The sequence below is a fragment of the Megascapheus bottae genome, chromosome 2 (assembly GCF_031878675.1).
Source record: "Megascapheus bottae isolate mThoBot1 chromosome 2, mThoBot2.hap1, whole genome shotgun sequence".
Lineage (NCBI taxonomy): Eukaryota > Metazoa > Chordata > Mammalia > Rodentia > Geomyidae > Megascapheus > Megascapheus bottae.
In genome coordinates this window covers 1,811,876-1,865,548 of record NC_143510.1, presented here as the reverse complement: position 1 = coordinate 1,865,548, position 53,673 = coordinate 1,811,876, and the positions used below count along the sequence as shown (strand labels likewise).

Below are 53,673 nucleotides of genomic sequence, written 5' to 3'. Positions count from 1 at the left end.
GAATACGGTGACATTGAAAAGTCAGATTAAGTGGGGGTGCTGGTAGCTCAAATCTGTCGTCCTAGCTACACAGGAGGCTGAGATTTGAGAATTAAGGTTCAAAGTCAGTCCAGGCAAGAAAGTCCATGAGACTCTTACCTCCAATGAACCATCAGAAAACCAGAAGTGGTACTATGGCTCAAGTCATATAGCACTAGCCTTGAGCTGAAGAGCTCAAGGACAGTGCCTAGGCCCAGAGTTCAAGCCCCATGGCCAACAAAAAAAGGAAGAGGAAGAAGGGGAGCAGAAGGGGGATGAGGGGGAGTGGGAGAAGAAGAATCAAGAAAAGTCAGATTAAGAAAAGTTATTTAGAGTTGGGTTCCAGTTGCTTACACCTATAATCCTAGCTACCCAAGAGGTTTAGATCTGAGAATGGAGGTTCAAATCCAGCCATGAAGCAGCAAAAAGTTGCAAGAGGAGATGTGGTCAAGTGGTAGAAAACACTCACCCTTCACCCTTACATAGAAAAGCCAAATGAGAGGCAGAGCTCCTGAGTTCAAGTCCCGGTACCAGCACACTAAAACTTGTTTGTTTTTTTGGTGTTTTGTTTGGTTAAATCCAGTCCTGAGTCTTGAACTATAGGCCTGGACACTGTCCCTGAACTCTTCAGCTCAGGGCTAGGGCTTTACCACTTTGAACCACAGCACCACTTCCATTTTCTGGTGGTTCACTGGAGATAAGAGTCTCAGGGATGGGGCTGGGAGTTTTGCCTAGTGGTTAAAGTGCTTGCCTAGCATGCACAAAGACCCGGGTTCGATTCCTTGGTACCACATACATAGAAAAAAGTCAGAAGTGGTGCTGTGGCTCAAGTGGTAGAGCTCTAGCCTTGAGAAAGTCCAAGGACAGCGCTCAGGCCCTGAGCTCAAGCCCAGGACTGGCAAAAAAAAAAAAAGAGTCTCAGGGACTTTTGTGTCCTGGCTGGCTTTAAACCATGATCCTCATATCTCAGCCTCCTGAGCACCTAAGAATATAAGTTTTGTTTTTATTCTATTCTTTTTTTCTTTTCATATATTTTTTATTGTAATTAATAGAAGGGTTACATCATATTCACCAGATAGAAGGTGCATTACTTCACAAACATTGATACCCTTTCTCATGTCATGGTAGATTACGTTTTTAACCATTTCTTTTCTTTTAAATTTTATTGTGAGGATAATATGTAGAAGGGTTACAGTTACATTCACAAGGTAGTGAGTATATTACTTCTCGAACATTACCCCTTCCCATGTTTTTCTCCCACTTTCCTTCCCCCCATCTAAAAATCATTTCTAATGTATGAAATAGAATCTGTCCTAGTTGCTTTAACGTTTTGATTTACCTTGAGAAGCAAAGCCCACTTCGTATGGAGCTTCACTGCTGGGTCTCTAGTCTCTTTCATTTTTCAGAACCAGTTTATCAAGACCAAAGACCGTTGGCAAGCCTGCTGAAAACAAAGCCATTAATGATAGTTAACGTATTAATTGCAGAAAGTACTTCTTTAAGTTTCTGTTGGCAACAAGTTACTATCTAACAGAGGCAGTGAAGTACATCCAAACTCAATTTACAGCCTGGCTGGGTGGGGGTTTTCATCTTCATGCTTCAAGTTTTCCTTATTATGAGTGCCAAAACACAAAGCTTATAATTTACAAGTCATACCCACATGTCACTTAAAATGCAAACCTAAAACTAGAAATGAAACCTTAAGAAAACACCAACCCAGATAAATAAATCATATGACAAAATGGAGAAAGCTTGGGAGCTGGTACTCAAGGTTACATTGTGTACATTTCAATTAACAGCCAGGCAGGACTTCACCATAGCGAACTTTCAGAGCAAGCTTCTGGTCCCTTCTGCATCAGAAAACATTTTTTTTTTTTTTTGCCAGTGCTGGGGCTTGAACTCAAGGCCTGGGCACTATCCTTGGGCTTTCCCAAGGTTAGAGCTCTATCACTTGAGCCACAGCACCACTTTCGGCTTTTTCTGTATATGTGGTACTGAGGAATTGAACCCAGGGCTTCATGCATTCTAAGCAAGCACTCTACCACTAGGCCATGCTCCCAGCCCCCCCCCCCCAAAAAAAATCCTCTTGTTCTCCCACTCTTTTTCTTTCTGTCTATGAATGTTTACCCTATAAAAGTCAGTGTGATACTTTCACTGAAATTAGTTTTTGTGTGTGTCTAGATAACTGGGACTTGAATCTTTTTATTTTATTCAAGGCTGGCACTTCCAGCCATAGCTTCACTTCTGGCTTTTTTGCTGGTAAATTGGAGATAAGGGTCTCACAGACTTTCCTGCCCAGGCTGTCTTCAAACCAGAATACTCAGATCTCAGCCTCCTGAGTAGTTGGGGTTGAAGGCATAACTGACTTGGCTCACAGACCTTTGAGAAATATATACCTATGAAAGCTTGGTGACCAAGCTTATCAGCCCAGACTAATTAGAAGCACCCTAAGTTTGAGGCCAGCTTGGACCACATAGTGAGACCCTAGCTCAAATGAAAACTTCAAAAAGTAAGCCAGGAGCAGGTAACTCATACCTGTAATCTTGGCTATACAGGAGGCTGAGATCTGAGGATTGCAGTTCAAAGTCACCCTGAGCAGATAAGTGCAAGAGAGTCTTTATTGCCAATAAACTACAAAAAAAAAAAAATCCAGGAGAAATGGAGCTGTGGATTAACTGGTAAAAAGACTCTGTGTCGGTGTGTGTGTGTAGCTTCTTGGTAGAACACTTGCCTACCATTAGAAAGGCCATGGGTTTGAACCCCAGTATTGAAAAGGAAGAGCAAAAGAAAAGGATGGGGAATAAAGTGCTGAGCACAGGTGGCTCACGTCTGTATTCCTAGCAATCCAGGGGGCTGAGATCTGAGGATCACAGTTCAAAGTCCAGGCAGGAAAGTTCCTGGGAGTCATTTCCAATTAACCACTCAAAAACTTTAAGTTCCACTGTGGCTCAATCGGTAGAGCACTTGAGCATAAAGAGGTTCAGGGACAGTGCTCAGGCCCTTAGTTCAAGCCCTACAACCAAAAAAAGGAAGGAAGGAAGGAAGGAAGGAAGGAAGGAAGGAAGGAAGGAAGGAAGGAAGGAAGGAAAGAAGGAAGGAAGGAAACAAGCAAGCACAACTGACAAAAAAAAAAAGAAAGAAAGAAAGAGAAAAGGAAAGGAAAAAGAAAGAAAAAGAATATCAGAACTGGGTCCTAGCTACTTAGGAGGCTGAAGTCTAAGGATCATAGTTCAAAGCCAGTCCAGGCAGAAAAGTTCACATGACTCACTGCCAACTAGCAAAAGAAACAAACAAGCAAAAACAGCCAGAGTGGAGCTGTGACTCAAGTGGTAAGAGTGCCAGCCTTGAGCAGAAAAGCCAAGCAAGCATGAAGCCCTCAGTTCAAGCCCCAGTACCAGCACCACCACACACAGAGAATAATAATAATTCCTTTAAAGAGCAGATGAGTGCTTAGGTGAATCAGGGGTCTTGTTGTTTCTACTTCTAATACAAATGTGCCAGGCTTAACATCTTTCCCTTAGAAAAGCCAGAGAGTTAGTGGGGGGTAGAAATGGGGATATGGTCTCTTGGTCAAGGATCTATTGCATTGATATTTATTTTGCCAGCCCTGGGGCTTAAACACAAGGCCTGGGTACTGTCCCTGAGTTGTTTTTTTTTTTTTTTTTTTTTTTTTTTTCTCAAGGCTGGTACTCTACCACTTGAGCCACAGAGCCATTTCGGCTTTTTCCAGTTTATGTGGTACTGAGCCCAGAGCTTCATGAATGCTAGGCAAACACTCTACCACTAAGCCACATTCCCAGCCTCACAATGATATTAAATATAAAAGGTTGATTGAAGAAACGAAGCACTGATGGCTCCAGCCTGTAATCATAGCTATTCAGGAGGCTGAGATCTGAGGACTGAGGTTCAAAAACCAACACAGGCAGAAAAGTCTGTGACACTCTTGTCTCCAATTAATCACTAGAAAGGCCAGAAGTGGAGCAGGGGTTCAAGTAGTAGAATGCTAGCCTTGAGCACGAAAGCTCAGGGACAGTGCCCAAGCCCTGAGTTCAAGGCCCAGGACCAGCACAGATACACACACAGATATACATATACACACACACACACACACACACACACACACACACACACACAGTGATTCACCTTACACACACATCATCTTACACCCACACACAAATACATACACATACTCAGCATCAAATTATTTGGCTAAGAAGCGGAGATCTCACCAAATCCTCAGGTAAGAAACATACTTTAGGTGGTGGTGTGGTCAATCTTGTTCAACCACATTCCTGTCATCAGCTCTTTACTTCACAGTCTCCATCCCAGATCAATTTATTCTTTTCCTTTGGAAGCATAAACAGCCTAATCTAGCACTCTGGTTTTGTCGGAGGAATTCCAGAAAGTCAAAGCAATTTCTGTATCCTGTCATGTATCTGAAGGATTTGCAAGTAGGTACAACACGGACAAAAATGAGTGTGATCTTCAAAGGAAAAAGAGAGAAGGGGCACCCTTGTAGGGTAGCTCGTAGGCAAACAATAATCTGAATAGCTTGTTTTCATTCATTGGAGCTGTTTCTGTGTTAACATTTCAGGTGCACATGTTACCATGTCTGTGTCACCTTTTGCTGTATAGTTCACTCCATCTACCTAAAGCTTAAACTACATGTCAGGCTGCATCAGCCAGACTCTTGGATTTGAATTCTACAAAAGATAACTCTTATGCCAGGTGTTGATGGCATCATACTTGTAATCTTAACTACTCAAGAGGCTGAGATCTGAGGATTGTGGCTCAAAGCCAGACTGGGCAAGAAAGTCCCTGAGATTCTTTTAATGTATTTATTTATTTTGGGTGGGTCTTGGGGGTTGAACTCTAGGCTGGGGCACTATCCCTGAGTTCTTCAGTTCAAGGTTAGCACTTCTATCACTTTGAGCCATAGTGCCACTTCCAGATTTCTGGTGGCTAATTGGATACAATGCTCATGAACTTTGGTGCCCAAGCTGGCTTTGAACGGCAATCGTCAGATCTCAGCCTCTTGAGTAGCTAGGATTATAAGTATGAGCCACTGGTGAGTATCTTCTCTGAATTTTTTTTTTTTTTTGCCAGTCCTGGAACTGGAACTAAGGGCCTCACCACTGTTCCTGTGCTACTTTTTGCTCAAGGCTAGTGCTCTACCACTTGAACCACCGTGCCACTTCTAGCCTTTTCTGTGTATGTGGTACTGAAGAATCAAACTCAGGGCTTCATGCAGGCTAGGCAAGCACTCTACCTCTAAACCACATTCCCAGTCATTCCTGAGATTCTTATCTCCAATGCACTACCAGAAAACAGGAAATGGAGCTGTGTCTCAAAGTGGTAGACTTAGAGCCTTGAGCAAAAAGTTCAAGCCTCACAAGCAACAACAACAAAAAAGCAATTCTGATGCCAGGTGCTGGTAGCTCATGCTTGTAATCCTAACTACTCAGGAGGCTGAGATTTGATGACTGGGGTTCAAAGCCAGCTCAGGCCGGAAAGTTTATGAGACTCTTATAACCAATTAATTACTCAGAAAAAAAAATCCAAAACTGGTGCTGAACACAAGCAGTCTACCCGAGGGCTTGCCCTAGGATTGGCAATAAAAGAAAGAAAGAAAGAGGGAGAGAAAAAAACAATTCTGATTATATATGTGAACTTTCCAATACGGTGAATAGTTGTGAATCATTTAACACATATTTATCAGGCATCTGCATCTGAACGTTGGAATTCAGAGATTAGATAGGTCCTGGTACGGAGCTAGAACCCACTGCCTGTATATTGTCCTTTATATTTTTTTACTCAAGGCTGGTGTTCTACCAATTGAGCCAAAGCTTCACTTTCAGCTTTTGGCTAATTAATTGGAGATAAGTGTTTCACAGCCTTTCTTGTTTGGGCTGGCTTTGAACTGTGGCCTTCATTTTCTTTTTTTTCCTGTTGTGGAGCTTGAACTCAGGACCTGGGCTGTACCCCTGAGTCTCTCTGTGCTCAAGGCTAGCTCTCTATGTGGTCTTCATTTCTTAGCCTCCTGAGTAGTTAGAATTCCAGGTGTGAGCCAGCAATGTATTTAAGGTAACTCATAAAGGAGCTACTAACCCAAGCATGGTTTTCAAGCAAGAACATTAACAAAAGAACCTTTTGAATGCATCTCGTTGTTCAAAAATAGCAGGTGGGAGCTGGGAATGTGGCTTAGTGGTAGAGTTCTTGCCTAGCATGCATGAAGCCCTGGGTTCCATTCCTCAATACCACATAAACAAAAAAAGCCAGAAGTGGCAATGTGGCTCAAGTGGTAGAGTGCTAGCCTTGAGCAAAAGAAGCTCAGGGATGGTGCCCAGGCCCTGAGTTCAAGACCCAGGACTGGCTATGAATGACTGAATGAATAAATAAATAAAAAATGACCTAAGTAAACAAATAAAATTACCCAATTTTATTTATTTCTGAACTGTAGTTTGAGATCAGAGGAAATCTTGTTATATAGTTTGATCTCATGTGCACTTGCTTGCATTCAGGGTCTGTTGCTCTTGGTTAGTATTTTCCACTTCACCTCAAGTGCTCTACCACTGGAGCCACACCTCCATGACCAGCTTTTTGGTGGTTATCGGAGATGAGTCCCAGGCTAACTTCAAACTGTAGTCCTCAAATTAGTTTCTTTGTTGATACTAGGGATGGAACACAGGACATTGCACTTGCTAGACAAGCGCTTTGCCATTGAGCTATATCCCTATTTTCTATTTAAATCCCTTTTGTTTGTTGACCTGGATTTGAAGCAGCCATACTTGTCAGCAGATGATCTAATGTTATGGTTGATTTTCACACTTTGGTAGCTTGGGATCAATATTCAATTTCTGGGAAAAAAACATTCTTCTCTTTGGGTCCCTCTTCATCCCCAATTTTTGTCTTCTGGAGTTAAATAAATGTGCAATGTTTAATAGTTATTTGTATTTTTCATTTGCGACCTTCCACTTGAGTTTTGCTTTCTCCCCCCTGGGTCTAGACTTGCTTCTATTCTCCGAGGGAAAGTGTGCACTCCACTAACTCCCGAGTTCACCAGCGAGTGGAATGGTCTGTGGGGGAGTAGAGGAGCCCTTTACGGGTACCTGGAGGAGGTGTGCGGGGGGGGGGGGTCCGGCTTACTGGTTATGCAGTGGTTACTCTTTCAAGAAAGCCTTTGGGGGCGGGGGGAAGGCAGGGTGGAGAAAAACACGGGCACTGGAACCGGTGCAGCCCCCGTCCCAGGCCCAGGGCCACAAAGGCCGCTTCCAGAAGGACCTGTCCCGTGAGCGCGCGCCCTAAGCACCTGGAGGGGTGGGGGAGCGCCCCCCTCCCCCGGCTGACCTTTCCGCCGTCGCCGCCGCGCCACACCCCCGCCGCGGCGGCCCGCGGCCGCGAGGCGTTTGTTTGTGGGACGTCCGCCGTAGTAAGCAGTCCCCGCCCCGCGTCTCCCCCTCGCCGCCTCGTTTCCCGCGCCCAGGCGCGGCTCCCCTTAAAAGGACAATGGAGGGCTCGGGAGCGCGCACGCCCGCTGGCCCGCCGGGCGTTCTCCCCTCCCCGCCCCGGACGCGCGCGCGCCCGTATGCAAATGAGCTCGATTCAAGAGAATTTGGTCCCGGCGGCGGCGCAGGCGCACTGGGAAAGCGGAATCTACACCTTCCCGGCCAGCGGTAGCAACTGCAGAACTGCAGGAGACAATCTTTCTAGACAAGGCGGTTGGCGGCGGGGGAGCGGGCGCTTGCGGGAGGTCGGCAGGGCGGTGCGGGGGCCACCTCGGGGACGTCACTGCGCGTGGGTCGGCCGCTGGGGAAAGGTGAGTGACTCGGAACGTTACTTTAGCGGTGCCAACTTGTCCGCGTGAAGGGTTGATCTCGGAGCGATCTGGTTCTTCCTCCCCCTCCCCCATCCGTCCACACGCACACCCACAGGAAGTTTTGTCGTGGAGGTGGCATCGCGGCGCGCGTTGGGTGCGTGACCCCGGAGCCCGGGTCTTTTGTGCACGCGTTTGAATGTGTTCGGTACCGGGGCGGGTTCGTGAGGTAAACCGAAAGTCTGGGGCCGCGGCGGGCGGCCACGCCGAAGGTGACAATGACTCCCGGCCGCAGGGTCCGGTCGGGAGGCGCGGGCGGCCGCGGGGCGGGGTGTCCGGGCGGGGAGGCCGCGTGCCTGGCTCCCCGCGTGGCGGACTTCTCCCTGCAGCGGTGCCGGGGAGCTGACGCGGGGGGGACGGACAATGAACGCCGCCTTGCAGGAAACTTGCAAAGTTGCGGGCCTCGGGAAGTAGGGGCCGGCGCGTGTCGGGGTGCGGGGCCCGGGTGCGGGGTCGGGCCGCCCGCCGCGCACGCTGCCGCGGCGCTGGCCCGGCTCGGGGGCGATGCGGATGCGACAATGCGGCCGGCACGCGGTGGCCCTCCGCGGCCACGCGCGCGGGGCCGGGCCGCCCGGGGCGGGGGGCTCCGGGCGCGGCACCCCCTCCCCAAGTTTGGCCGGCGGCCCAGGGCTCACCTGTAGCCTCGGCGCGGCGCCCTGGCGATGGCGCCGGCGGAGCGGAGCTCCCGACCGAGGCCGGAGCGAGCGAACTCCAGAGGAAGGGCACGACTGGGGCTCGCCCGCCGCGCGTTGGCGGGCGTGTGCGGGCGTGCGGCGGGTGTCGGTGCCCGCCGGCCGCCGCGGAGCACGTGCTCCCGGGGCCCCGGCCCGCGGCGGGGCGGGCGCGGGGCTCGGCCCGCAGGACAATGTGATTTGCAGATGATGGCGTCTCGCCAGTTTAAAAGCCCGAGTGGAGAAGTCGCCGGCCCCGCCCGTCCCCCCCTCGCCCCGCCCGCCCGGACGCGGACAACTTCGGTGAACGCGCCGGGGAGCGGGGTCGGCCGCCCGGGACGCCGGGACCCCTGCGGGGTGTCGACCGGTGCCCCCGCCCCGCTCCCCCACCGTCCCCGGGGCCGCACGTACGCAGCGCCCGGGCGGGTGGAAAACAAAGAGCGGCGAGCGCCCGAGCCGGCCGGGGGGGCGGCCGCGGACCCCGAAGTTCGGGCGACTTCGGGGAGGGGCTTTTGTCCCCCGAGCCCTGGTGGAGGAAACTTCGGCGCGGGCGTGGGGTGAGGCGGCTGCAAAGGCGAGCGCCCCCCGCACTGCCGTCTCGGCCGCACCGGGCGGAAAGGGGGGGACCGGGACCAGGGGGCCGGCGACCGCGGCCCCGGCCGCCCGCGGCCCCGGGTGGGTGTCTGGGAGGTCCGTGGATTCGTCTTTGAAGTCGAACTGTTGCCATGTTTGAATTACGTCAGGGCAAAGCCATGAGGAGGAACAAGCCCCGGCCGGCCGCGCGGCGTGTGGGGGGCGCGGCCTGCGGGCGGCGCCGCGGGGGGCGGGGCGGGGCTCGGGGGGGCGGCGGCGGGGACCCCCGGCGCCCCGGGCCCGCGGCCCGCCGCGCAGCCTCACTGCGCCCCCCCGTTCCCGAAGTTTCTTAAGTTGCTATTGTGGAGATGCGCGGGGGCTTCCGGGTGCGTGAGCCAGGTGAGGTCGCGTTTCTCTCCGGACGCGGCGGCCCGCGCCCCCCCCGTGTCCCCCCGTGTCCCCCCCGTCCCCTCCCACACGTCGTGTGGTCGTTCTCAGCGCGACGCCTCGCTCGCCAGCCGTCCCCCAGCTCTCCGGCGGCCCGCGGGGGTCGCCGCGGGGCTTTCTGGCGGGAGGGCGATCCGAGTGTTTGGATCTTCCCGGGGAAACCAGCCGGGGTGGCGCTGGCGGCCGCTTCTCTCCCCGAAAAGCCCCGCGGGGAAGTTTGGGGCTCCCGCCCGTCCTGAGGAAGTGAGAGCCGGGGGCGCCGCGCCCGGGAAAGGCAGGCGGTGTGGATTCGGGAGGTGGCGGCGGGGCCGCTCGTCCTGTAACGAGGACCCCAGTGGACTTGTGCTGGCGGCTCGGCTTTCCGCTGCTTGCAGGCACTGGAGAATCCAGGAGGTGCCGTCCTGCCAACCGCTTTGCCGCAGCGATCCTTCGGCAGCCCCCCATCCTCCTTTTTCACCTAGTCCGAAGCATGAAGACAACCCTTTGCTTAGCCTGATTCTTTGAATAATTCAGATGAATGTGACCTTGTCACCAACAGGCTTGCTGAAATCGCCTGCTTTTTTTAAACCGAAGTTTGCTAGACTTGAAAAGTCTTTTTAAATAATTGATTGCTGCAAAACCCAACACGGTTTTTTAAGTTGCCTCATCTATGGAAGGGCTGGAGGCAAAGGCTGCTGGTATTTAAACGAGTTATATGATAATTTGGAAAGGGGATTTTTATTCTTTTGCTTAAGGTTATGCCAGACTCGGTGTTTGATCACTTTTCTCTGCTTTTTATCTTACGATTAGCTCGAGGAAGCATAAATTTAGGGGTTGAGAGGAAGTTGCTTCGGGTTATGGCTACCCAAGAAGGCTAGCTTCGCCCCGTTCCTTTGAGCTAGTTGACCTTCTGGTTACCCCTCCTAGGTTTTCTTTTCAAGCTTTTCGTTTTGTTTTATATGTGGCCCCAGGCTCAGCTCAAAAATTATGCTGGTTTGACACATGGATGCTTCTTTGGTATTTGGGGTTTGCCTACGGTCTAGACATCTGATAAGCAGCACTCATCTGTTGATACTCTCCCCTCGTTCTGTGTTTAAATCAACTTAAGATGTTTTGCCACTCCAAGAAAACAGAATTCATACAAGTTGTTGAAATCTATTTTTTCCCATTTTTATTAAGTAAACACATTCCTTTCAAGTTTCGTTGACCAAATCAGAGAAATGCAACTAGAATTAGTACATTTCTGAAGTGAATTGAAAGAACCTGTCAAGAAAAACTTAAGAACCTTGATTTTTTTTTTTTTCCCTTTGGGTAATTCTGGGTCCTGTATTTAAAAGGTACCTTGCAAGTATACAGATTCTTCATTTTCCTTCCCTATCCTGTTATTGCAAGAATTTCAGGATCCTGGAAAATTTCAGACACAACATGTAGAGTGAAATGTTTTTGTTTTTAGATGATGTTAGAATGGTTTATCAAAATGAATGATTTGGAAAGACACAAAGACAGGAACTTAATCCACTGGCTTCTTTTCTGTTGCATTTGTAGGAGGTTGGGCTTAGAAAGTTCTAGAAGAAATGTATAATGCCATCCATGTGTTTGGAACCTGTATGGTTAGCAATAAGGCCGTGAGAAACATTGATGGAACTTAAACTGTGGTCTTGTATTCATGTCAGCAAAGTGATTATGAATGACTTCACAAGTAAAATTAAGTAACTACACATGTAAAAGTTTTTCAGCGGGGAAAGTTTTAGCTGACTTGAAACCTAAACCAGTGTTATAAATGGCTGTTAAGATGACACATGAGGGGCCGGGAGTTTGGCCTAGTGGTTAAAGTGCTTGCCTAGCATGCATGAAGACCCGGGTTCGACTCCTCGGTACCACATACATAGAAAAAAGCCAGAAGTGGTGCTGAGGCTCAAGTGGTAGAGCTCTAGCCTTGAGAAAGTCCAAGGACAGTGTTCAGGCCCTGAGCTCAAGCCCAGGACTGGCAAAAAAAAAAAAAAAAAAAAGATGACACATTAATGCATTTATTTACCAGGCACATAGTATGTTGCTTTAGAAGTAATCTCATTTTCTCTTCCCCCAAAATGATAGGGAAGCTTTGCACTGGTGGCTCTCACCTGTAATCCCGAGATCTGAGAGTCCTGGTTTGAAGCCAGCCAGGCAAGAAAGCCTGTGAGACTTATATCCAACAAACTACTCAGAAAAAAAAGTGGAACTGTGGCTTAAGTTGTAGAGCACTAACTAGACTTGAGTCAAAGAAAAGTCTCGGGCCCTAAGTGCAAACTCCATTTTAGGAGGGCAGTTTGAAACCAGATGGCAGACAAATCCAGGAGATTCTTTCTTTCCAGTTAACAAGAAAAAAGCTGGACATGGGGGTGTGGCTCAAATGGTAACATGCCACTAACCAATTCTGTTTCAACCATTTTTACATTGTTTTAAAAAGTTCCTGATTTACCCTCTGAAGTTTTCTGGAGGATTTAAGTTGAAATTTTGAAAATACTTTGGTCTCACTAGTTTCTCATTGTATCTGCAAGTAAAGTTTGTAGCATTAGGAAAATAATCTGGAAATTGAGTTCAGAAGAAAGGTAGGGTTGTTTTTTTTGGGGGGGGGTGGTAGTAAGTCTTGGGACTTGAGCTCTGGGCCTGGGCACTGTCCTTGAGATTTTCAGCTCAAGGGTAGGGCTCTAATCTCAAGGACTTTCTTGCCTGGGCAGGCTTTGAACTGTGATCTAGAGATCTCAGTCTTCTGAATAATTTAGGATTACAGGGGTGAGCCACCAGCACCTGTTGGAGATTTTCTTTTTCTACCAGGAATATGAAGGATACAGGTACATTAGGAATTACTGGTTCAAATGTAATGGATAAAATAGTTATTTCCACTTACTGTAAGCTTCTTCACTTACTGTAATAGTCATCTGATTTGATGTTATTTTAACTTGGTTAATGTTAGTACATACTGAATTGGAGAGACTTCCCCTGACCCATCCCAAATCTGACATTGTACCACGTGAGCCACAGTTCCACCTCTCGCTCTTGGCTTGTTAATTGTAGATAAGAGCCTCAATGAGTTTTGTCCCTGGTCTGGCATTAGATCTCGGCCTCTGAGTAGCCTCTGACTATAGAGTATAAGCTACCAGCGCCCGTTTTGAAGTAACTCATTTTGAGACTAATTTCTCCCTTTATTTGAAACTAAATCTCCTCTCCCCACTCCTTCAAATAACACAAACTATTTTCTACCAGTTATGAAACTAGAGTACCATTCATTCATTTGCTTCTTCTGTAGTAATTCATTTGCTATGAATTTCCAGGAAATCTATACATCTTTATATCAGTTGTATACATGTGAGATATAGGTGTGTGTGTGTATATATATATATGCATATACATATATATATATATATATATATATACTCAACTTGTACTATCCCTTGAGCTTTTTTTTTTTTTTTTTTTTGCCAGTCCTGGGCCTTGAACTCAGGGCCTGAGCACTGTCCTTGGGCTTTCTCAAGGTTAGAGCTGTACTACTTGAGCCACAGCACCACTTTTTTCTATGTATATGATACTGAGGAATCGAACCTGGGTCTTCGTTGCATGCTAGGCAAGCACTCTACCAGTAGGCCAAAGTCGTGGCCCTCCTCGAGGTTTTTTTGTTCAGGACTAGCATTCTACCTCTGGAACCACAGCTCCCCTTCTAGCTTTTTGGTGGTTGAGTGGAGATAAGAATCCCATGAACTTTCCTGACTGGGCTGGCTTCAAGCTGTGATCCTGCAATCTCACCCTCCTAATAGCTAGACTTACAGGTATGAGTCATTGGTGCCGTCTACATCTCTCACTTGTTTTTCTACAGAAGCCCAGAGACAAAATGTTCAAAAAAATAACTCCTTTAAAACATCCCATGCTTTTCTTCCCTCTTGATCGTGGGTACTGGTTCCCATTCCTGCCTTTTAGATTCATCTCGGCTATCCCAATTCTTTTTCCGTGGTTAGCAGATTCCACCTGTTTCTGTGGACCGTGTAGCTACCACCTGGCTGTAATCTAAGACTTATTTCCTCTAACAGGTTAGTAACCCCTGCAACGGCTATTGAAATAACCTAGGAGATAAAACAGTAAATAAATAAGTGAAGTCAGATCAGTGTTCTAAGAAAGGACTGGAAAACGTTGCAAGATAATTTAATTTTGCAGGCTGAGAAAATAGAGAGGTAGCAGTCTCTACAGAAATATCAGCCAAAGGACCTCATTAAGGCAGCAACAAACTTAATGTTTTATAGCATTCTGGAGCAGCCAAGAAAAACTGCCTTTAGTTCTTTTCCAAGAAATTTACTTATTCTCCTGAAGCTAGATTTGATACTTCATGGAGAGAGAAGGAAGAGAATAATTGACTTTCAGACTTACTAATTTCCTTAAAATTTAAAGTTGATATTCTAAAGGTGATATACAGAGGGATTCCAGTTACATAAGTCAGGTAAAGAGTACATTTCTTTTTGGACAGTGTCACCCCTCCCCTTGCTCTCTCCCAGTTTTCTCCTCCCATTCCCACCCTTAAGTTGTATTATATATGGTTCATAATTAATTTGTTTTTGTGCTCTTATTAGGGTTGAACTTAGGCCTTCTGCATTGACCTTTCAAGATTTTTGCTCTACCACTTAAGGCACAGCTCCACTTCTGGCTTTTTTTTCTTTCTGGTTAATTGGAGATTAAGAGTCAACGAATTTTCCTGCCTGGGCTGGGATTAAGTCATGATCCTCAGATGTCTGACTCCTGAGTAGCTAGGACTACAGGCATGAGTCACTAGTATTTGGTAGTCATATATATTTGGGGAAAAAGGGACACATTGAATCAAGAGTTGTATCCTGAGAAGTACCAGTAAGGGTATTGTTAACTTTGGCAAATTAACTGCCCAAACAGAAAGCAAAATGTACATTGAAAAAAATTGCCAGCTGGGCACCAGCTCATGGACAGGGCTGGGAGTGTGCCTAGCGGTAAAGTGTTTGCCTAGCATACAAGAAGACCTGGGTTTGATTCCTCGGTACTACACATATAGAAAAAAGCCAGAAGTGGTGCTGTGGCTCAAGTGGTAGAGCCTCTAGCCTTGAGAAAGCTCAAGTACAGTGCTCAGACCCTGATTTTAAGTCCTGGGACTGGCAAAAACAAAACAAAAAGCCTGTCATCTGGCTTATACCTGTAATTTTGCCTATCTTCGAGCACAAAAGCTCAGGCTCAGTGACTGCCCTGGCCCTGAGCTCAAATCCAAGTAACTGCTGTACTTGCACATGCGTGTGCGCATGCACACACAAATTGTCACAGCTGACCACCTGCCATGTTCTAGTATTTCACAGGTTTTCAAAAGTCAGGAGGCCAGGAGTTTGGACTAGTGGTAGAGTGCTTGCTTAGCATGCACAAAGACCTGAGTTCAATTCCTTGGTACCACATACATTGAAAAAGCCAGAAGTGGTGCTGAGGCTCAAGTGGTAGAGCTCTAGCCTTGAGAAAGCCCAAGGACAGTGCTCAGGAGCTGAGTTCAAGGACCAGGAGTGGCAAAAAAAAAAATGAAAAATTTAAAAAAGTCAGAATTCATCCCTGTGATAAGATGATAAAGGAGGCACATGGTGAAGTTTGGGTCAGATTGGATGTCAATGCCCTAGTCTTAACATTGTTACCTTGGAAGTGGACACAGTACCCTGACTTCAAACCCCAGAAAGGGCAGGAAAACAAACAATACATGGTGGTATTTTCATGCACTTCAGAAAAAGTGAGATTTCATCTCAAAATATTACCAAGGGACAAATGAACTTTTCTTTTTTTTTTGCCAGTCCTGAGCTCAGGGCCTGAGCACTGTCCTTGGACTTTCTTAAGACTAGCGCTCTACCGCTTGAGCCTCAGCACCACTTCCAGCTTTTTTTTTCTACATATGTGGTACCAAGGAATCGAGCCCGGGTCTTCATGCATGCTAGGCAAGCACTTTAACCACTAGGCCAAATTCCCAGCCCCACAAATGAACTTCTTTTTTTTTTTTTTTTTTTTTTGCCAGTCCTGGGCTTGGGCTCAGGGCCTGAGCACTGTCCTTGGACTTTCTCAAGGCTAGCACTCTACCACGTGAGCCTCAGCACCACTTCCGGCTTTTTGCTATGTATGTGGTACCAAGGAATCGAACCCAGGTCTGCGTGCATGCTAGGCAAGCACTCTACCACTAGGCCAAACTCCTGGCCCTTTTTTTTTTTTTTTTTTTTTTTTGCCAGTCCTGGGCTTGAGCTCAGAGCCTGAGCTCTGTCCTTGGACTTTCTCAAGGCTAGAGCTCTACCACTTGAGCCTCAGCACCACTTCCGGCTTTTTTCTATGTATGTGGTACAGAGAAATCAAACCCAGGCCTTTGTGCATGCTAGGCAAGCACTCTACCACTAGGCCAAACTCTCGGCCCCTGAACTAATTTATTTCTAAGAAGTAGAAGTGGACTTGGCCTCCACTTAACCACCATCACATTGTGTACTGCTCATTATTCCTGCCTGTATACAAGCAAATACATAAATCCAAAGAACTGTGACCCTTTTAACTTTGTCACCCATTGGAATCATTCCTGAACTCAAGGCCTTACTCATTGCTCTTACCTGCCTTTTTCACTCAAGGCTGGCACTCTACTACTGGAGCCATACCTCCACTTCCTGCTTTTTGCTGGTTCACTGGAGAAAAGTTTGAGACTTTTTTTTTTTTGGTCTGTCAGGAGATTTGAGCTCTGGGCCTGGGTGCTGTCCCTGAGCTCTTCAGCTCAAGGCTAGGGGCTCAACCACATGACCAGTGCCACTTGTGGTTTTTCTGGTGGATAAAGATAAAAGTCTCATGGACTTTCATGAGTAGGATGGCTTTGGACCATGATAGTCTGATCTCAGCCTCCTGAGTAGCTAAGATTATAGGCTGAAATTTATTGTTATTATTTTTTATTATTTGTGCTGGTCCTGGGACTTGAACTCAGGGCTTGGGTACTGTTTTATTGCTCTTACTCTTTGAGCTGCCATAGTTCCACTTCTGGCTTTTTGGTCGATTTTCCTGTCTGGCTTTTCCAACTTGGATCCTCCGATCGCAGCTTCATGATTAGCTAGGATTACTGATAAGAGCCTCTGCTGCAACACCTTCCACCCCATATCTAGAATTTTGAATGCTGGCAAGTAGGCAGACAGGAGCAGGTGAAAAGAAATAATACTATTACTCATGGCTCTTTATAAGTGCTGATAAAGCAAGTTTCATTGTTGGGAAATAATTGCAAGCAAGTGACATAGCAGCAGAAAAATACAAAACACTCAGTTCTATTGACCCTTTGTGAAGAATGTTAGAGAGTATTGCTCTGGTTACATGGTTGGTATGGACCAGATCCTGTACCTACAAGGTGATTAAAGAATGTGTGATTGACTAAATCACTCAGGGATTCCCAGAGCATGTGAGCACACCTGCTTTGTCATGTTTATTTCTTCCTTTTCCCATCCTGTTATTTCAAGGTCTGTTCAAAGCTGAATGCCAGTGGTTGATATCTTTCATCCTAGCTACTCAGGAGGCTGAGATCAGAGAGTCAAGGTCTGAAGCCAGCTTGGGCAAAAAATTCCATGAAGACTCTTACCTCCAGTTGAACTGGAAGTGGAGCTGTGTCTTAAAGACAGTGTTGAGGTCCTGAGTTCAAGTCCCAGTACTGTCAATAAATGTCACAAAATATGGGGCAGAGTATACACATACTCACACAGGGTTGTTCTATTTCCTGGTTAGAGCTTAAATTCAGCATAGTTATCTTTTTTTTTTTTTTTAATTGGTTGTGGGGTTTGAACTCTGTGCCTGAGCACTGTCCCTAAGCTCTTCAGCTCAAAGCTAACACTAGTACTTTGAGCCACAACGCCACTTCTGGTTTTCTGGTGGTTAATTGGAGATTCATCAACTTTTCAAAAATGCTTGGGCTGGCTTTCAACTGCAATCCTCAGGTCTGAGCCTCCTAAGTAGCTAGGGGTTAATATTTGTAGTAGGTTTGTAATACTCAACTTTAGGTTTCAAAATGTTCAAAAAGTATTTTTGTGTTGTTTTGGTGGTTAGTTTAGCTAGGTTTTCCCTGTGTGTATCAGGATTCCCCCAACCCCCACCTTCATAAGAAGCTTGCCTAGCACAGCTACATAGAAAAAAATTCAATGATGTTCCTTGCGTTCTTTGTCATTTATATTATGTTATACTCGGTATACTTAGATGTTTTGAATTAAGTTAACATAGATATCATGTCTATTCTCTGCCTTCACAATCTCATTAAGTTAGAATTGGATTGGCCCTATTTATAGATGACAGTGTAGACTTAATTATTGAATTGCACTAGTGGCCTTGCTGCTGCCTCCTTCTGTCTCCCCACAAACAAAAACATTGAAGAACAACACTTGGTTAACAGTTGTCACATTTAAAAAAGGAAACTTCAGACTTCAGATTTTGATTAGTTATTTGCTATTAAAATCTTTTAAGATTATTTTGCAAAGCATCTGTCCTGTGTATGTGTCTGTGTGCCACTATCAGGGCCGCACCTCCCATTAGCACTCCAGGCTGGTGCTCTACCACTGCTCTGCTTCATGCTTTTTTTCTGGTCAATTGGAACTTTTTCTGCCTGAGCTGGACCCTTATTCTCGGATCTCAGCTTACTGGATGCCATCTCAAGCTTTTTTTTTTTTTTGCCAGTCCTAGGGCTGAAACTCGGCACATAGATGCTGTCTGGAGCCTTTTGGCTCCAGGCTAGCACTCTTATCACTGTAGTCACAGTACCACTTCCCTATTTTCTTGTGGTTAATTGGAGACAAGAATGTCATAGACTTTCCTGCCTCTGCTGGCTTTGGCTTCCATCTTAGGAATCTTAGCTTCCTGAGTAGCGAGGATTACAGGTGTGAGCCACCAGCACCCAGCAAGAACTTTTTTTTTAGAAAACAGATTTCGGAACTAGGGAAAAAGCTCAGTGGTAGAGTGCCCTTCCATGTCCATCCTGGTTCTGCCTCCATCTCTACAAGAGAACAAAGCAAGACAAAAAACATACTTTGTATTTTCAGTTTTCTCTTCTGTGTACATGTACCACTAGACACGAAGAATGGAGGGAAATCTAGAGGGTGTTCCTAGATCCTGCATGTTTGACTTGGTCAGGAAGCACCATGGTGCTTAGGGGTGGTATGGTTACTTGGTAAAGCCTTCAATAAAGTTGTGTCCATTTCCGTGATTTTACAGACTTTTCACCTAGAAGAAAAGATGTTTGGTTTTCACAAGCCAAAGATGTACCGCAGTATAGAGGGCTGCTGTATTTGCAGAGCTAAGTCGTCAAGTTCTCGATTCACTGACAGCAAACGCTATGAGAAAGATTTCCAGAGCTGCTTTGGGTAAGATCGGTTGGTGTGTCTGTCATTCTCTTTTATTGTTTATTTTTTTATTTTTTATTTTGCCAGTGCTGGGCTTGAGCTCAGGGCCTGAGCACTGTCCTTGGACTTTCTCAAGGCTAGAGCTCTACCACTTGAGCCTCAGCTCCACTTCCAGCATTTTTTTCTATGTATGTGGTACCGAGGAATCGAACCCAGGTATTTGTGCATGCTAGGCAAGCACTCTACCAGTAGGCCAAACTCCTGGCCTTATTGTTGTTTATTTTTTTTGCAGGTCCTAGAACTTAAACTCGGGGACTGGGTTTTGTACCTGAGTGTCTTAGTGCTCAAGGCAAGTGCTCTGTCACTTGAGCCACAGCACTACCTCCAGCTTTTTTGAGTAGTCTGTTGGAGATAAGAGAGTCATGGGGACTTTTCTGCCCAAGGCTGGCTTTGAACTGAGATGAAGTTCCTAATCTTAGAAGGAAACTAAATAGTATTTATTGCCTGCATTTTTTGTGTATATGCTGATCCTGGGACTTGAACTCTGGGCTGGGTGTTGTTCCTGGGCTCCTCAAGGTTAGCCCGATGCCACTTGAGCCACTGTGCCACTTCTGCCTTTTTCTTTGTTCAAGCTGGCTTCAAACCATGACCCTCAGATCTCAGCCTCCTGAATAGCTAGTATCACAGGTATGAGCCATTCACACTGCGCTTCCCCAGGCTTTTTGCTCAAGGCTAGTACTCATCAGTTTACCTACAGCTCCACTTCTGGCTTTTTGTTGCTTAACTGGAGACAAGAGTTTCATGAACTTTCCTGACAAAGCTGCCTTGGAACCAAACTCTGAATCAGCCTCCTGAGTGGCTTCCTAGCCAGTTGTGAGCCAGTGGAAGGTCAATATGATCCTTTTGCTAATTTCACTGGAAGTAGAGGATTTTACATTTTTTTCCTCTAATAGCTGCCCCAGAAGTTTGTTTTTTTTTTCCTGCTGTCTTTTTAAACAGTAGAGATACATTTTAACCTAACTTGCCAAGGAACATAGTGTTAGTGTTCTTTCCTGAAATTATCAGGGTACTCAGGCCTGCATCTATCTTACTTCTACTCAATAAAATGGAATTTATTTTCCCACGATTTTCTGGCTTTAAAAAAAAATTAATGAAGTTTAATGTGGAGTTCATGTCCTATGTTAGAAATTAATTTTGCTTGGTCATTTTTTGTTTTGTTTTATGCGAGTACTGGGGCCACACGTACTGTCACTCAATTTTTTCAGCTCAATGTTGGCATGCTACCACTGGAGCTACACTTCTGTTTCTGGCTTTTTTTTTTTTTCTGGATAATTGAAATAAGAGTGTCACAGACTTTTCTGCCTGTGTTGGTTTTGAACCTAATTCCTCAGCTCTCAGCTTCCTAAGTAGGACTGCAAGCATAAGCCACCACTGACTGTCTTATTGGTCATTTCTTATTCATTGTAGAAGTTACTGTAACATAATTATTTAGAAGGTTGATATTTAGAAGGTTGACAGTCTCCATCCTACCATGTACATCTTTGCAAATTGCATTTTTCTTCAATTCATATGTATTTTTCAAAGATTTAAGAATAGTTTTTGGTGTCTGGTATTGTTTTTTTTTTTTTCCTCTCTCCACAGCTATAATTACTTTAAAATGTTCAAAAATCCTCTAGCATTATGCAACTGTAATATCATGACACATTATGTTTAATTCTTTTTTTTTTTTTTTTTTTTTTTTTTTTTGCCAGTCCTGGGCTTGAGCTCAGGGCCTGAGCACTGTCCTTGGACTTTCTCAAGGCTAGAGCTCTTCCACTTGAGCCTCAGCACCACTTCCGGCTTTTTTTTTCTATGTATGTGGTACCAAGGAATCAAACCCGGGTCTTTGTGCATGCTAGGCAAGCACTTTAACCACTAGGCCAAACTCCTGGCCCCTGTTTAGTTCTTTTTTATGCCAGTCTTGGGGCTTGTAGTTAGGGTGTGGGTGCTGTTCAAGGACAGCACCATACTACTTAGCCAGAACTTCATTTCTGGCTTTTTGATGGTTAATTAGAAATGAGAATCTCATGAACTTTCCTGCTCAGCAGAGTTTTAACCTTGATCCTCAGCTCTCAGCTTCCTGAGTAGCTAGGATTACAGGAATGCGCCACTAGCAACTGGTTGTATTTTTACTTTCAGAATGACATTTTGTTACTTAACTCAATGCAGCAGATGTTCATGCTAAGAAAGATTTGACTGTATTCTCTAAAACCACTGTGACTAGAATCTCTTGTAGGTCCCAAAGTTTTACTGTTTAAGTAACACATTATTATTTTGTGTGTATGTGTGTAATTTTTCTGTTTATAGGGTATTTGAGGAATCGAACCCAAGTCTTCATGTATGCTAGGCAAGCACTCTACCACTAAGCCAGATTCCCAGCTTCTGATCTTTATTTTTAAACTAACAGATCAAAATAGAATTAGTTATTGGTCCTGTTAGAGGCTAGTTATATTTCTAAGATAGAGCAGAGAAACAATGGGACAAGATTATGTAGTATGATGAGAAATTGCATCTTGAGAGTATGGATGGATAGATCGTTTTCTGGGAAAAGTGTACTTGCATGCATTCTTAAAGGTGAAGGAGCCTGATCTAGGTTTGCTTTCTTTATCAGGTTGCATGAAACCCGTTCAGGAGACATCTGCAATGCCTGTGTTTTGCTTGTCAAAAGATGGAAGAAATTACCAGCCGGGTCAAAAAAGAACTGGAATCATGTTAGTTCATCTTTTTTCACAATTCTGCTTTTATGTATCCATATACCTTTTTCCTTTTTCTCTGGGTGTGTTAGTATTGGGGCTTGAAGTCAGTCTCTATCTCCTCCCCCCACCCCCCTTTGTCAGTCCTAGGGCTTGAACTCAGGGCCTGGGCACTGTCCTCGAGCTTTCTCAAGGCTAGTGTTCTGCCACTTGAGCCACAGCACTACTTTTCTGCATAGGTGGTACCAAAGAATCCAACCCTGGTCTTCATGCATGCTAGGTGAGCCCTCTACCACTCGGCCACACTCCTAGTCTAGTGTCTCACTCTTACTAGACATTTTTGTTCCTGGCTGGCACTGGCACTTAACCACTCTAGCATGGCCATTTGCTGGATGATTACAAATCGAGTCTTGAACACTTGTTCTGCTCTCTGGCTTTGAGCGAGGATCAGATCTCAGTTCTGAATAACCAGACTTATAAGTGAAAGCCACCTGTAAAGAATAAAAAATAGTAGATGTGATTTATTGTCTCATATGATATGGTTAAAATATACTTCAACTCTCAAGCTGTCTCCTTCCTTCTTCCCTCCCTCATTTGCGCTACTACTGAGGCTTGAACTCAGGGCCAGGATGCTGACCTTTAGCTTTTTTTGCTCAAGACTGAGCCACTATCATTTTGGCACTCAGTTGAATGTAAGTACTTAGCCTGGTGCTAGTGGCTCACACCTATAATCCAAGCTACTCAAAAGGCTGAGATCCAATGATCTTGGTTGAAAGCCAGCCTGGACAGGAAATTCCGGAAAGTCCATGAGACTTAACTACAAGGGAAACAAAAGAAACACTGTGACTAAGTAAAGCCTTAGCCTTGAGCAAAAGAACTCAAGGACAGTGCCTAGGTCCGGAGTTCAAGCCTCGTGACCAACAAAACATAGAAAGTATTTCAAGGACTTTCTTTCCTGGGGCTGTCTTGGAGCTGGAATTCTCATATCTTACCCTTCTGATTATAGTCTTGGCACTGTGCCTCAAGCACTCTTTTAGTATAAAACTATGCTTCTAAAATAGAAATAGGCCTGAACCAAAGAGATATATACACTGGTATCAGTGCTTAAGTGACATTAAATATTCAGTATTTTCTTCCAGGTGGTAGATGCCAGAGCAGGTCCCAGCCTAAAGACTACCTTGAAACCAAAGAAAGTGAAAACTTTATCTGGAAACAGGATAAAAAGCAACCAGATCAGTAAACTGCAGAAGGAATTTAAACGTCACAGTAAGTTTGGAACATTGTTACTGAGTGGTTTTCCAGATTATTTCTGGTTGTTGGTGGTGAATACTATATACAGTAACTTTCTTCTTTGTTTTTCCCTCTTTGTCAGGGCTGAGGACTGAACATGCTAGGAACCAGTTATGCCCTCATCTCCTTACTGTTGCTGCTTCCCTTTTCCCCCCACTTGGTACTGAGCCTTGTGTATTCTCATTGCTTGCTTGCTCATGATTGGTGTTCAACCACGAGCCACACCTTCAGCCTGCTTTTTTTTTTTTTTCCTTTTTTTAACTGGTTGTTTTGGAGTTGAGTGTCTTCCATGCTTTTCTTCATGGGCTGGCTTTGAACTGCAGTCCTTCAGCTCTCAGCCTCTTTAGTAGCCAGGACACCCATCTAGGAACTAAGGTCTTAACACAGAGTTCATTGCTTAAAATGCATTGTGCCTTCTCCTTCATGAATCTGAAACAAAAGGCCAAAGCATTTCCCCTGCTAAACTGACCTGTGGAGGAAGAATTGGCTAAATGTGTATAGCAGTGACAGATTGATAACTGTGAGGTGCTGTGTAAAGAAATAGGATTAGGGGCTGGGTGTTTGGCCTAGTGGTAGAATGCTTGCCTAGCATGCACGAAGACCCAGGTTTGATTCCTCAGTACCACATACATAGGTAAAAAACAAAACAAAACAAAGCAAAAAACAGAAGTAGTGCTGTGGCTCAAATGGTAGATTGCTAACCTTGAGTAAAAAGCTCCTCAAGGGACAGTGCTTAGGCCCTGAGTTCAAGCCCTAGGACTAGTCAAAGCAAAGAAAAAAGTATTTGTTGGGATGTTTCAGCCCCTGTAGTGGCTCTTACATATAATGAAATGGAAATCATTCCTTTTTTTTTTTTTTGCCTGTCCTGGGCTTGAGCTCAGGGCCTGAGCACTGTCCTTGGACTTTCTCAAGGCTAGAGCTCTACCACTTGAGCCTCAGCACCACTTCTGGCTTTTTTCTATGTATGTGGTACCGAGGAATTGAACCCGGGTCTCCATGCATGCTAGGCAAGCACTTGAACCACTAGGCCAAACTCCCGGCCATAAACCATTCCTTTTTTATTTACTTATTTTTTTTTTTTATTGCAGATTCTGATGCTCACAGTACCACGTCAAGTGCCTCCCCAGCTCAGTCTCCTTGTTACAGTAACCAATCAGATGATGGCTCAGATACAGAGATGGCTTCTGGCTCTAGCAGAACACCAGTTTTTTCGTTTTTAGATCTTACATACTGGAAAAGGTGAGAATAACAGATGTCACATGCTCACAGAGACTTGTTACACGGTGTGTCATAGGGAGGAGTCAGAAATATTGCTAGGGGCTGAGAGTGTGGCCTAGTAGTAAAATGCTTGCCTGTCATTCACAAAGTCCTGGATTCTGTTCCTTGGTCCAACGTACACAGAAAAAGTCAGAAATGGCCCTGTGGCTCAAGTGGCAGAGTACTAACCTTGAGTGCAAGGTATCCAAGGACAGGGCCCAAGCCCTAAGTTCAAGCCTCGGGACTGGACCCCCCCCCCCAAAAATGCTAGGCTATGATCCAGAACATGGAATAAATATGGAAGAATTCCACTTGAATTCTTTTTTCACACCAAATACAAGTATCAATTACATGGGTATTGAAGTAGAAAACAAGCCTGTTACACATGGCTGAGATAGACGCTGAGATACGACCATGATAGGTCAAAGCCCATCTAAATAGGAATGTCTATGAGACTTTGGGGGGGGGGATCATGGAGGGTTTGAACTCAGCCTGTGCACTGTTCCTGAGCTCTTTAGCTCAAGGCTTCCACCCTACCCTTGAGCCAAGCCCCAATTCCCATTTTCTAGAGGTTAATTGGAGATAAGTCTCAGGTCTTTTTGTGCCCAGGCTGGCTTTGAACTTTGATCCTCAGATCTTAGGCTCCTGAGTAGCTAGGATTACAGGCATGAGCTACTGAAGCTCCTGGCTTATGAGACGCTTATATCCAATCAACTAACAGAAACCAAAAGTAGTGTTATGGCTCAAAGTGGTAGAGCACTAGCCTTGAGCAATGGAGATAGTGCCCAGGTCCTGAGTCAAGCCCCATAATCAACCAAAAAAAAAGGTACCAGTGGCTCAGTCCTGTAATCCTGGCTTCTCAGGAGGCTATGATCTGAGGATCACAGTTCAGAGTCAGCCTGGGCAGAAAAATCTGTAAGACTAATCTTCAATAAACTACTTAAAGCTGAAATGGAGCTATGGCTCAAGTAGTAGAATGCTAACCTTGAGCAGAAAGAAGCTCAGGGACAGCAGCCAGGCCCTGAGTTCAAGCCCTAGGAATAAAGGAAAGGGGAAAAAAATGACTCAGAATGGTGGGGATGGGAAAGCTCATACCTATAATCCTAGCCACTGTGGGTTTGAAAGTACCTGAGACTCTTACGTCTAATTTACAGCGAACAAGCTGAAAGTGGACTTGTGGCTTGGGTGTTAAGAGTGCTAGTCTCATACACAAAAGCTCAGGAACAATGCCCAGGCCCTGACTCCAAGCCCCAGGGTTAGCACAGAAATAGCTCATTAAATAAGAACAGGTTCAAAAGTTTCTCTAATTATGGAAATAGCAATCTCAGTTTCCTATCATGTGAGAGTTGGTAAGATGGTGGAAAGTGAATCTTTCGTCATGTTGGACTAGTTAAATTGTGAGTAGGTTTCCTTTGCTTCCTTCCTTTATTTTTGTTTTGTTTTTGCTTTATTCGAATTTTTTTCTTTGTCCTTTTAGACAGAAAATATGTTGTGGGATCATCTATAAAGGCCGATTTGGAGAAGTTCTCATCGACACCCATCTCTTCAAGCCTTGCTGCAGCAATAAGAAAGCAGGCACTGACAAGCCGGAGGAGCCGGGGCCAGAGCCTCTGCCCATCTCCACTCAGGAATGGTGACTGAGACCCACGCAGAAGCCATCGAAAGTTTGCAGAGACCACAGCAACCAACTGACCCTCTCTTCTTTTGAACTTGGAACCCTGCTATTCTGCCAAAAGACATTTTCTAGATAGTTTTTTTTTTTTAATCGTTTTTCTTTTCCCTCCCCAGTCCCACAAACTCTGAAGCCAGTGTCTACTTACTACAAGGAAGAAAAAAGTGTACATAATATTTAAGATGCTGAGTATTTCATAGGAAAGCTGAATGCTGCTGTAAAGTGCTCTTTAAGTCTTTTTTTTTTTTTAAATCCCCTTCTAATGAATAAAATTAGGGGAAATTCAGGGGACAGAGATGGGATTTGTTGTATGCTAAACTGTATGTAGTTTTAGTCTTTCTCTATTGAGAAGCCGTGGTTGGGGACATTTTCTTCGATGGCTGGATACACTTATTTTCCCTCCTGATTCTCCATTTGTGACGTGGCCTGCCCCTAGATAGAGGTGGCTGTGCTTGGTAACTTCGGAATACTTAGGTCTTGCCACATGGTTTTGATGATTCAAACCTATACTACTGATGATTAAGCAGGACAGTGAGCTTTGGGATGCAAGATACTTGATAGAGGAGGCCTAATACACAGGAAGCTTGACTTAGACATCCCGTCTTTTGTTACCTCTCATCATTAATATGGGATAAAGGTTTTAATTTGTGTATAAATCTGAAAGCAGAATCCAACTGCCTCGTGGAAATGTAGGGTAGGCGAGATCCTGTCTGAACTGGTACCAAAGCGTTACCTCCCGGCAGAGAACACAAACTTTGACTATAAATATTCATCTGAATACAAGGTGCAAGTTCTTCAGGACAGCATGGAACAAAGGTGAATGCTATTCAGGGCGCGTTTCTTTGAGGGCTTGCCCAGTGGGAGTGATTGATGTTGCTTGTGTTACGTGGATGGTCCTTGTCTTCCTGAAATGTGCACAATTCAGTTTTCGCTCTGGATTGCTTCCACTGACCTTTGTGAAGGTTTTATCTATACAGGTTTTGTCTATAGCATTTGGCTTGTTTTAACCTATAAGGGTTGTTTTTGTTTTTCACTATTTAAAGTAAAATTTATTAGACAAAAGGGCATGTGTTAATGCTATAGTAGGTTGATTTGGGGTTCAGATTTTTCTTTTTTGAATGGGACTTGTAGAACTACAAGGTAAATTGAAGTTGGAGGTCTCGATTCTCATATCCTCTCTTATTATGGGGGCACTGGTGGTGTAGGTCTATAACGTTAGCTACTCAGGAGGCTAGTATCTGAGAATTGCAGTTCAAAGCCAGGCTGGGCAAAAAAGAGCCTCTTATCTCTAGTTAACCAGCAAAAAAGTCAGAAGTGGAGGTAAAACTCAAGTGGAAGAGTGCCATCCTTAAGAGAAAGTTAATGAGTTAATGGAGTGTTCTGCCCCTGAGTTGGAATCTCGGTATCTGTTTTGTTTTTTGTTTTTTTAAATAGCCTCTCTTTACTTGAACCCAGTCCAAAGTCTTCTCGTTGCTTCTTTTCAACAAGTTTAGGAAAAGGAAAAGCTCTGGTTGAACTTTTCCATGATTAGGAGTGGAGCCTTTCATCTTTCCTGCCTGTATAATAATCCGACTCGGATTTTGTAAAACTGGCTTTGAAGCCAGGTGCTGGTGGTTTGCTGAGATCGGAGGAAGGATTGAAGTTCAAAGCCAGCCTGGGCAACGGAAGTCCATGAGATTTTTACCTCCAATTAACTGCCCCCCCCCCCCCCCAAAAAAAAAAAGCTAAGGGACAGCCTTGTCCTGGTAATATTAGCTACTCAGGACACTGAGATCTGACGATTTGGGTTCAAAGCCAGCCCAGGAAGGAAAGTCTGTCTAATTAAACAGCAAAAGAGTTGTGGCTTAAATGGGAGAGCACTGAGCACCAGTCTTCAGCGGGAAAAAAAAAAAAAGCTGAGGAACAGCATCTAAATTGAAATCTCAGGGTCAGCACCAAAAGAAAGCAAGCTAAGGGACAGCGTGTAGTCCTGATTTCAAGCCCTAAGACCTGTGTACACACACATGCACACACCACCTGGTATCAGAATACAGAGAGAGCTAGTTTTACGGGGGATCCTATAATAGTTTTACAATTCTTAATCTAAACTTTTCTTTTGCAAAAAAGAAAACCCTACATGCTACAAGCCACTGTAGACATGCAATGCCCAGTGAGTTATGTCTGCTCTGCCTTTGAGTCCAGCCATCGTCTTCCTCCTGAGTTGTTTGGAAGTGGTTTTTTTTGTTTTTTGTTTTGTACATTTGGCTGCAGTATTGGTGGTAGGATATACTATAATGTTGATCATCTCAACTTCTGTATTTATTTATTTATTACTAGACCTCAACCACAGTCTTCTTTCCCCCTTCCCACCTCTCTTTGCCTGTAGGATGTTTGGTATTGTAGTCATGCACTTTGTATTAATATATTAGAAATCTACAAAATCTGTTTTGTACTTTTTTATACTGTTGGATAATTATAATCAAAACTTTTACTAGGGTATTGAATAAATTTAGTCTTATTAGAAAAATCAAGACTGGTAGCTTGGTGTCTGTTTAGAATAAAGGTTTTGTTTTTCAGAGATAAAGCCCTTTCAGATGTAAAGCCCTTAAAATGATTACAAACTGTAGGCAGGAGTCTGTTGCTCAAGCCTGGACAGGAAAGTCTGTGAGACTCTTAACCCCAATTAGCCACCAAAGAGCTGGTAGTACATCTGTGGCTCAAGTGGTAGTTCTAACTGAGCAGAAAAGGTCAGAGACAGCTCTAGGTCCTGAGTTTAAGCTCAAGGACTGGCACACACAAGCAAAAAACATACGCTGTAAGATGTGAAGAAAAGATTTCATTAAAGCATGGTACTGGTGGTTCACGCAATTCACAGTTTGAAACTAGCCTGGTGCAGACAAATTCAAGGAATTCTATTTCCAATTAACCAGCAAAAAGTTGGAAATGAAGATGTCTCAAGTGGTACAGTGCCAGCCTTGAGTGAAAAAGGGAGCTTGAAGACCTGAGTTCAAATCCTACAACTGGCACGCAAAATTCCCTTAAAGACTGGGCCAGGAGTTTGGCCTAGTCGTAGAGTACTTGCCTAGCATGGACGAAGACGCAGGTTCGAGTCCTCGGTACCACATACATAGAAAAAAGCCGAAAATGGTGCTGTGGCTCCAGTGGTAGAGCTCTACCTTGAGAAAGTCCAAGGACAGTGCTCAGGCCCAGAGTTCAAGACCCAGGACTAGCAAAAAAGACCCTAAAGACTGGAGTTTAGAATCAGGGGTGTTTTAACTGAAGTGAATATCTAAGTTTTAACTGTTTCCTCTAAGCCTAGCTACTCAGGGCCATTCAAGCCAGGCCAGGCAGGAAAGTATGAGACTATCTCCTCGTAGCCAGTAAAATGCCACAAGGGCTGCTGTAGCTGGTGTGGTAAAGGAACAGAGGATCCCATCATTTCTACACTGGTTCCTCCTTTAGTTAGGGTTTCTCTACAATGCAGAACTTTTGTACCAAAGGGCTTTTCCATTATGAAAAGCTTAGTGAGGGCCAGGAACTGCAAAGTAAAAAATCTCATCCAGCTGCGTATTTGTGACTCAGACCTGAAGTCCTGGAGGCTGAGATTCTGAGGCTCCTGGCTCAAAGCTAGCTTGAGCAGGAAAGTCCATGCGGTTTTTTTGTTTTGTTCTTGTCAGACTTGAGCTCAGGGCCTGGACCCTGTCCATAAGGCCCTTTGTACTTAAAAGATTAGTACTCTACCACTTGAGCCACAGCCCCACTTTGTTTTTGAGTGGTTAATTGGAGATAGTCTTATGAAGAATGTTTTGCCTGGGTTGGCATTGAACTGTGATTTTCAGATCTCAGCCACCCCATCTGGCTTTTTGTTTTGTTTTTGCCAGTCCTGGGGCTTGAACTCAGGGCCTGGGCACCGTCCCTGAGCTGCTTTTGGCTCAAAGTTAGCACGCAACTACTTGAAATGGAGCACAGGCTTTTTCTGGGTAGTTTATTGGCAATTAGAGTGTTAGGGACTTTATTGCCCAGGCTGGCTTTGAGTTCTGATCCTCAGATCTCAGCCTCCTGAGTAGCTAGGATTATAACAGCACCTGGCTACATGAGACTTAAGTCTCCAAAGTGTCAGGAGTAGAGTATCACCTTTGTCTCAGAGTCTAAACAGACCCTGACTCAACCCCCCCACCCCAGGGTCCCAAAAAACCTCAAGCACAACTGAGGAAAGAGATGCGAAAAGGTAATGTAACGAATAAAATCTGCTTTTATTCCAAAGCCCTGTTGTGAAAGTTCTGTTGGAATAATGCCATCTTGGAAGTGGTGCTGTGGCTCAAGGGGTAGGGTGGTAACCTTGAGCTGAAGAGCTCAGGGACACTGCACAGGCCGAGCTCAAGTCCCATGACAAAAAAAAAAAAAAAAAAGAAAAAGAAAAAGGGAAAAAAAGAAATAATATCATCTTAATCCACTCGGGAAAAAAGAAGCACATAGTCCTCTACTCTCCTCTGTGGTAGGTTGAATACTAGGTTCAACTTTTTCCCTTGCATGGAGGTTGGTCCTTGTCCAGTTCATACCATGCAGAGTCCCCAGGCTTGAATTGGGGCCTGGGCGCTGTCCCTAACATTTTACCACTTGAGCCACAGCACCACTTCCAGCTTTTTCTATGTATGTGGTACTGAGGAATCGAACTCCTCTCTTCCTGCAGGCTGGGCAAGCACTCCACCACTAGGCCAAACTCCCGACCACTGGCACCATTTTTAATATGGATAGTGTCTATCGTGTGTATGTGGAGGAGAGTGTCTTAGATTCTTAGGAAGCAAGAGATGACCACGAAAATCAAGGTATCCGGGAAGCACTAATTTCTGCAAATGGAGAAGGCAGGAAGCTCGGATCCTCTCTGTATTGAGTGGTTTTTGTGCCCCTTCCTGATGCTGCAGTTGTAGCATTCTCGTTTTCTGGTGATTATTTTTGTGTGGTGTTCAGTGAACTGGGAAGGGAGGAGAAAGCTAAACTGGATTAAAGGTAGATAAATTTGCAGGCTCCTGTTCCCAAAGAAAGGGACCCAAAGAGTCTGCCTAACAATTTCTCAGGTTGTGGAGTTAGGTTACCCATTGTAATCACGAGAAAGCTTTTGGAATCAAATTCCTTACACCCTGGATAAAACAACTGACTTGTTATGGATGCTGAGTTGAGGGTCTTGGACAAAATAGTTTGGAAAATTTCCTGCTACAGAATTTAATCATTCTGTTTAGAGAAGCATTGAAAAGTGTTTATTAAAAGTACCACATTGGGGCCAGGAGTTTGGCCTAGTGGTAGAGTGCTTGCCTAGCATGCACAAATACCCAGGTTCCATTCCTCGGTACCACATACATAGAAAAAAGCCAGAAGTGGTGCTGAGGCTCAACTGGTAGAGCTCTAGCCTTGAGAAAGTCCAAGGACAGTGCTCAGGCTCTGAGCCCGAGCCCAAGCCCAAGACTGGCAAAAAAAAAAAAAAAAAAGTACCACATTTTGGCTGGGCATGTGGCTTAGTGGTAGAGTGCTTGCCTAGCATGCATGAAGCCCTGGGTTCAATTCCTCAGTACCACATTAAACAGAAAGGGCCAAAAGTGGTGCTGCGGCTCAAGTGGTAGAGCACTAGCTTTGAGCCAAAGAATCTCGGGGACAGCACCCAGGCCCAGAGTTCAAGCCCCAGGACTGGCAAAAAAAATAAAGTATTGCCTTTGTCTCAATGTCTAAACAGGGAAAAGTTTACTCTGTTAGAATGTTTATTCCTTAAATTCTTTGAGAATTTTAGCCATCACATGCCTGTAATCAAAGCTACTCAGGAGGTTGAGTTCTGAGTTTGAAGCCAGCCTAGGCCTGAAAATTCATGAGCCTTCTGTTTCCAGTTAATCAGCAAAAGGCCAAAAGTAGAACTGTGGCTGAAGTGGTAGAGGACCAGCCTTGAACAAAAAAGCTAAGAAACAATGACCAGGCTTTGCATTCATGTCCCAGAATTTGAACACACACAAGCAAGAATCCTGAAGTACACTAGTTAGTATAAACTCAGTTTTGTGACCGTAATCTGTAGAAATACCCTCTAGATCTAGAAATTGCGATAAATCTAGGAAATAAATCAATGATAGAACACTTCATGTGTCTCTATGTATATATACATATGTCTACACAAACACCCAGGTGAGAACTAAGTTCTCCTAGTCTTTTGTTCAGCTGTTTTTCACCTAGGCTCAGTTGTTTTCCTTATCCTGTTATTATACTAATGTCTACTAGGGGTACTAGTCATGAGAAATAACCACTCAGAATATGCATACATATGTGTATATACATATAAATGTATATATACACTTATGTAAATATATACATATATGTATTTATATATATACAGACAGATTTGAGTACCAGTATGGGAACTTAAACTAGGGTCTAGATGCTGTCCCTGAATTTTTTTTTTCTTTTTGGTTGATCGAGGGGCTTGAACTCTGGGCTTGGACAGAGCTCTTCAGCTCAAGGCTACCGCCCTTGATTTTGTTTTCCCTGTCCTAGGGTAGTGCTGTACAACTTGAGCACTGGAGTCAACACCTCTACTTCCAGTGTTTTGCTAGTTAATTAGGAGCCAAGTCTGTCAGATCTATCTGGCCAGGATAGTTCTGAACTGAGATCTTTAATGTCAGCCTTCTGAGCAGCTAGGCTTACAGGTGTCTGTCTCATAAGGTCGCACAAAGAGTAAAAACATGGGCTGGGAGTGTGGCCTAGTGGTAGAATACTCACATAGCATGCAGGAAGTCTCGGGTTTGGTATTTTGGTACCACATACACAGAAAAAGCCAGAAGTGGTGCTAGCCTTGAGAAAGCCCAAGGACAGTGACCAGGCCTTGAGTTCAAGCCCCAGAGACTCAAGCTTGCCATCCTAGCTACTCTGAAGGCAGAGGTCTGAGGATGGTGGTTCAAGGCCAGCCGAGTCAGGGAAGTCAGTGGGCCAACCAGAAGTGTAGCTGTGGCTTAAAGTGGTAGAGCACTAGCCTTGAACAAAAAAGGTCAAGGACAGTCCTCAGGCCCTGAGTTCAAGCCCTACAACCAATAAATAAATAGGACTGGGAATGTGGCTTAATGGTAGAGTGCTTGCCTAGCATGCACAAAGCCCTGCATTCAATTCCTCAGTACCGCATCCACAGAAAAAGTCGGAAGTGGTGCTGTGGCTCAGGTGATAAAGCCAAGGACAGAGCCCAGGCCCTGAGTTCAAGACCCACGACTGGCAAGCAATCAACCCATCAGTGATCAGGGAGGATATAGGCAGAAACTAAGGTATTTATGCTTGAATCTCTGTGCTGTGATTCACTGACGACTGCAGCGCTCTGTCTCATCCAGTAGGGAGAATTCTATCTAGTATGGGGAAAAGAAAGAATAATAAGGCAAAAGGATGGTTTGTCTAAGAGTGTAACTCTGAACGGATGTAAATGTGCTGTGTTAGTCCCAGGCTGTGTGGGCTGGCCACTCTGGCTGTGCTGGAAGGTTCTATAAGACCTCATTCCTATGTCTGGAATTTAGGAGCACCTTTACAAGACTCTCCCCTCTCTCTCCTAGTCAAAGCATCCTTAAAGCCTGACTGCTGGCCTCCAAAAACAAACATGTTTGTTTGTTTGTTTGTTTGTTTTTGCCAGTCATGGGGCTTGAACTCAGGGCCTGAGTGCTGTCCTTGGGCTTTCTCAAGGCTAGAGCTCTACCACTTGAGCCACAGTACCACTTCCAGCATTTTTCTATGTATGTGGTATGGAGGAATTGAACCCAGGTCTTCATGCATGCTAGGCAAGCACTTGACCACTAGGCCAAACTCCAGGCCTGAAGCCGCCATTTTTTTTTTTTTTTTTTTTTTTTTGCCAGTCCTGGGCTTGAGCTCAGGGCCTGAGCACTGTCCTTGGATTTTTCTCAAGGCTAGAGCTCTACCACTTGAGCCTCAGGACCACTTCAGGCTTTTTCTAAGTATGTGGTACCAAGGAATCGAACCCAGGTATTTGTGCATGCTAGGCAAGCACTCAACCACTAGGCTAAACTCCTGGCCCCTGGCCTAAGTTTTTAATAGCTTCCTTCTAGGAGAAATGAATTTTGCTATTAAACAAATAATATCCAACATGAATCATAACAACATTTTCTTTCTTTTTTTTTTTTTTTTGCCAGTCCTGGAGCTTGAACTCAGGGCCTGGGGACAGCACTCTACCACTTCAGCTGCAGCACCACTTCCCTTTTTTTTTGTTTATATGGTCCTGAGGAATCAAAGCCAGGTTTTCGTGCATGCTTGGCAAGCACTGTACTCTAACCTACATTTCCAGCTCCTGCTATGGCATTTTAATAGAAAAAATTTATTATTTCTGGTAGAAAGCTCAATGCATTCTGAGAAATTTAGATTTATATACATAGATAAATATATATTTGAATATATATTTGAATATATATATTCATATATATATGAATATATAATCATACAGCATAAGCAGTGTTCATTAAATAATATAAAATACTTCCTAAAATAATTACTATCTGCAACAACATAAAACATTCCATTCATCCGGGCACTGGTAGCTCATGCCTGTAAGACTAGCTACTCAGGAGGTTGAGAGCTGAGAATGAGATTCAAAACCATCAGGCGCAGGAAAGTCCCTGAGATTCTTATTTCCAGTTAACCACCAGAAACCCAGAAGTAGTGCTGTGGCTCAAGTGGCAGAGTACTAGCCTTGAGCAGAAGAGCTCAGGCCCTCAATTCAAGCTCCAAAACCAACAAACAAAAAGTAAACAAAAATAAGCATTCCATCTGTCCTGGGTTCCATTATGAAGAACTTTGTCTTTGTCTTAGCCCTTACCACTGGCCCTTCCCTTTAGGCTTTCAGCTGTACTCATCTTTCTGTGTTTCAGGTTTTATTCTGCTATTCACCTCCACATCCCTGCCTTGAACATCCAAGCCATCAAACTCACCAGGCACCAATGGCTCACACTTGTAATCCTAGCTGCTCAGGAGGCTGAGATCTGAAGATCCGTGGTTCAAAGCTAGTCTGGACATGAATGTTCATGAGACTTTTATCTCCAATTAACCCCTCAAAAGTGGGATATAGAGCTCTGCTCAAGGACATCGCCCCTGCCGAGCTCAAGCTCAGGACCAACATAAGCAAAGAACAAAACAAAGAAAAAAAAAGAAAGACAAACCAAAAACCCCTCTCTAACGTGCTGGGCCAATGCATTTTGACCAAGAGAGACTGATGAATATACCATCATACAGCATGAAATACTGAGTACCAATAAGACAACCATATACAAACTATCTCATAAATTAAGAAAACCCCAAACCAGCTGTGAACCATGAACTAGGCCATAAAATAATTCAGATCACAAATATAAAAGATGAATCTAAACCTATTCCATTGCCCCCAAATTCATTTGTATAGAATTTTCTCTTTTGCAGTAACCCTTCCCTGGGCCCTTTCTTTCCCTGGTCTGCTGATGTCCCTAGAGTCTGGGTCATCTCCTAGCAGCTGGGCCTCAGCCCCTCCCCCTATGATAATGAGACCTGAGAGAGCCCGGCTCTAACGTGCCAGTAAGAGGCCAGGAGGACCAAAGGAGACAGTTGTGCCTACTCTGCCCCCTACTGGTAGGGACTGCAATAGCAGGGACTGGGTAGCAGGCACAAAGCCTTAGAGACAGGGTAGCAAATAGGGAGGCAGAACCAAGGCAGTGGACAGAGTTAGGCGGGCCTAGGGTGGCAGGGATGGGGAGCTAGGAACAGGGTGGCAAAAATAGAGGGGCAAAAGACAGGGCAGCAGGGCCAAGGGTGGGCCTGAGTCTCAGCCCCACCTTTCCAGATTTTATTATGAGACCTTTAGCCAACCACTACCATCTCCAAAACCCTCCTCCTCCCACTCCTCCCTGCAGGGGAGCGGTGGATGATCAAGGCTTTGCCCTCACATCCACCCTCATAGACGGCAGATGCTGGGCTTCCTGTATCTCTAGGGACAAATCCCTCCTCTAGGACAGGCTCTATATAATGAGGGCTCACCGCTCCTCCCCAATGGCCACTGGGCCCAGGGATGTGGCCTGGCCGCCTCCTCCTCCTCCTCCTCCTCCTCCTCCTCCTCCTCCTCCTCCTCCTCCTCTTCCTCCTCCTCCTCCTCCTCCTCTTCCTCCTCCTCCTCCTTCTTCTCTTCTCTCCTCTCTGGACCTGGGCAGGCTGGCTGCCCTGCCTCAAATGAGCCATGCAGTTCTCTAGTCCGTTCTTGGTCATGGTGCTTATCTGCTGCAACCACCCCCCCCTTCTCCATCACCTTTACACCCTGTGAGTTCTGCTTCTAATCACCCTGTGGTTTGGGCACCAAATCCTTGGGGTTCTCCATCTGTGTTTTCAGTGGCTGTGGCAACGGCCATTATGATTTGAGACTTGATGGAGCAATTCTAGCCTCTGTGCTGCCTTGAGCAGCTCTCCTGGAATTGCAGCTGTTTCCTGTCAGCTTTCTCACTCAGGAGAAACGGCAGCTCTCCTCACAGCTGAGTTGTGCTCCTTTGGGTCAACAGAGCTTCGGATGTTGTGTAGCTGTAGCTTTACACCATCTGGGTCTTTATAGAGCGCTAGGTTGTGCTTGGTCACTGTCATTCTGCAAGGGAACGACTGTAGCTCCAGGCATCTCTAGTGCTACAATGCCCCGTGCAATGCCTACAGGCAGCTGGCAAGGCTGCAGTACCCAGTGCACTCCAGTCAGGGCAGGGCACACAGCAGAGCTCTCTGAAAGCAGAGTGTGACATGTTGGTTTGTGGAGTGCCACGTCTTGTCTTTGAGCAACCTGCTCACAGATCATCTGTCTTCTGGTGGCGTCCATTCTGTTTCTCCTGCCCATCTTTCTTTTGCTCTTTCAGTTTTTCCATCGCCTGCCTGAGCTGCTGGCTTTGCCCTGGAGGCCAAGGGCAGCTGCCAGCTCCTGGGCGCTTGTGTTCAGAATCTCCAGATTCCCCTGTGATAGGAAGCCCTTGCCCTTGACATCAGTTGGGAGACTCAGGCGTGACACGTGGCCTTGTGGAGACTTGTGTAATCTAGGCTCATGGTGGGTGGCAAAATCATGGTCACAGCTGCGAAATTAGAGTCATTGTCCATTGGATGATTTTTCAGCAATGGTGTCTTTATGATTCCAGTGTCAGCGGAAGGGACACTGGCAGGTGTGACAGCCTGAGAAGCAGGTGGTGGCTTAGGATCAGCCAGGTCTTTAGGTGCCTGCCTGATGGGGTTCCAGCCCCCGCCCACCATGGTACTCTTGCAGGCTTTTTCTTGGCTCTGGCTAGCTCTCTCTCTCTGTCTGTCTGTCTGTCTGTCTCTCTCTCTCTCTCCCCCCACCGCCCTTCCCTCCTTCCTTTCTTTCTATCTGTCATGGGACTTGAACTCTGGGCCTGGGCACTGTCCCTGAGCTCTTCAGCTCAAGGCTACCACCCTAACCCTTGAGCCATGGCACCACTTCCGGTTTTCTGGTGATTAATTGGAGATAAGAGTCTCAGGGACTTTGGTGCCTGGGCCTTGAACTGCAGTCCTCGGATCCCAGCCTCCTGAGTAGCTAGGTTAACAGATGTGAGCCACCGTGGCCCGGCTTTCTCCCTCTTGTTTCTTTCAGCAAGTTGAGGCTGGGATGGGGAAGGTGAATCCGGGGTCACATTTCTTGGACCTCAGTGATTCCCCACAATCAATGCTGTTCCAGGGACAACCAGGAAGTACATCTACCTCCCACCGCTGCTGCTGGAGGTGTAAGCCCAAAGGTGGACTCCATCACAGTGCTGGAAGACTAAGAATGTGGTGTGGTCTAAATGCCCCCATGCCATTGGTCAGTGAGGAAAGCTGTCAAAGGAGAGGGGGCGTGGCCAGCATCTCCCACCCTACAAGGAAGCAGGAATGTGTGAGAGAAGTCACAATGGAGTCCTCTGACAGTTTCTCCCTAGGGGTCTGCTCCTCCACTCGCTCTATTTGAGGGTGAGGCTGGGCCAGATGTAGTTGGGAGCAAGCCTAGGTTTACAGGAGAACAGCCATGGCCTCTGTCACTCTTGTGTGTCATGTGTGCCCATATTGTTCCCCTGACCCGGCCAGGGACACCCCTCCTGGTTCTCAGGAAAACTTGATCGTGGTATCTGAAAGTGCAGAACTGTGGGCCTCAAAAGATAGCCCTACCATAAAACCCCAAACAGGACAGTTTACACAATAAATCAATCCCCAACAGAACCAGACAAAGAAATTCCAAAGAAAAATCTCAGCCTTGGATGTATAAAAACCTGACTCCCTACACTCCGCTCCTCGTTTCTCCAACCCTGCCCAGTGTTCCATGAGTCCCTTGGCAGCCATGATCAAAGCCTGCTGTGGTCTGCTGAGGTCTCTGGTTTCTTTCTCCCCTTTTGTCTGCTTGAGTTTCCCTAACACCTGAGCTTCTGTGAGTCTTGGACTTATTTTGTCTAGGCTGGCTTCAAACTGTGATCCTCAGATCTTAACCTTCTAAATAACTAGGATTACAGGCATAAGAGGCAATTTGCTCTTTTTTTCCCCCTCACATTGTACCTTCTGATGGTGACATATAGATACTGAATCTAAGAAATGCCATCTTGGCTTTTTTTTTTTTTTTTTTTTTTTTTGGCCAGTACTGGGGCTTGAGCTCAGGGCCTGAGTACTTGGGCCTTTCTCAAGGCTAGAGCTCTATCACTTGAGCCACTGTACCACTTCCAGCTTTTTTTTTTCCTGGTTGTGGGGCTTGAACTCTGGGCCTGGGCACTGTCCCTGAGCTCTTCAGCTCAAGGCTACCACCCTACTCCTTGAGCCACAGCCCCACTTCTGGTTTTCTGGTGGTTAATTGAAGAGTCTCATGGACTTTAGTGCCCAGGCTGGTTTTGAACCATGATCCTCATATCTCAGTCTCCTGAGTAGCTAGGACTACAGGCGTGAGTCACCTTGCCCAGCAGAAGCCACATTTTGAGAGGTCTGATTGGGAGTCTTTATTGGAGAGCAGGTGATTGCAGGTGTACGCTTGTCACAAAGACCTGCAGCCTCATCGAATACACCTGACACCGTTAGAACACTGAGCCATGAGAGCAGGAGAGGAAAGAAAGAGCAGAAAAACTTCCAACATACCAGATGAACTCCAATGGGGAGCCGAAGTGGAATGCCGTGGTGACCTGAGAGAGCCAAGAGACAAGACACATTGGCATAACGGTGCCTTTAGGTAGTCTGGGCCTAAATAGGATCAGAGCCAGCAGGCAGGCTCACAGGAAACTCAATCATCCAAGTCGCCACCCCTGCTTCTAGGAACTCAGTCATGCCCCTCACCTGGGAGTGGAACGTCCCTGCCCTATGAGGACAAGATGGCATCAGTTAAGTACACTCCCCTATCACTCATCAGGTGGCCAAGATGCGACTGCGAGATCCAGGATCCTCATTTCTCTACCACTTGAGCCACAGCTCCACTCCAGCTTTTTGGTAGTTAATTTAAGAGTCTCAGATTTTCTTGGCCAAGCTGGCTTCAAACTGTGATCCTTAGATCTCAGCCTCATGAGTAGCTAGGATTTTAGGCATGGGCCACCAGCACCAGGATCCCATCTTGAATATTGTATAAGCCACAACATAGTGAAGCTGGAAGGGTATTCAAAATTATAGAGTCTGGCCTGGCGTGGTGGCTCATGCCTGTAATCCTAGTTACTCAGGAGGCTGAGATCTGAGGACTGTGGTTCAAAGCCAGTCCAGGCACTAAAGTCCGGGAGACTCATCTCCAATTAACCACTAGAAAACCGGAAGTGGTCCTGTGGCTCAAGGAGTAGGGCAGTAGCCTTGAGCTGAAGAGCTCAGGAACAACGCCCAGGCCCAGAGTTCAAGCCCTAAGATTGACCAAAAAAAAAAAAAAATTATAGAGTCTGGGTCTAGTTGTAAACAGGCAGACAGATGTTATATCTGAATACATGTCAGCTGCAAAAACAACTTAAGTATTTCCAAAATGTTTGGATAAGTGGAAATATTTGAGCTCACTTTAATTTTCACTAAAGTCTAACCTGTTTTTCAACTGAAAATAACTCGAGCGTTTAATCAGGCTCACCCTTCAGCATCGCCACAGTCGGGGCTCATCCTCAGCCACTGGGTGCTGGTCACAGGCACACACGCTTCACCTGGGTGCCAGACACGCGTGTGCACCCCCCCACTTCTCTGGGTGCAGTGCATGCCACCCCCCCAACCTTTTCTCAGCTCCCAGCCAGATGGTGAAACACCATGGAGCTCAGATCCTTAGACCCCGGTGGGTTTAACGGTGATTGAGAACGAAGAGCCCCTCGTAACAGGAGGCATCTGAGGATGCTGGGTGCCACGGAGCTCGGGGAAGATGTTCCATCAAGGTGCCTTGGTCCTTTCCAGACATGGGGACAGTGGCTGTCTCTGCGTGGTATGTTGGAGTTGTATCGTTTGGATGTGAGGGCTGCCTGACGAGGCCATGGGGCTGGCAAAAAAAAAAAAAAAATCCAACAGCTGCAAGGAGATTTAGAAACACAGTCCCTGGTGTCTGATATTTAGGCTTTGAAATTGAGTCCAGGTAAATATTTATTTGTAACTTCTGCCACCTATTGGCAAACTTTGAAAACGACACGATTCACTAGGAATTTCGTGTGCATTCCTCTGTGTGTGTGTGTGTGTGTGTGTGTGTGTGTGTGTGTGTGTGTGAGTGTCCTGGTGCTGGGGCTTAAAAGGTCCTGGGTGCTGTCTTAGAGCCTTTTTGCTCAAGGCTAACACTCTATCACTTGAGCCAAAGCTCTATTTCAGGCTTTTTTGGAGTCAATTGTAGATGAACATCTCATGGACTTTCCTGCCTGGACTGGCTTTGAACTGTGATTCTCAGATCTCAGTCCTCTGAGATCAAACCCAGGGCTTCATGCATGTTAGGTAAGCACTCTACAACTAGGCCACATTCTCAGCCTTTCTTCTTCTCTTTTTTAAACTTTTTTTTCTTGTCCTGGGTCTAGAACTCAGGGCCTGAGCACTGTCCTTGGACTTTCTCAAGCCTAGAGCTCTACCACTTGAGCCACAGCACCACTTCTGGCTTTTTTCTATGTATATGGTACCAAGGAATCGAACCCGGGTCTTCGTGCATGCTAGGCAAGCACTCCACCACTAGGCCAAACTCCTGGCCCTGTACTTGGGCTTTTTTAAGGCTAGAGCTCTACCACTTGAGCCACAGCACCACTTCTGGCTTTTTCTGAGTATGTGGTACCGAGGAATCAAACCTAGGCAAGCAGTCTACCACTAGGCCAAACTCCTGACCCTAGCCCTTTTTAAACCTTTTTTTTGGGGGGGGGGGATCATGGGGCTTGAATACATCTTGGTCACTGTCCCTGAGCTCTTCAGCTCAAGGCCCCCACCCTACCCCTGGGCCAGGGCATTGTTCTTGAGCTCTTCAGCGAAAGGCTACCACTCTACCTTTGAGCCAAGCCCCACTTCCCGTCTTCTAGAGTGTTGAGAGCAGGCGAAGTAATTCATCACTAGGCAGGTACTATGATGCAACACAGCTTACTGATTTAACATAGCTTAGCAGAGTTGGCACTATATTCTAGTTACTGTATTCTAGTCCTAACGTGCCTAATTCTATCCTGCCTATCCAGGATACCGGCTGGACTCACCTCTCTGACATCTTAGTCCCAAAGTCAAACAAGGCCTGCCGCGCCGCTCAGTTGTTAGACGCAGCTCCCTATCCTGTCATGGTGTGAGCTCCCCGGCCACACGAGGAGTCTCAGTCCTCGTCGGTCCTCTTGGGCAAGGAGCAGCTTCTGCATGGCTTGGATCGTTCCCAACCTCTCAGGCCACCATCACAACCAAAGCATTTGACATCACCGTTGCCATCCACATAATAAGAACCAGCACTCACAAGCTGCACAGGCGGAACTGGAGCACTACGTGGCGAATACGTAAATGTTTGTGTTCCAGCTGCATGTGTGTGTGTGTGTTCAGATTTGAAATATTAAACCTCAGTGTTTCTAGAGAAACTCAAGCCACCGGCGCCCTGCCAGTAATGGTACATTTAGATAGCCAAAACTTTGACATTACATTTTTCATCTTATCACATGAAACTAGATTTTGACCACAGAAAAGAATCAAGTGATAAACCGGGTGCTGGTGGCTCACACCTGTAATCTTAGCTATTCTGAAGGCTGAGATCTGAGGATCATGGTTCAAAGTGAGCCCAGCAGAAAAGTCTGTGAGAACTTATCTCCAATAAACCGCCTGAAAACTGGAAGTGCTGTGGCTCAAAGTGATAAAGTGCTAGCCTTGAAGAACTCAGAGACAGCGCCCACACCTAGAATTCAAGCCCCACAACTGACCCCCCCAAAAAATCAAATGATAAACTCCTACTTACACACACACACACTTCACTACATCTTTATCATGTTTATATGAATCTCTCTTACATGATGAAGATATTACTTAGTACTCTATGAGATTATATTAAACCTTTTACTCATAATCTAATAAAATAACCTAAACAACTGGAAAAGCTTGTGAATTTCTGAAAGAATTGCATTTTTTTTTTGCCAGTCCTGGGGCTTGAACTCAGGGCTTGAGCATTGTCCTTGGGCTCAAGGCTAGAGCTGTCCCACTTGAGCCACACTACTTCCAGCTTTTTCTATGTATGTGACACCAAGGAAGTGAGCCTGGGTCTTTGTGTATGCTAGGCAAGCTCTTTACCACTAGGCCAAACTCCTTGTCCACACATTGTGTTTTTTTCTTTGGCCAGTCCTGGGGCTTGAACTCAGGGCCTGGGGACTATCCTTGGGCTTTCTCAAGGCTAGTGCTCTACCGCTTGAGCCACAGCACCACTTCCAGCTTTTTCTGTGTATGTGATACCAAGGAATCAAACCCAGGGCTTCCTGCATGCTAGGCAAGCACTCTACCACTAGGCCACATTTCTGGCTCCTGCATTTTTTTTTGTTTGTTTTTTTGTGGGTCATGGGGCTTGAACTAACCTGAGCACTGTCCCTGAGCTCTTCAGCTCAAGGCTACCGCCCTACCCTTGAGCCAAGTCCCACTTCCCATTTTCTAGAGGTTAATTGGAAATAAGAGTCTCAAGTCCTTTTGTGCTCGGGCTGGCTTTGAACCTTGATTCTCAGATCTCAGCCTCCTGGTTCGTTAGGATTACAGGCATGAGCCACCATGCCTAGCCCTCTGCATTTTTTTTTTTTAAAGTTGATACTCTCAAAATTTTAAGCAACTATAGAACATCTGGAGTATGCCTTTAATTTGCTTTCGATGACAAGCAATGAACGTTGCGTATGACACAGCACTGATTATGACATAAAACTTAAAGCATGCAGCTTTAACCCTAGTAAGGCTTTAACAGAGCACCCCAAACATCTTCATTTTATTCCAGCTAACACAAGTCATTAGAGTCTCCTCTGATGACCATTTCTTGAAACTTCACTTAGCTATGCATTCCATTAAAAGTGGGTCATATTAGTTTCTTTCCTTTTTTAATCAGTCATGGGATTTGAACTCTGGGCCTGGGTGCTGTCCCTGAGCTCTTCAGCTCAAGGCTACCACCCTACCCTTTGAGCCACAGCACCACTTCCAAGGTCATATGAGTTTCCATGATCTTAGGTCATATGAGTTTCCATGATCTTAGTCACATTAGCTTCTGTGAATCTAAGCCTGATATTGTATAAATGATGAATGGATTTTGCTGAAAGCTCACACATTTACTCTTTTACCTTCGTTACATACTGTATGTTTCCATTTTATTATACCTGGTCAATTGACAGTATCTTCTCTTCATGAACTTGTTAACCATAAAATTTGACAATATCCAATGTTTATACTACATGAGAAAATTTAACCTGCTCTTCATTTAAGAGCCATTCTACTTCATTATTGCAAATGCTTAACAACATATGGTGTTAAAAGATCAGATCTAGGGGCTGGGAGTGTAGGCTAGTGGTAGAGTGCTTGCCTGGCATGGATTCAATTCCTCCGTACCAAATACACAGAAAAAGCCAGAGTGGTGCTGTGGCTCAAGTGGTAGAACACTAGCCTTGGGAAAACCAGTGAAAGCACAGTGCTCTGAGTTCAAGTCCCAGGACTGGCAAAAAAAAAAAAAGACCAGAAAATACTCCAAAACTTTTCAAATGTAATTCACACACAGAATTATACTGCATAGCTAGGCACTGGACGCTTACACCTGTAATCTAAGCTACTTGGTAGGCTGAGATCTGAGGATCACAGTTCAAAGCTAGCCCTGGTATGAAAGCCCGTGAGATTCTTATCTCCCAATTAACCACCAGTAAACCAGAAGTGGTACTGTGGCTCAAGGAGGTAGAGTGCTAGCCTTGAGCTTAAGAGCCCAGTGACAGCACCCAGGCCCAGAATTCAAGCCCCACAATGAACCAAAACAAAAAAAACAAACAAACCCCAAAACCAACATAAAAACCCCATACTTCCTAGAATTAACAGCGCATCCCTTTATGAAGTTTTAAGGTTTCCACGTGGGGCTTATTTCTACATTGGGCTGTACAGGGCCAGGAGTGTGGTAGAGTGCTTGCCTAGCCTACATGAAGCCCTGGGTTCAATTCCTTGGTACAACATACATGGAAAAAGCAGAAAGTAGTGTTGTGGCTCAAGTGGTAGAACACCAGCCTTGCACAAGAAAAGCAACTACAGGACAGCACCCAGACTCTGAGTTCAAGCCCTAGTACGAGTACAAAGATGGGAAGCTGAGGAAAGAAAAGAAAGAGAGAAGGAAAGAAGAGTGTTGAAATTGTTCTTAAGATGTGAGGCCTAGTGATAGAGTGCTTTCCTAGCATTCATGAAGCCCTGGGTTTGATTCTGTAGTACCACATACACAGAAAAAGCCAGAGTTGTGCTGTGGCTCCAGTGGTAGAGTGCCAACCTTGAGAAAGCCCAAGGACAGTGCTTAGGCCCTGAGTTTAAGCTCCAGGACTGGCAAAAAAAAAAAAAAAAAAAGAAGAAAAGAGAAAGATGTATTGAAGAGCAGGTTAGAAAACCAGGATTAGTTTACTCCAGAATGCTGGCTGGAAAGAAGAGCCATGCTGACTTAATTGTTTTCATTTGTGTTTGTTTGTGCCAGTCTTGGGGCTTGAACTCAGGCCCTGGGCTTTGTCCCTGAGCTTTTCTGTTTAAGGCTGGTACTCTACCATATAAGCCACAACTCCACTTCTGGCTTTTTGGTGGTTGAATGGAGGTAAGAGTCTTAAAGACATTCTTTTCCAGGCTCACTTTGAATCTCAATCCTCAGATCTAGCCTTCTGAGATCCTTAATAGCACTGGATAGTGTGGGAAGCAGCTCTAAAATGAGATTTCCTAGTTGGTCCTGGCCATCTGTGTGAAGGAGATAAGGACCCATTGTGGGTACAGCAGTGGTGGAGTATGGGTGCCTAGACACGCAATTCCAGTGCAGCTGTAATGATTTTCATAGGTAAGATGGATACTGGTGGCTCACCTGTCACCAGCTGGGATCTGAGGATCACAGTTCAAAGCCAGCTAGGGAAAGAAAGTCCATGAGACTACTGTTGTTATTGGTCGTGGAACTTGAACTCTGGGCCTGGGTGCTGTCCCTGAGCTCTTCAGCTCAAGACTAATGCCTACCCTTGAGCCACAGTACCACTTCTGGTTTTTTGGCGGTTAATTGGAGATAAGAGTCTCAGGTCCTTTTGTGCCTGGGCTGGCTTTGAACCTTGATCCTCAGATCTCAGCCTCCTGAGTAGCCAGTATTACAGGTGTGAGCCACCATGCGTGGCTGTCCATGAGACTCTTTAACCACAGAAGTGGAGCTGTGGCTCAAATGGTAGAGCAGCAGCCTTGAGCATAAAAGCTCAGGGACAGTGCCCAGGATCTAAGTTCAAGACCCATGACCAACCAAAAAAAAATCATAGGTGGTAAACTAGGATGGGACATGAGTGGGAATTATGCCTTAGCGAGGCAGTAACCTTAAAAGTCAGACAGACGATGTTAGGATGACCTAAGATGGTCTGAGAGAACATAGTCAACAAGGTAAACCTCCTGGGAGGTGTGTACCCAGATTCTCACACTTCTAAGCTGCAGTAATAAAATTGAGGACTCAATGTACTCATTTCCTCATGTACAGAACTGTAACCCTTCTGTACATCACCTTGACAAGAAAAGTAAATTGTAAGGAACACTGGGAACTAGGAATGTGGGAGGGGTCTAAGTGTTCCATGCCATTGGCCAGTGACAAAGAGTGAAGAAAAGGAAAGGGGAGAAGCATTTGGCTTTCTCAGTTCTTTCAGCTGCAGCGAACAAGGACCCTGTCCAGAATCCCCCAAATGTCTGAATGAGCTAGCTGGAAAAGGTCGCATTTATTCTCTCTCTCTCTCTCTCCCTGTAGCCCCCCCTCTCTCTTTCACACACACACACACACACACACACACACACACACACACACACACACACACAATTCACCAGGAAAAAGTTACTACTTACATTCTTTGCTTCTAGTTTTTGTGACTCCATTCCCACAGCCCTACTGCTTGCTCTACAGAGTCTTAAAAAGCACAATCTTGTCAGGAGCCACTGGCTCACACCTGTAATCCTAGCTACTCAGGAGGCTGAAATCTGAGGATTGAGGTTCAAAATCATCCAGGGTATGAAAGCCCATGAGATACTTATCTCCAATGAGCTACCAGAAAACTGGAGGTGGTGTTGTGGCTCAAGTGGTAGAATGCTGGCCTTGCGCTGAAGAGCTCAGGGACAATGTCCAGGCTCTGAGTTCAAGTCCCATGATCAACCAAAAACAAAAAAACAAAACAGTAGCCATTTGACATGCAAAATCCAAGTTGGTAATAATCAGGCAAATTACTTTCAGTCCTTTTCTGAACATAGCTGATGCATTCTCCTTCCTTGTTAATTGAAGAATTTACCTTTCAAATATTTCTGTATTTTATTGCTATTACTGTTACTATTATTATTATTATTAGTCCTAGGGCTTGAATTCTGGGCCTGGGCACTGTCCTTGAGCTTCTTTTGCTCAAGCCTAGCACTCTACCACTTTAGCCACAGCACCACTTCCAGTTTTCTGGTGGTTAATTGGAGATAAAAATCTCATAAGCTGGGAATGTGGCTTACTGATAGAGTGCTTGCCAAGCATGCATAAAGGCCTGGTGATTCCCCATTCTCACATACACAGAAAAAACTCAGAGGTGGTACTGTGGCTAAAGAGGAAGGAGGAGGAAGAAGGGAGGAAGGAAGAGAAGGGGAAGTAGAAGAAGAAGAAGAAAAGGAGGAGGAGGAGGAGGAGGCAGCAGCAGCTCATAAACTACCAGTCTGGCTTTGAACCATGATCTTTAGATCTCTCACTTCTGAGTAGCTAGGATTAAAGGCATGAGCAACCAGCACCTGGCTTTTTAATTATTTTTAAGTTTACCACTTCTTCATTCTCCCAAACAGAGAGAAAAGCTCAATAGAGTGGCAACAAGCTGGGAGATGTCATGAAATTTTAATCATTTTCTTGATAATTGATAATTGGGCTATATTTGGTGTGTGTGTGTGTGTGTGTGTGTGTGTGTGTGTGTGTGTGTGTGTCTGTGTCTGTGTCTGTGTGTGTATCAGTCTGGGGACTTGAACTCAAGGTCTGGGCACTATCCCTGAAACTTTTGCTCAAATCCAGTGTTTTATCATTTAAGCTGCAGCTCTACTTACACCATAGGTTATTTTTGTGATTGTTTTATTTTGTTTTTATTGTTGTTGTGTATGTTGGTCATGGGTCTTGAAGTCTGAGCATGGGTGCTATCCCTGAGCTCTACAGCTACCCCTTGAGCAATAGCACTACTTCTTGTTTTCTAGTGGTTAACACCATCTTTAGTGCCTGGGCTGGCTTTGAACCATGATCCTCAGATCACAGCCTCCTGAGTAGCTAGGATTACAGGTCTGAGCCACCTTGTCCAGATTTCTTACAATGTTTTTGCTTTTGATTGGAGTTTCTTGCCCCGGCTGGTTTGAAACTCTGATCCTTAGATCTCTCCCTCCTGGGTAGCTAGGGTTACAGGTGTGAACACCTGGTGGGAACCTGGCTTTGGGCTGTTTTAACAGAACTCCTCTGTCTGTTCCGAGGACTCCCCCAGAGAGGAGCTGCAGGAAGAGGTGAGCAGCATCACTGGAGCCTCAGCTGATCTAGAGCATAGATTTCATGCCACAAACACCAGGATGTGGATTCCATGAGCCCCTATGGCTCATTCTTCCTCTGTCTCATTCTGGATCGGCCTTCTCTTTCTTCTTCAGCAGTGGAACTGTTCTAATGTAGGCATTGTCAGGTCAGCCTTACCAACAGACACCAGGCTCCCTCTTACCCTTCTCACATTCACCTCTCACCTGCACCAAAGCTATCTCGTGAGCTGGGAGCAGAAGGCAGGGATCAGGGAAGGATGGTGCCTGCCTCACATTTGGCTGGAAACCTGAAATTGCTTTTACCAGCAAAGTCTATCCATTTAACCAAACACAACTGCCGCTGGGCAACTGGATCAAACCTGTGACCCTAACTACTCAGGAGGCTGAGCGCTGAGGATCATGGTTGGAAGCCAGCCAGGGCAGAAAAGTCTGTGAGACTCTTATCTCCAACTAACCAGTAAAAAAGCCAGAAGTGGCTCAAGTGGTAGAGCAGTAGATTTAGCTTAGAGACAGCACCCAGGTCCTTGTGTTAAAGCCCCAAGACAAGCACACCAAACACACACACACACACACACACACACACACACACACACACACACACACACTGTCTCCTAACTTGCTTTCCCCTCACGCTTAGATTACAAGCCCACTACAGCCAACATGCCCCTATCTGACCCAATCTTAAGCATTTTATACTTCCCTTGTGAGCCAGTGGTTCCTGTGGCTCCAGATCCGGCAAACCACAGCGACATTCTTTCCCTTTTGCTCCTATCTCTGTGGCAGCAGGATGCTTGCTGCACAGTGGACACATCTCCCTTTTTTTCTCCTCTACAAATCTTGTCCATGGTGAGGACTGGTGGTGAGAATGACCTCGTGAGGGAGGCTGGCCCTCTCCTTCCTTTCATGTCAGCAGTGTTGTGTCCTGAGCCTGCAGGATGGACTGGCCCTGCACACACACACAGTGCAGGTCACCATGAGAGGTCACAGATGGAATTTCTTTTCTGATGGCTTTTTTTTTTTTTTTTTTTTTTTTTTTGCCACTCCTGGGTTTAAGTTCAGGGCTTGAGCATTGTCCTTGGATTTTCTCAAGATTAGAGCTCTACCACTTGAGCCTCAGCACCACTTCTGGCTTTTTTCTGTGTATGTGGTACCGAGGAATTGAACCTGGGTCTTCATGCATGCTAGGCAAGCACTTTAATCACTAGGCCAAACTCCCAGCTTCTCTGATGGCTTCTTTAACTAAGCTGAAAAGAGCCAGAAGAACTGAACTTGAATATATTTTGTTGAATAAAAACTATGCAACCTATATATAATCTCAACCTGTTTCATTGCAAACTTGTTGTATTTCCTGTCTAGAGGCAGAGTCCCTAGAATTCTGTGTTGCATTATTATGTTCAGATTTCACTACAGTGCTGTTCTGGGGTGTATTCTCTCCTTGTAGTACATCTATATTTGTGGTTCCCCCTTGGTTTTTTTCAGTGCTGTTCTGGGGTGTATTCTCTCCTTGTAGTACATCTATATTTGTGGTTCCCCCCTTCGTTTTTTTCAGTGCTGTTCTGGGGTGTATTCTCTCCTTGTAGTACATCTGTATTTGTGGTTCCCCCTTGGTTTTTTTCAGTGCTGTTCCGGGGTGTATTCTCTCCTTGTAGTACATCTATATTTGTAGTTCCCCCCTTCGTTTTTTTCAGTGCTGTTCCGGGGTGTATTCTCTCCTTGTAGTACATTTGTATTTGTGGTTCCCCCTTGGTTTTTTTCAGTGCTGTTCCGGGGTGTATTCTCTCCTTGTAGTACATCTATATTTGTGGTTCCCCCCTTCGTTTTTTTCAGTGCTGTTCCGGGGTGTATTCTCTCCTTGTAGTACATCTATATTTGTGGTTCCCCCTTGGTTTTTTTCAGTGCTGTTCCGGGGTGTATTCTCTCCTTGTAGTACATCTATATTTGTGGTTCCCCCTTGGTTTTTTTCAGTGCTGTTCCGGGGTGTATTCTCTCCTTGTAGTACATCTATATTTGTAGTTCCCCCCTTCGTTTTTTTCAGTGCTGTTCTGGGGTGTATTCTCTCCTTGTAGTACATCTGTATTTGTGGTTCCCCCTTGGTTTTTTTCAGTGCTGTTCCGGGGTGTATTCTCTCCTTGTAGTACATCTATATTTGTAGTTCCCCCCTTCGTTTTTTTCAGTGCTGTTCCGGGGTGTATTCTCTCCTTGTAGTACATTTGTATTTGTGGTTCCCCCTTGGTTTTTTTCAGTGCTGTTCCGGGGTGTATTCTCTCCTTGTAGTACATCTATATTTGTGGTTCCCCCCTTCGTTTTTTTCAGTGCTGTTCTGGGGTGTATTCTCTCCTTGTAGTACATCTATATTTGTGGTTCCCCCTTGGTTTTTTTCAGTGCTGTTCCGGGGTGTATTCTCTCCTTGTAGTACATCTATATTTGTGGTTCCCCCTTGGTTTTTTTCAGTGCTGTTCCGGGGTGTATTCTCTCCTTGTAGTACATCTATATTTGTGGTTCCCCCTTCGTTTTTTTCAGTGCTGTTCTGGGGTGTATTCTCTCCTTGTAGTACATGTATATTTGTGGTTCCCCCTTGGTTTTTTTCAGTGCTGTTCCGGGGTGTATTCTCTCCTTGTAGTACATCTATATTTGTGGTTCCTCCTTGGTTTTTTACAGTGCTGTTCCGGGGTGTATTCTCTCCTTGTAGTACATCTATATTTGTGGTTCCCCCTTCGTTTTTTTCAGTGCTGTTCTGGGGTGTATTCTCTCCTTGTAGTACATGTATATTTGTGGTTCCCCCTTGGTTTTTTTCAGTGCTGTTCTGGGGTGTATTCTCTCCTTGTAGTACATCTATATTTGTGGTTCTCCCTTGGTTTTTTTCAGTGCTGTTCCGGGGTGTATTCTCTCCTTGTAGTACATCTATATTTGTGGTTCTCCCTTGGTTTTTTTCAGTGCTGTTCTGGGGTGTATTCTCTCCTTGTAGTACATCTATATTTGTGGTTCCTCCTTGGTTTTTTACAGTGCTGTTCCGGGGTGTATTCTCTCCTTGTAGTACATCTATATTTGTGGTTCCCCCTTCGTTTTTTTCAGTGCTGTTCTGGGGTGTATTCTCTCCTTGTAGTACATGTATATTTGTGGTTCCCCCTTGGTTTTTTTCAGTGCTGTTCTGGGGTGTATTCTCTCCTTGTAGTACATCTATATTTGTGGTTCTCCCTTGGTTTTTTTCAGTGCTGTTCCGGGGTGTATTCTCTCCTTGTAGTACATCTATATTTGTGGTTCTCCCTTGGTTTTTTTCAGTGCTGTTCCGGGGTGTATTCTCTCCTTGTAGTACATCTGTATTTGTGGTCCCCCCTTGGTTTTTTTCAGTCTTCAGATTTGCCGCTGTCCGCTGCGTTGCTGCAGGTTTATTCTGTCTGGTAGATTCGCGGGCCTGTTACGGCTTTTGTGACATAGGAACAATGGCGTTAAGAAGGGTGCAGGCGGCTCGCGCCTGTAATCCTGCTCCTCGGGGGCTGAGCGCGGAGGATCCTGGTTCAGAGCCAGCCCGGCATGAAAGGCCAAGGAACCCCCGGAAAGCTGGCGGCGGGGCTGTGGCTCGGCGTTCGAGCGCCCGACCCTCGGCCAGAGAACGGAGCAGACAGTCCGCGCGGCCGCCCGAGTCCCGGGCGTGGGGAAGAGCGCGCGGGCGGCTCTCCAGCCGCGGCCCAGGAAGGAGCCCGCACGCGGGTGAATCCCTGCGCCCGGCCCGGCCTCCGCCGCCTTCCCTCCCGCCCGAGCTCGGCCGCCCCGCGGCTCCGCGCGCGCCAGGCCTGCGGCGCAGACGGGGCCGGACGACGCCCGCGGACGGCAGAGCAGGACGCGAGCGGCCAGCAGCCCCGCACCGCCGGCGGCTGCGCACCCCGGCCCCGCTCCCCGGGTCCTTTGTGACCAGTCTGGGCCTCCGCAGCCACAGCCGCGTCCTCTCCTTCCCGACCCCGCGACGCCCGCCCGAGAGGCCACCCCGAGCGCCCGGGAGAGCGCCGAGCCCGGTGGACGGCGGCGCCCACGCGGCCGCTCGCGGTAGGGGTCGGGGGGCGCCGGGGGGCGGCGGGGCCCGGCCGGCGCGGGGCGCGGGCGCGGCCTGGCCCCGCTTCCGGGCGCCCGCGCGGTTCGGGGAGCGCCCGCCCTCCCGCAGCGCGTGCGCAGTCCGGCCGGGGCGCGGCGCGGCCGTCCACGCGCCTGCGCCAGGCAGCGCGGCGGCTGCGGGGTCTCGGGCTGGGGCTCCTGCGCACGCGACCCGCCGCCCGCCGCTTCCGGATGTCCACGCGCGGGGCGTCCCCCAGCTGACCGGCTCGGAGCCTCCCGGGGCGCACCAGGCTGGAGAGACCCTGCAGCCCTCCCGTTGAGCATGCTTCCTGGTGCAGCGGGGCCTCCTTCAGGGTGGAGGATGTGTTAGCAGCTGGGGCTGCTGAGGCCGAGGCCTGCCAGCTCCCCGTGGCTAGTCTTGGTCAGACACTGAAGGAAGTGTATGCTCCATCCTTAGGAACTGATAGCTAGTTCTTGGGGAAGGGAGATAACACATCTTTGTTCATCTTTCCCCAGTTAGAAAGATATCCTAGAAGGCCCATCTAATTAGATGGAGGGAACCTAGGAAATTAGTAAAACACACGTTTAGTGGGTCTTATCTCCATTTAACCACAGATTAAAACCCCCAAGACTGGCACAAGAAAGGAAAGGAAAGGAAAGGAAGAACAATCAGTTCCCCGAGCATTCCCAGAATTGATCGAGACATGAATGCTCTGAGCCAATCAAGGGTTTAATCCACCAATGGAGTCCTTATTTATTGTTCCTGTCCTTGGGCTTGAACTCAGGGCTGTGGCGCAGTTCCTGAGTTTTTTGCTCAAAGCTGGCAGTCAGTCACTTGAGTCATGTCCCTCCCTGCATTTGTCTTTTGAGTATTTAAGAAGTCTCATGGACTTTCCTGCCCAGACTGGCTTTGATCTTCCATCCTCAGATCTCAGTCTCCGAGGTAGTAGGTAAGATCACAGGTGTAAGCCAATGCCTTGCTGGATTCCAAATCTGAACAGAGGTAGTAGCTGGAGGGAATGTGTTGCTGGAGACGTTTGGAGGCAATGTCTGTGCTCTGGTCTCTTCCTGTCAAGTTCTCTGCTTCCTGACTGCCATATGAGCAACTCTGCTATACCTTCTCCCAGCCACCACGTTCAGCTGTGCCTCAGGTCCAAAGAACAATGGAGCCATCTCACCATCCACTGATACCATGAAGCCACATAAGTCTTTCCTCCTTAAATTTGTTTTTCTCGGGAATATGTGCAATACAATAAGGAGAGTGTGACTGGAGCAGCTTCAGGGGCTACATGGCATGCTCATGTTTTCTTAGCCAAATCTTTCCTCTCAAATCCTCAAGGGGGTGCTCTTCTGCCATTCCTCCCCAGCAACTTGCTGGCAGAAATCTGTGACTCACAATTGGGTTCCAGCAGATACAACCTACAATGGTTGGCACTGGGTAGAATTTGGGAACTACCTCTAAAATGAGATTTCTTTGTTGGACCTGGCTGTCCATCTGAAGGAGACATGGACACCTCCTGGGTCCTGCAGTAGCTGGAGTTCTGATACCCAGACATGCAATTCCAGTGTTAGATTTTCACAGGTGGAAAACTAGGGTGGGACAGGCCTGGGAATATGGCTGAGTGGTAGAATGCTTGCCTAG

General features: G+C 46.1%; 1 protein-coding gene across 1 annotated transcript; it reads left to right on the top strand.

Annotated features, from left to right (window-relative positions):
- The first annotated feature begins 7,746 nt into the window (after nucleotides 1-7,746).
- On the top strand, nucleotides 7,747-27,570 carry Sinhcaf (SIN3-HDAC complex associated factor). Its single transcript, XM_090319298.1, has 6 exons — nucleotides 7,747-7,834; nucleotides 18,784-18,932; nucleotides 21,562-21,661; nucleotides 22,783-22,909; nucleotides 24,022-24,172; nucleotides 25,668-27,570. The coding sequence occupies exons 2-6, from the start codon at nucleotides 18,805-18,807 to the stop codon at nucleotides 25,825-25,827; spliced, it is 666 nt and encodes a 221-aa protein (XP_090175424.1). The 5' UTR covers nucleotides 7,747-7,834; nucleotides 18,784-18,804; the 3' UTR covers nucleotides 25,828-27,570.
- Nucleotides 27,571-53,673: the final 26,103 nt, after the last annotated feature.

What these genes read in the sequence shown, in the direction of transcription:
- Sinhcaf (XM_090319298.1), top strand. Translation starts at nt 18,805, where the DNA reads ATGTTTGGTTTTCACAAGCCAAAGATGTACCGCAGTATAGAGGGCTGC. An exon ending in CAAAAAAGAACTGGAATCAT is followed by an intron (nt 21,662 to 22,782) that starts GTTAGTTCATCT and finishes ATTTTCTTCCAG; the next exon opens with GTGGTAGATGCCAGAGCAGG. An exon ending in GATCTTACATACTGGAAAAG is followed by an intron (nt 24,173 to 25,667) that starts GTGAGAATAACA and finishes TTGTCCTTTTAG; the next exon opens with ACAGAAAATATGTTGTGGGA.